This window comes from Salarias fasciatus (assembly GCF_902148845.1).
Source record: "Salarias fasciatus chromosome 23 unlocalized genomic scaffold, fSalaFa1.1 super_scaffold_20, whole genome shotgun sequence".
NCBI classification, from domain to species: Eukaryota; Metazoa; Chordata; class Actinopteri; order Blenniiformes; family Blenniidae; genus Salarias; species Salarias fasciatus.
This window is the reverse complement of record NW_021941230.1, coordinates 7,786,185-7,858,017: the sequence shown is the minus strand read 5'-3', so window position 1 is coordinate 7,858,017 and position 71,833 is coordinate 7,786,185. Positions and strand designations below refer to the sequence as shown.

Here is a 71,833-nt window from a genome sequence, read left to right as displayed (position 1 = left end):
GTCAAATGTTTGAATCGCAGAAACAACGTAAACCAATGTTAAAGTGAAATGAATTAACTAAATAGACCATTAAAAAATTGTACAAAAAAAAAAAAAAACTAGTAAAAAGCTTTAAAGTTGCTAAAACCGCTAAAATGGCTAAAGCAACCCAAAGTTAAAAAAAAAAAAGGTTAAAAAGATAATAAATCAACCATTCGCCATCATTAACTCACTGAAGGTGAATGTTGGAGACTCCTGTAAACAATTTGAAGCTTTTTTGTAATTTTCTGTGAGGAAAAGTTGGCGAGGGTTTGACTGACGGACGAGCGAAGCCCGACGCCTGAAAGCAGAGCTGCTGCAAAGTGCAGCCCTCTCAGCTCACACCGCCATTAACCCCCCTCCACCCTCACCCCCCAGGGGGCATTTAGACGCAACTCCAGGCAGTGTTACCGTCGGTAAACCTATAGCACCTATATCCACATTACACAGTCGACTGTGCTCAGTTTGTTCACTTTCAGGGCCGAAAACAGGGTCAGCCTGGAGGAGGGCGACGCTCTCTCCATCGCATGCTCACTGAGGGGATGGAAAATATCCGCAAAGATACATAAAACTTAATTAAAGGACGCAAAATGGGCTCAAAGTTCTTCAAAATTGCCGTAAAGGGAGTCACGATGGCCACAACAGCGACAAGCTGACAGCTTAAAAACCATGCAAAAACAAGAAACAACAACAAAATGATACAAATTTAACAGAGATGGATCCAAAATCTCCATAAAAAAGACACCAAATAATCACAACATTAAAGCAAAATATCCAAGAAATGGTATAAAAAAAAAAAATCAGCACAAGAAAACACAAACAAACCATACCGGGAAACACAATGATCCCAATGATACTGACGAAGATCCAAACACAAAATGATAAATGACTGCAAAGGTGACGCAAAACGGTCATAAAATGATGCACAGTGACCGCAAACTGAAAAGAAATGGCCGTAAGGAGATAAAATGACCCTGAAGTGGTGTAAAGTTACCACAAAGTCATCACAGAAGGATGCAAAATGATGAAAAGTTCATCAGAATAATCATGAGGAGATACTGACTGACTTCACCTGGATGAAAAATCGCCAACAAAAAAACTTGAAGAGGAAGTCTTGACAAGGAACAGCGAACAAAGAAATGGTACAAAATGATGCAACCCCTACATCAATATGCAAAAAAATGATATAATAATATAATCCAAATCATCATAACTAGATAAAGAATTTCCATAAGCAGCACAAGATGGAAAGGGATTCTAAATATTCTTGAAATGAGAGAAATGGAAAAAGGCCATGGGGAGACAAAATGATTACAGAGTGATACATGACTGTAAAGAGACAGTAACTGACCACAAAGGGATGCAAAATGACCACAGAGATACACAAAGTTGCAAAATTCAAAATGGTTGCAAAATTTCAACAAACAATATAAAATCAGGAACCTTCAAAATATTCATACATTTTTTTCCATGAAAGGGTGGGCTGTTTTCTCTTCACAGGTGTGTTTGACCCACTTCACCAGCAGAGGGCGACATAGTCTCATCCGTCTTTGTTTAATTCCCACAGACTGAGGTTCCTCCTCACCAGTCTTGATAAGCAGCTCTTTTCCTTTGTGACCTCAACATTAAATGGAAGTGCTTTTATTGTGGAAGGTGAAAATATAAAAGTAGCTGTAACCTGCCGCCCGGCTCGGCTTTCAACATCAGACACCGGGCTGTGGCGGCCGCCCCATGTAATATTCAGCGAGGGGGCGGCGGCCGTGCGGCTCCTCACCTGCGTGTGATAAAAACTGCGAGCCGTGCAGAAAAGGCCCGCAGACGTCCCGGGCCGCCGCGGCGTCTTAATGAGGCCGGGCCGACCTGGAGACGCGGGAGAACCTGAACCCTGCTGGCACGCCGGCGCTCATTGTCTGAGTTCGCAGGCCCGCTTCTTGAGTTTCGCCGTGGCCCCGATAGGCCGCGGGTCCCGTTACGGCTCGCCGATGGCGTCACGCCATCAGCTCTAATTAATTGTGTTTAATTACACCATTAGAACCTGCGTGTGTGAACATCTCTGGCTGTTTTTCGGCCTTGTTTGCCACTCCTTAGCGCTCCTCTTTTTTTTTTTTTTTTTTAAGCATGATTAGATTATTTAATTGTAAATCAGGTAAATGGACCAGACATCTGGCTGAGTGGAGCTGATTAGATGTGAAATGTTGTCCCCAGTATTAATTATACTTCAAGTCTGACTGATTCTGTGCCGCAAAGCTGTTAAATTGATGTGTTGATAATAGGCTAGCACTTTAGGTAATGTGGCAATTAGTTTTCCTGGTGATTAAACAGGCGAATTTGTGAAAAAATAGTCCGTGAACAAGTCATTTGGGCACTTTTTCCCTTGTCGAAATGGCAAGTTTTTGCCATGAGAATACACAAACTCTTTCAGTGTAACAACTCAGACGGCTAAAAACACAGGGATCAGTAAGAAATCCAGCTGGAAACTACAATTCACGTCACAAATGAAACCGGCAGCGTCAGGTTTCCTCTGTATTCCGCTCTTTGCAGCCATTGTCGAGTCTTCCTCTTTGTTCTGCTGAGAGATCAGCTCTCCCTCAGATCAGGAGTCGGATGAAAGACTCCTCTTTCTCTTCACCTCGCCCTTTCTCAAACGCAGCCTCAGTCATTATTTCTCAGCGGTTTTAATGAGACGTTCAGTATCAGTCCTATAAATAACCTTGCTGATTAAAGCCGCGCTCTAAATTTAGCCTTTGGCGCTGTCAATTAGCCGGCGGTGGCTCCGCCGTCCTGCCGAGCCGTCCTCCATGCCGCACGTCGATGAGCTAAATGTAGCCGCTCCTCGCAGTCATCCCTCACCGCCGCCGGCTGTTAATCAATGTCAGGGATTGATCAGCTAGCAGCTCCACCTTGTATGACATCTTTTCAAATGGATCGTGCTGTCAAGATATCGGACGGGGCGGATGATGTGTGAGGAACTGAGGTTATGCAAACACTCCTTTAACGCCGCGCGGAGTAGATTTAGCACTTTTTAGATGCCCATTGAATGGCTTGCAATGGAAAACAAGACAAAACACAATATTGGAGACGATCGGACGCAGAAAATCTTTTAATCAAGTCCATAAGTCTGGCTGTGGCCCGACAGCGCCCCCTGCCAAGGGACCTCGGTCAGATTCTTGTCTCGGGCAGGTGACTGGGACTCACCTGAGAGCTGCGCCCGCCGCTCACCTGTGGGTGTAATTAGACGAGGCGGCGGCGGCCTCTGCAGATGGCGGCGGCAGCTGGATTGCTCCCCAGCTCCTCCGTCGCAAACAACTTGCATGAATCATCCTCTGGCAACAATAGCGAGTCGGCGTTGAGAACCGAGCCGTGCGATTGGAACAAAGTCCTATTAAAAATATCACTGGCCTGGCAGCAGAGCAGCTTTGGGCGTCGCTCCTGTTTAAATATAGACCACTTTTCCAACACATTTTCAGTTCGATTAGTCACAAACGTGAAGCTGAAGATCACTGAAAATTAGACACAAAACAAGTTCGGAGAGTTCTTGGATGTGACCTCTGACCTATCAGTGGTTCCATGAAGCTTTAAAGGGAAACTTCAACATTTTGGCAAATTGGCCCATTTACCGCAATTCCTTAGTCATTTCGAACAGCATACTTACTTTTTTTGTGAGGGCGAGCTCTTGTTTATTCAGAGGTGAGTCGGGGAAGGTTTTCGGGACGGACACAATGGAAGTGAATGGTGTTTTTGGTTCCCCTTGTCAAACTCATCAAATACACAATCCAACAACCCCAAAACACTTTGGTGGACACGTTATAATCCGCACATTCACTACGCTGTGGAACACCAACAAATAATATTGTAGCGTTACGACACTGAAGCAAATACTGGGAACTACTTTTTCTTTTGAAATCACTACGCCCAGACGCCATGTTTAGTAAGTAGTTCCGTCTTAGCAATCTTCGCATGAACAACTCAATCTGGTAATTTTGCATTCATATTTCACAGCGTAGTGAATGTGCGGATTATAACGTGTCCACCAAAGTGTTTTGGGGTTGTTGGATTTTGTACATGATGAGTTTGACGAGGGGGAACCAAAAATACCATTCACTTCCATTGTGTCCGTCCCGAAAACCTTCCCTCGCCTCTGAATAAACAATAGCTCGCCCTCACAAACAAAGTAAGTATGCTGTTCGAAATGACTAAGGAATTGTGCTAAATGGGCCAATTTGCCAAAATGTTGAAGTATCCCTTTAATGAAGCACATCAGTATTGACCAAGATCAAGCATTTTTTAGACATATTAGTATCGGTACCATAAGTGAAACTGGTCTGATATTAACAATCGATTGTTGCCCTAAATAGACATTTTCAATTTTCAATGATCAGTAAAAATGTCAGTAAATAACAGGAAGTCCTGATTTAATAAGAACAAAAGTCCTGCAACACCTAAAGCTCCTAAAATGCTAAAAAAAAATAGATGAAAATATTCACCATAAGAATGATAAAGTGCTCCATAAAACAGCTATTGAAGCAGTTTAAATGGCGAAAACCCAGTAGTCTGTGAAGAACCTCTGAGGAGGAGCTGGTTCCACCGGGACCTGTGCGCAGGACACCCTGTGAGTGGGAGTGACTGGGCGCCGCCGCTCCCGAGTGGACGAGCGGGGCAGATGACACCTCTCGCCGGCGATGAGCTGTTCGGTCACAGGCGTTTAAGCCGTGACGGCGCCGCTGACAGAAGACAACGCTTGCGCTTTTTACCCAGAGCCGCCGGCGGTATCTGGGAGCGGCGCGCGGGTTATCGCCGCCGTGCCAGCGCCGCGTCCCCGGCATTTCCCACGAACCGCCAGAGATAGCAAGACGGTGGAGGAGGGAGAAGGTGGTACGGTTATCTCGGGGGGGATTGGGGGGGGGCTGTGGAAAAAGTACGGGACGTAAACGTGCACGAGTGACTGAGGCGCAAACAAAGAGGCCCGCTTAGCAACGGCGCTAGCTTTCTTCTCATTGTGTGTCGACAGAAAGGTGTCCGAAAACGAAGCCCAGACGCAGAAAGGTCACCGCCGGGCGGGGGCGGCCGTTCGCCCCGGAGGAGTCTGGGGCCCGGCCGAACCCGCTAAACTGCTTATCCTTCCAGAAACGCTCCAGAGCTGAAGACTGAGGAAGATTAACCGAGATCGGAGCGCATTTTCCCACAGAGGGAGAAAACTGGCCGCGGCATTAACGCCGCTGATTGAGCATCGTCATTATGATAAGTGACTGTGTTATCATCCCAATCGTCGTTTCCACTTTAATCGATTTCACACTGTCAGCGGTGCATCGTCTACGTCTAATTTAGTCACGCTGTCAGTGCGGCTGGAAACCTTCTGTATCTTCCAAATTAAAAAGAGATGGAAAAATTACTCCTCGGGACAGAGTCCAGCTCTTTGAAACAGGCGTGGATTTTCTAAACTACACCCAGACTCCAAACCTCCCGCAGAGCAGGAGGGAAAAAGAACTGGCCTGTGGCGGCGTAGCGTTCACAGCGACGTCGCTTTTTGAACCTTCCTTCTTTAATTTACACCTGCAGCCAATACCTTTTAAACTAAACTCAGACTTTTTCCAAACTCATCCCCGTTTGTTCTAAACCCAGAATCTTTCATTCTAAACCTTTTTTTTTTTTTTTTAATCTGAACCCAGACTCTTAAACCAAGACCAGAACCTTCACTTCAAACCCAGATTTAAAGAAGTCACAACTCTTTGAACTGAATGTAGATTTAACTAAACTCAAACTTCAATCTAAACCCAGCTTTTTCAAACAAAACCCGGGTTATTTTAAACTAAACCCAATTTATTTAATATAAACCCACATTCTTAATCTAAACCCAAATTATTGATTCTAAACCCAGATTATTTTATCTAATCCTAGATTCTTTTATCTTAACCCACATTCTTTAACCTAACCCCAGGTTATTTAATCTAAACTCAGATTCTTTAAACTAAACCCAGACTGTATAATCTAATCCCGGATTATTTAATCTAAACCCCCATTCTTTAAGATAAAATTTACAATCTTTAATCTAAACTCAGATTCTTTAAACTAAACCAAGAGTCATTAATCTGAAGCTTTCCTAATCTAAACCTAGACTTTTTTTTTTTTAATATAATTCAAAACTTAAAGTGTTCAGTATAAACTCAGTCTTTTGAAACTAAACCCAGATTCTTTAATCTAAACCTAGATTCTTAAGCTAAACCCAGTCTTTAGAATCTAAACCCAGAATCTAAGCCCAGTCTTTTGAGTATAAACAAAGATTCTTAATCTAAACTCAATCTTTTGAAACTAACCCCATATTCTTTCATCTAAACCCAGATTCTTAATCTAAGCCCAGTCTTTTGAGAACCCAGACTGGGGTCCTTGGCCGTCCTCTTCCTCTGACCCTCTCTCCCCTGGCTCGGCCTCTGGCTCCATTGCTCCAAACGAGAAGAGCCTCACCTGTTGCTCTTTACCGCTGAAGCTCTGATTGCTGATTGTAAAGCAGTGTGGCGGGTGTTTGTCCATGTGGCCAGTGTGTGTGCACAGTGGGGCAATTAACTTTAGGATTTCTTAACAACACACACAGTAGAGAAACTCAGATTAGAGTCGCTTGCTGTTGAGCCAATCTGCAGAGCAGATCTGATGTGTCTGAGCAGCTCTTTTAATAATGTAGTGTATCTACACCCTGAGTCATGTTTCATTGGCCTGAGGCGATGATGTACCAATGTGAGAGATCTACAACCTGCACGAGCCCCCTTTTTCTCCCCCCTAAAAAAAAACTCCTATGAAGCAATATTTGGATGCTCCAGATGCATATTAATACTCACATCTTGCATTAATATCGGGGTGGAGCGGATTCAGAAACGCCGGGCTAATTTAATGACTGTTGCAGGAGTTCGAGCACACCCGGCTCCTCTCCTGGGCTCACGTCTTCACAGCCATCAGGGGAAATCACGGCCGGCTTATTGGAACTCCTTGTAATTAAACATTTACACCTGTTTTAATCGGTGCAATTTCAACATTTCAACCCTGTTGTGTCGATGGATATTTTTCAGACATGCAAATAAATGCAAGAGTTGAATTAATATGTTCATTCAATGGAGATTTGAGGTAAATCCAAAACATTAGAATTTTCTTTTTGAAAGTTCTGACATTTTAGAATCTTGCAAAATGAAAAAACTGATTTCAGGAATGGCTCCACCAGGGGTCCTGTAGAGACAGCGTTAATGACGTCTTTCTTCTGCATTTTTAAACCCCGTCTTGTTGTTTTGAGACAGTTTGAGGAGAGTTCGGTCGGAATGATTGAACTCAAACCCGAAGGACAGAATCAAAACTCACGCTCCCCTCTCGTGCGGCTCCCCGTCCGAACCTGGAGTCCGTCGCCAGCTTCCTCTATTCGGTGTTTGTCCGGCAGGGCCCGGAGGAAGGTTACACTCCCGGAATAAACATCTTTCTTGCTCCAATACATCATGGAGACGGTGATGATCCCTCGGGGAGGAACCGTAATCACTCACCTGCTGACTCAGCTCCAATTATAAAAGTGACTGTTTCAACGACGGCGCAAAAATCCAGGAGGAACATCCGTCTTTGTTCCGGCGACGCTTCCGCTCAAAGGTTGGCGGTGCGCGACCCCACCGGGGCACACATCACCGAGTCGGCTGCAAAGTCAATATACCTACGGGAACGGAACGGCCGCTCGGACGGATGGGAATCCAGATGTGACATTAGTGAACTCTGACTGGGGCATTAATCAGGGACCGGGACCGATAATGGCCCTGACGGAGCTGACCTTTCAGGGTGTGCGTTGTGTTGTGCGATGAAGAACGCTTCGAGGTACAACAGAGGCTGAAGGTCTTGCAGCTTTAGTGCAAAACAGAATAAACCTAGTTCAGCCTTTTCTTGACTTTAGTCATGAACCGAATCCATCATCATACTGTGACCCAAAAGCCGACAACTTCCAGTCAGAACCGCCGCAGAGTCATTATTCATCTCAATCTTTGACTTCTACCGAGCGCATTTTCCGTGAAGGCTTGATATCCCCGCTGCAGAAATCAATCAGCACGGAGACGCATTTGGCCATAAAGTGGCTGGATGAAGTGAGTCCTCTGACAGACTCTTCAGGATATTTCCCCGGAGGCGAGGGTCTCGTTATACATCAGGATGATGGAAATGATGGCCGGGATGCAGCGTCTCAACCCGATCTCCAGCCTTACCTGAGAATTCCTTTGCCTTTTCCCTCTTAGCGCTCACTCTTTAGACTGCGTGTTCAGCGTAAACCTTAATTTCCTTCGCTTGCCATACCTCGTAAACCCGGCAGGAAGGATGCAGACTCATAAAGAGCGCAAACAGATAAGTGACGTCCAGCGTAAATGGAAAGTAAATACTGGTTTACCTATTTATGACGGTCACTGCCCATAAACCTCTGAAGCTGCTTATGGAAACAAGGCAGGGACCCACAGGTCGTTGGGTCGCTTCCCGGTGAAAATGGGGACAATCACAGTGTTTCCAGTGACGGGCCAGGAGGGACGCCGCACTGTGCATAAACACTTCACAGTGAAAGCAAAAGGCCAAAACTGCAACACTAAAAGCCACATTTACAACTGGGAAAGTCATGACAGAAGTACAAAACCGGGTCATCAGTAATGCGGACTTTACATTAATGCTGGGACTTTATTTTGAAAGGACTTACTGTGGAGACTTTTCAACTTATTGACTTTCTAGTTTTGTAAAAAGCATATTAGTTTGGAATATTTTCACACTTTCTCTGAGTGTAAACACATATGTTGCCAGTATTGTTGTGGAAATGTTGTGTATGTGCTGTTTTTCACCTTCATTTTTACAGAACTGTGAGAAAATCCAACAACAACAACCGTCTTTACTGTGAAAATTAGGTTTATCACCATTGACTGTATATTGACTGAACCCATTACGAGCTACAACACGACTGTCAGTCTCTGTAATGCGAACATGACTCAGCCTTTACTGTTTGAGTGGGTGATCGAGGAATGAATGAAGGAAGAAACGGCAAATCTGCCTGTCTGAATGGCAGATTTCTCTGGATTTGTGTATAATCTCAGTGTTAATTGTGGATTAAAGGGTTGGTGTCGAGAGCGAAAGCAGATTAGCGCCGATAAATATCCGCAGACTGTAACTGGAGAGAGACCGCGACCAGAAAAATAACACGGGCTGGCGTGACACAGAAGAATATGAAGGGAAGGAAGGTGTCGCGCAAACGGCGCTCACGGCGCTCACGGCGACTCCACCGCTGCCATTGTTAAGAGAAAAGGTCACCAGGCGGCATATGCTGCGAGGAGGCCGCCGATGGCGAGGGCTTCTCTCAGAGGAGCAGATGGAGGGGGGGCGGACAGATGTTTAGCTGCTGGTTCAGCGCAGTGTGTGTGTGTGTGTGTGTGTGTGTGAGTGTGTGTGTGTGTGTGTGCGCGCCTCTCCATTTTTAACGGTGAGATGGCCAGTGAGGGTGCAGGCAAGCAGGAATAAAGTGATCCTAAAAAGGAAAGTGGAGCAAACACAGGGAGCGTTAAAGAGTCAGATCCCGGTCACCCGGCCAGGACTGAGCGCATTTGTTTTGTTGCTCTTCAATGTTTTGTTGCTGTTTGAGGTTGTTTGGTTCTTATTTGTGATTACTTTTGTTGTTTTACGGTTCCTTTGTTTTTTTTGTAGTTCTTTTTTATGTCTGTTTTGGATTGTTTTCTATGTCTTTGCTGTTTTATTTTTTTTGTCTCTTTGTAGCGATTTTATGTTTCTGTGGCATTATTTTCTGTCTTTGAGGTTGTTTTCCGTGTCTCTGCAGTTGTATTATGTCTCTTTGAGGTTGGTTTTCTGTCTTTGTTGTTGTTTTATGTAAAGTTGAGACTGGTTTCTGGATCTTTGTTATTGTTTTCTGGATCTTTGTTATTGTTTTTGTGGGGTTTTTTTTTTTTAGGTTGTTTTGTGTGTCTTTGTTGTTTTGAGTCTCTTTGAGGTTGTTTTGTGCTGCTTTGTTGTTGTTTTGAGTCTCTTCTCTATTGTTTCTTGTCTCTCAAAGGTTGTTTTGTGCCTCTTGAAGGTTATGTTTTTTAACTTTTTTTTTTTTGGTGTCTCTTTGTTGTTGTTTTGTGTCACTTTGTAGTTCCTTTTTTGTCTGCTTGAGCTGGGCTTTTTTTGTTGTTGTTTTGTGTCTGTTTGCAGTGGTTTTCTGTCTCTTTGTGGTTTAGTGTGCATTTGAAAGTCGCTGTGAAAGTGAAGCTGCTCAGTAGCACCATGGCCAGCTCCCCCTCCCCTTCCTCCTCCTCCTCCTCCTCCTCCTGCTTCTGCAGCTATGGTCCTGCCGCCGGTCACCACGGGGGCACTTTATGCAAACACGGCGAGCAGAGACTGGAGGCGAGCAGAAACATTTAGAGCAGGACCGACCGCCGAGCAGCGGCCGACGGCTGCGCGTTAATGAGATACACCTGCATACGCTGCCGGCGCTGCCGTCGGGCCTCGCAAGTGACGCGGCAAATGAAGAAAAATTACAGGTCTCCCCGCCCCGAAACAACCGGCGACAGGAGGCCGGAGCTCTGTTGTTTCAAGGGAAAACAGGAAGAAGAAGATGAAGTGAAAGTCAGTCGCCCCGTGGGATGTGACACGCAATTTAGCTGATTAAGTATTGAGCCATTCTTTCATTAAAATGTTGCATTTATCACCTTTAACTGTGACGGTTTGCAAACAGCTGGAAACAAACCAAGGTTGTTTATTCATTGGTGATTATGTGACTGCAGAGCTGCAGGTTGGAGACTCTTCATGTGACATTAGCATCATGTTAGAAGGAGGCTCTTGGGCCTGGTTTTCTGTCTTGATTTATCTTCCTTTTTTTTATTTATTTATTTATTTCATTGTTCACAAAGTGCATTTATTGCCAAGTGAAGTTAGCTGCCAGCTTTCACAGATTCCCATCTGTGTGTCATCCTCGTATGTTTCTTCATGCTTGTTGCAGTCGGCTTTATGTCTTCATCTCCGTCCTGTTCTTTCATTTTGTGAATCTCATCCTTTTTATCGCATCTGTCAGGTTATGAGAGTTTGTTTCTACTACTAACACAACAAACTAGTATGATGAGTCAACCTCATCAGGACCTTTTAGCACGGAGCTCGTTTACACAAATTGTTGGGAATTATTTTTTTTTCCAGGGCGATAGACAAAACACAACAGTTTCATGGCTTAAAATGACTGCAAATACAAATCGTTAATTTTTCTCAAACTATGTGATTATAAAGAAGTTAATGGCTTCATAAAATGTGTTTAAGTGGTGTATTGCTTTGTGAACTCATTTCTCTGTTACTTGACATGGTTGTCAGTAATGACTCACTACTGCCACCTAATGCACAGAACGAGCATTACCTAAATGTTGCGGAAATGCAACTTTAATGCTGCTCAAGTAAAAATTAAGCTCCGACTTGTTATTGCTACATTTTTGCTTTCAACTTCAAATTCCAAAAGCAATTTAAATGTGAGGCATTATCTTCTATTGTGAAAGTTTTAACAGATAAATATAAGTTTTATCCAAAGTGTTGCGATAAAACTGAAGAAAAGGCTTAAAATCCTACATTTATATTGATGCTGCTTGCACTGCTCTCCTCTGCAGTGACTCACTACTGCCACCTAATGCACAAAAGTACACTTATATTTCATTTATTGTACCTTTAATGTTGCAGAAGTAAAATTAGATTCAGGTGTTTTTGTTATAATTTTGTCCTTGCAAAACTTCTAGTCATTATAAAATCAAATTTAAGATTTTGCAGATAAATATGAGCATCAAATTAATTATTCTGACAAAATGGAAGCACTTGAAATAATCTGAGATTAAATTGTTACTAACCTGTAGTGACTCATTACTGCCACTAACTGCACCAAAGTAGCATTACATCCAATTTACTCGCTGTATCTTTATTGCTGCACAAGTGATACAAAGTTGTTGCTTTTTCTTGTCATTTTTATCATATTGTGAAACACAATTGAAACCATGTGAAATAATTCAGTTCTATGAGATAAATATGAGTTGAATCCTGCGTCTTGAGGCGTGCGGCGTGCGTCTTTGCGCGCGCCGCGATGGGTTTTCCCTTCTGCGCGTCGGCGCTGCGCCTCTCAGCCATTGGCCTCAGACACCATCCGTCTTCACTTCACAACAATAGCGCTTCCCCCCTCCTCCACCAACACACACTCCACACTCTCTCTCTCACACACGCGTGCGCGCGCGCGCTCTTCACGCAGCATCCACTTCCCGCACTGGCACAAACGGAGCTTTCGAGGAGCGGCGGTGCGATGCTGGCGGAGCCGCGGTGCGCCTTTCTGTCCAGCGGCGGCGAGGCGCGGCGCGCACGATGCGCTCTCCCGGGGACGCGTCGGAGGAGCTGAAATAAGGGAAACACGGGGGCCGGGGGGCAGCAGGAGGAGGCAGGGGCAGGCAGGCAGGCAGGCAGGCAGACAGACGGGAGGACGGGGGGCGGGAGGGTTTGCGCTTTCTTCCGAGGATGACTGAGTGGTGACAAAGGGGGCAGAAAACGGGGAGCCCCTCTGGCTTCGCTCCGACACCAACTTGACGGTTTATTATCAGGAGGAGGAGGTTTGATTTATCCACCTGGACACCCGAAGATCTTGGATTTTCGGGAGGCGGTGGCAGCGGTGGGGGAACCATGCCGGTCCGGAGGGGTCATGTCGCGCCACAGAACACATTTCTGGGAGTAATCATACGGAAATTTGAAGGACAAAGTGAGTCTTATCTTCAGTGTGTGTGCGTGTGCGCGCGCGCGCGTGTGTGTTGGTGGTGGGGGGGTTGCTGCCTGGCTTTTGTGTCTGCGTCCTCACTCTTATTCCATCATTATTGGGCCCTTTCCTCCACATCGGGGGTGCGATAACAGAACAGCAGTTTGGCCACTTGCGCATCTCTTTGTGCGTTTCTCTAAACTGAAAACAATAAGGCTCTCAGATGTGTTCTTTCGCATAAAAAAAAGGCATAAACTGGGGATTCACAATAACTTAAGAGTCTGCATGCATAATGGGATTTAATGTTCTTCTGTTTTCTGCGTGTTTTTGTCAATAATGATGGAACAATGATGAACACAGTCGCAAAATAGTGATGATTTATACTATTCTCATCTGTTTTTAAATATATTCCTTTTGATCTACTTTTGAAAGCTTCTTCTGCTAATACTGAATACATTTTATTTTATTTTATTTTAATTTTTCTACTTTTTAAATAAAGGAGCACTTCATGTTAATATGAATGTTATTATTATTGTTAATGAAGCATAGTATTTCTCAATAGCTGCTAAAAAAAAGGTGAGATTTAATGGCCTGGTGCTCCTCCCACTCTGTTTACATGTTTTATGACTAATGTTAGATCCTTATATTATATTCCGAATAAGTAAAATTCATTCATTAAGAAAATAGAAGATAGAAATTGAGTAAATCCCTTCCTATTCCCAGTTATTTCACCACGTCAGTGCAGTGCTGTACACAGAGATCTGCTGTAAAATACAGTAAAAGTCCAGAAAGCTGCACTTTAGAGTGAACAGCAGCTTTTATTTAGCATCTTTGACTCATGGATCTCCTCTATCCTGGTCAAGTGCATCTCAGGAGAAGCATTTAAAGCCAGCAGAGAGCGGATCGGCTCACAGGTTAGCCTCAAACGCCTGCGGGCTCAACCCTCTGCAGAGACGAGGCTCACGTTTGAACTCCACACAGAAAGCACTGGAACCGCTGCAGAGCGACAGTCCTAACCGCTGCACCACTGCACAGCCCCAACACCTCGCTGTGGATTCCTCTGTGAGGAAAAGCTGTGATTTTGGTTTGCTCGGTTCCACCTTTGCATGAGATTTGATTGTATGATTAGCATGTAAAGTGTTTATTTAACACATATTTCGATTTATGGCATTAAAATGCATTAAAATATTGAATTATTTAGCAGTTCTTTATTCAGGTTTACTGCTTCTTCATGAATTTAATTAGCTTAACAAACAAGAGTGCATTTTAACAGTTATATTTAAATTATGATTGGAAAAGGCGTCCCACTGACCCCCGACCCCTGCTGTTCAAGCTCTCCTGCGCCCCCTATTGTGGGCCTAAGCCACAGTTTGAGAACCACTGGTTTAATTGCTTCCATAAACTACCTTTAAATTGTCTTCAGTGCAGCTTTATTTCATCAGAAATCCTGGACGTCGGTGTCGGAGGGATCCCATCTGACTCAGCCGTTCTCTTTAGTTTCATCTCTCATTCAGCGGATCAGCTGATTCCCCACGTTTGTGCAAAGTAATGAAGGATAATCCGCCGTAAACCCATTTCCTCCCACCTCCGCTCGTCAGAGGAAAGCGTTAGCCGCGCGCCGCGTTTGAATCACCCCCCCCCCCCCCCGGCCTTCTTCACGCAGACGTTCTCCTCCTCCCTCCCCCACAGACAAGAAGTTCATCATCGCCAATGCCCGGGTGCAGAACTGCGCCATCATCTACTGCAACGACGGCTTCTGCGAGATGACGGGCTTCTCCCGGCCGGACGTCATGCAGAAGCCGTGCACCTGCGACTTCCTGCACGGGCAGTTCACCAGCCGCCACGCCGTGGCCCAGGTGGCCCAGGCGCTGCTGGGGTCCGAGGAGCGCAAGGTGGAGATCACCTACCACCGCAAGGACGGTGAGTGCTGCCCACCACACCCACCACGCGCATCCGCACACTCCCAGGATTCATGTCTGAGTCCCTCCAGAAAGACACGTGCACGGAAATAGAAATACGGCAGTCCGTCCACAGATTAGAGGTGTTTACAGAGCGATTCAGAGCAAATCCACCTGAATTCAGGAAGACTTAAGAAATGAAAAAAGCACTGAAAATATCGTCTGCAAGGACAAGTCGTTCTGAGACATTCTGAGACATTTTAAGTATTTTTTGTTCTATTCAGCACCTCAGTGCTTCCTGCTAAGAAATTCCACATGTTCCCCTAATGCCTGGCGCTGCAGAGTGGACGCAGAGCGACTTTTTCCCGTGTCTGCCGCGACGCAGCGGGCCATTTTTCGTTCTGACTCAGCTCTATTCGGAGCGTTCGCCGCCACACGTTTTAGATAAACCCGGAGAAGCGGCTGTGAAGGATTCCTCTGCTGACACACGCAGCGTCGAAACGGTGCAGGTGTGGGACGACTGCAGCGGGAGTTCATTAGCTCCCGCACCCCGGAAGGATGTAGCCCACCTCCCCGAAGACTCCGGCGAAGATCTGCGTCTGTCCTCTTCCTCCCTCCTCCTCCTCCTCCTCCTGCATATGCCGCTCGTGAACACTGAGCGCAGATCACGACTTTGCCTGACAGCTGGTGTTGCCTTGACGAGTCTCCGGCGCTTAAAAAACCGCCACATCAGCTGCTGCTGGTCAAGCAGAGCTCACATTGGTGACCTCTAACAAGTCTTCCACGTCGGCGGCGCACCTTCCACGGCGGTCGCTTTCCCGGTGAACGCTGAGACAGGAAGTCACTCACGGCTATGATAAAGCGCTGCGACTGCTCCTCACTCGTCTTCCAGTAGAAAGTTATTGAGCCTCTCTTGTCGGTGATGGTCTCTTTTACAGTCTGGAATCCATAGAAGTCATTTGCATGATTCATAAATGAATATTTCAGCAGACATATGAATATTTTATATCATATACATGAAGCCAGGCGTCACACGATCGGCTGTAACAGAGGAACTGAGAGCAGTTTAAAGGCGTGTTTACCAGCATTGTTTCATATTCCACACACTGCCTCTGCACATCATGGCTGTAAATTCATCCAGCTCATGTATTTTTCTCTTCTCGAGCTTTTAATTGTTCTTCTGAAAGTGATTTTTTTTTTTTTCCTCCAGTCTGTCGGAGATTCACTCAATGCAAGAAGGAAATTAATGGTGAATCCTGTCAAAGTGAATTACAGTATCAGGAGAATAAGTGCTACTTGTAGATTGTGGAACGTTCTCAGTGTATTTTAGTACTTTTTGACATTTATAGTGCGTCTTAGGAGAGCAGGTAAGAATATATTAGAGAAGCCGAAGGGAAAGACGTGTTGTTGATGAGGTCGATAACGGGTGAAAGCGGTAGTTTCCTCTGAGACGTGGATGTGAGAGAAATGTAGGGATAATAGCTGAAGGGGATTCGGGGGGTGAAGGTTGAAGCTTCTTTTCTCGGAGGAGCCTTCTTCTCCAACCTGCACCCCTTGAAACTGTCAAAACCCAAAAAGCAGCCTTGTTTTGTATTGTATTTGTTGACCTTTCACTATTTTTGACAAAAGAAACTAGTAAAAAGTGAAACAAAGTAGTTCTTTTTAAGCCCCTTTTAAAGGAAAATGTCTTTTTTTCCCCCCCGTGTTTCATTTCTCTTGTTCTAAATTGACTGAATCTGACACCATTTTGAAGAAAAGGTCTAAATGAAACTGAACAAAAGAAGTCTGCGAAGGCCAGCCTTTCAATTTTCACTCCCTGAACTGATCTCCCAGAACTCTTCAAGACCTGTGCTGGCTCACGTCAGCGTGGAAGGACGTTCTCCACCACATTCAAAATAGAAATGTCAGATTTACCAACCTGCAGCCGCCCTGTAAAAGTTCCTCTTGTTGGGAGATCCCAGTTGACAGAGTCTTGAAGGAACTTTCATCAGACATCTTGTTTGTTCTGCAGGACTTGCTGGTCTGTGCTCCCGCGGGTGACCTGTGTTATGCAACAACAACACATCTTAAAATCTCGTGGGAACACTTTCTGAACTAATTAGGCAAACGTGTGTTCTTTAAAGGCCTTCAGAGGTGAACTGAACCGGTGGATTTTGGTATGGATCTGATTTGAATGGAAGGCGTTTCTCTTGTGATGGTAGAGCTTCACCCCGGAGTGTTTTGAGAAAGCAGGATTTAGCTATGTTCAGCTTGGTGGTTGCAGGTGTGCTGCCCCCCCCCCCCTACTTCCACCTCCTGGGGCGGTTCTTTGTCTGCCAAGACGAGCCGGCGGTTCAGTCCACATCGATCCTCGGTGCAAACAGCATTAATGAGGACACAAATACCTTCATGTTGCATTGATCTTCAAAACCGGTGCACTGGAGAGGGGAAATCAATCGACCGGCCGGTCCTCGCGGGGGCCTTGATAAAAAGAACCGGGGGGGCTTCTGACTGTCCGACCCTGCGGCCTCATTACCATTCAGTATCCGGTGCCCCTAATTACCTCGGTGTTTTCCTCTCAGCCGACTCGCAGGCTCTCCTGGGAAGGTCAAACACCTGTTTGCTGGCTATAATCTCCTTTTTGGAATAAGCACACATGGCGTAACTCCTGCATGCTTAATCAGCCTCTGACCCTATTTTTTCAAAATGGAAATATCTCTCTCTCCAGTGTTTCTCTTTTTTCAATCTTTGACCTCACAACTTTCTCTGATCGGGCAGACTTCACCACCTACAGTCCCTCCTTTGTCGACGGAATTGGGATTCCGGCGGAAATGTCATTGCGGAAAGCTTACTGCTCCCCTCACCGTGGGCCATTGGGGGTTTCTGCAAGCCAATCTTCTTCCGTTTAATCCTGCGGCCCGGGGTCGGCATAAATGCATCGCCCGCTGTCCTTTACGGTCCGTGAAGGAGATTGTGCCTGTCAGCACGATCTGTGGCTTAATGCTTTATGATTTGTGCCATCGCCGAAACCACCGGTCGTTTTGCCTTCCGCCTCTGTGACCTCGAAGCGACAAGCGACTGTCATCAAAGTGGCAAAAGTTGCTTGGAGAGCTCTGTGCTTTGACACTTACGTCCTAAAATATTTACTGCCATGGCTCCGTCAAACAGCTCTCAAGCCTCAAAGTTGATGCTGACGCCGTAATGCACAGAGTCGTCTGCGTACAGTGGAGTGTTTGGGAACTAGTGTCAACCTTATCTGGCTTTGACAAGTGTCAAGTTAGTCAACTTTGAAAACATGCAATCACAAACAGATAAATGTGCAGATAAGGCTGGTAGAAGAGTGAACATTGGGATATGTTGCTCATGGTTCAGATCGTAGGATCTACTCATTATAATTTACCGAAGCAGTTGGTTGTATGTATAGCACTGACGCTGCTGGGGAATATAGTCCTAAAACTCTTCATTCTCTTTCACGCTGCCATCTTGAAACCAAAATAAAACTTGGTTCAAAGTTTCAGATGGTGGATTTGAGCTGTCTCCCTTGTAATGTGAGTGACGTCCTCGCTAACTGAGCTCGACGTGTTCTGCACAGATCAGGCGTCGCCTTGAAGGACGTGGCCGAGCGCTTCCGTCGTCCTGCTTCGCTTTTCCTGTCATCTTGCAGATATGAGTTCCTGACTAGCAGACCAAACGAACCTTTGAGACACTTTGACGCTGTGAAATTCTCACAAACGTCTCCGGGATTCCAGATTAACCTGAATGTCCCTCAGAGTCTGACTCAACGTTTGGGTCAGCAGCAGCGACGCCTTTGAAGTACTTTGATGAGGAAGGATGTGCAGACGGAGCCGGCAGAGATGACACCGTAAAAAGAAGAAAAAGCAGAGCGAAAACCAGCGCTGGCGAAACATTTGTGACGCTGCGAGTGCGGCGTCAGCAGCTGAACGTTCTCCGAGTGAAGCTGGACATCCAAAAGCAGCGTTAAATGAACACATGAAAAGACTCATAAAGTGTTGGGCCGATTCTCCAGTGTCCTGTCCACTCATCAGAAAAATTCTGCAAAGGATAGAACAACACAGAAGGTTTAGTAGGATAACGCTTTTCCCCAAAATGCTCGTCAAAGTGAATGTCCTCTGAAATTAGCAGCATAGAAAGAAGAAGTGACTCATTCATCTCTATGGAAACATATTTATTAAAAAAGTTAACCTGAAGCTGGTTGAGCCGTCAGAAAAAGCAGCAAAACTCAGAAATAGACGTGCGAACTTCAGCGTGATGATCAACCGCAGCTGAGAAACAGATGATCCCCCAGATTATCAGAGATTTTAGGCTCATTTACCGTCTGCAGCCCATTAAAAAGCTAACGCTCCATTATTCGGCTGGATCATGGTGGGAATGACATTACTTTACATGCACCCTGCTGCTAATGACTCCATTCAGCTTGTACGTTTATTTTTCCAGGTTAAAGTACTTAAATCCTCTTGTTCTGCCTCCCCGTTCAGGAGAATAGTCACACGTCAAAGCAACCGCACTCCGGGTCCCAGACACCCATACGCTGGGCTCACGGTGGAAGCTCTCACTTTGCAAATTGCAACTGAGACTGAAAATGTCACGCTATAAATAGATTAAAGTTGGTTGTGCTTCACTGATGCTCACCGAGATTAAAGATTTTCTTTTCCTTTCCACCCTCGCATTTAGAATGTCTCACATAAACGCAGGAACATTAAGAAATAAGAGCACTTGGAGCTGTTCCTGAATTAAATAGTGTTTGTAATCAATGGAAAGCAATGAGGCAAAATAGAATGTTTATGGGGAGAGAGAGTGAAACTACGGTGGCCCATGAGATACGCAAAAAAGGCAAAAGCTACACAAGAACCAACATACAACGAGTGACAATCCCAGTTCAAAGGTCACGAGACTTTATGAGACTTTATCTATTTCTTTATTTATTTGTTTATTTATCTAAAGGAATTAAATCAATGATGGTAAGATTTTCCCTGAGAAGACCCGGCGTTCCTCTTTTCAAAAGTTTCAATCGTTTTCATCTCTTTAAATCCTTGCGGAATGTTTCCTTTGAGGAGAAAGTGAAGATGTACTTTGGCTATGAAAATAATCCCAGATCATTAGCATCATGAACCGGCGAGGCTCTGCTGCGCTCGGAGGGTGTGAAAGTCGTTTCGTCACAGCTCCGTGACTTTCATGAACCTCGTCCTGACTCATTTTCCTCTCTGCAGCTGCTGTGCACACGCTACGTTTTTTTTCTCCCCCCCTGACTCCGCCTCTCCGCTCGGCTCATATCAAACCAGTCAACTCTTTCTGCTTTCGTGCGGCGCTTCATGTCGCCCGGGGCTGAGAGCCGGTCACAGAACGGACCGTAACACCGGTGCTCCACTCGTCCTTCCAGAGTGTGGGCAAGCTGAAGTGCAGAACTGATGGGTCTGTTTGACGTCAGCGCGCTTCACGCCGTCACCTGTTGGTCGGTTCACGTCCTCGAGTCAACTGTGGTTATATTTTACCGCATTTTGCATACTTTATGGTGGTCGGAGCTGCTTGAACCCTCCTGTTAGACTGTTTAAGACCGTTTAGGAAGATTTGGAAAAGATTTCAAAGTCTGCCAAATCTCAACTGATCGTGTATTACACAGAACGCACGATAGTCATGGGAAATGACTGGAAATGGTCTAATACGATCACTGCACCGATCATATCAGGGTGAAATCCTGTGGATCAACCTCTCAGTGTCACTTATTATGGTCACAGTCATGGTGATTTATTGTAAAAACACTGTACCGATCATTTCAGGTTCTTTGCATGATAAGTTTTGGGAGTCCACCATGGAAAAAAAAAAAACACTGAAGTGAGAAATTACATTGTAGTGGAGTTTCACTGTCTGAGAATGAAGAGAAAAACACTGGAGTTGTAGTATCGGGGGTTGTTTTGAGTAAATTTTACAGGATGTGGATTGGATTAACTCAGTATTTCATCGAAAGACAAAATCATAAGTTTGAAAAAAATACTGTAAGATTAACTCTTTATTCATTGTGGTTTGATATAAAGCCACTTTGGGGTCATCCATCCATCAGTTTTCTGAGCCGCTTCATCCAGCCCCTGGACAGTTCGCCGGTCTGTCGCAGGGCGATACATATAGACAGACAACCATTCACTCTCACACCTAAGGCCAATTTAGGGTGACCAATTAACCTGACATGCATGCTTTTGGACCGTGGGAAGAAGCCGGAGTACTCCACACAGAAAGGCCCCGAACCCCAGCTGGTGCTTGAACCAAGGACCCTTCTTGCTGTGAGGCAAGAGTGCTATTCACTGCTCCACCGTGCGGCACTTTGGGGTCTGAAAATATTAATTTAATGTTTCCAGTAGTTAATTAAAAACTCTTGATATTCATGGTGAGCATGTTGAGCTTCCTTGCTATTGTAGATAAAATCCTGGTGTTGAAACAAGTATTCAATCATGAATACAGAAACCAAGGTTTCTTTTTGGCTTCTTTGTTTCCTATTCAAATTGACTTTTGAGTCACTCTATTGCACGATATATTTAATTATGTAACACAAATTTTATCAGGTTTGAATAAGATGGAAAACAAATGATACTGAATTAAAAAGAAGTGTGTCGTCTGCATAAAATGATGCCGAAATTACACTGAAAACAACGGTTACAAGAACAGAGCCTTGTGGGACTCCGCTACCTCCTCGTCCTGGCTGGAATATAGATGTTCTCAGTGTGGTTTGAGTGGTTGTTACAGGCCGTAATTCAGTGTATTTGCAATAATTAATTAGTGAGACAGTGTTGACAGATGATGATACAGCGCTGTGGCTTGGAAAGCGCGCTCTGTAAAAAACTGCTGTGCAAACAAGATAAGCTCTTCGCCTGCAGCCTCTTTCACGTTCTCAGGTTCACGCTGGACAGCTTGTTTTCCCTGAAAAACATGAGTTGGGGGTGGGGGGGGGGGGGGGGGGGGGGGGGGGGGCTGCAGAGAAAGGAAGGAGGCAGAGGTGGGAACACATAGACAGAATTAGTCACTTAAATGAGCCGGTGGGGGAGCGACACTGAAAGGAGCGCTCAGCCTTTTACAAAGTGTGTGTGAGAGTGTGTGAAGAGCAGCTGAAGGTGCTGCAGAGGGAGAAATCAGGTGCAGCTGAATATCAGATGGCTTCTTCCATTGCAGGAACGCCCTTTTGAAATGAGTCCAGCAGCTTGAGAGCCGCTTCAATTATGGATGGCCCCAGTTTTCTTTCGACACCCTTTGTCTGCCTGCCTGTGACGAGATGCCGGGCGCCTCTTTGGTAACGAGCCCATTAAATCCTCACCTGTGTCGCCGGCGAGGGAAACCCGGTCAGGCAGCGTCGTTGTGTTCGGTTTATTTCATGAAAACAGCAAGATGGCCAGCATGGTCAGCTGGTAACTTCTTTCATGCTATTTGATAAGATTATAAATGTTAGCTATCACTCATGATATCTCTGATAAAACTCCCATGGAGGAGCTGGGTGCTGTATAGAAACTGCAGTTTGTCGAAGAATAAATTAAAACGGTTTAATTGTCATTTTCCAAAGCTAAGCTGAGCCTGCTCAGGTCCAGACGTAGAGAGGCTGCAGATGGTGAGTGTGATTTACGGCTGTCGAGCTGGCTCTCATCACGAGCCTCAGAGAGGGCAGCGTAATAAGCAAACACGCACACACACACATATACACACACACTCTGCCAGCCTGAAGTGACGGGGACAGATTCATGTTGTAGCGAAGCCTTCGATTTTCCCCGAGCTCGCAGCTCGCACTCCATCTCGTTTATAATGAGGCTCTTCAGAGGCCGTGCAGGCTGCAACCGTCACACTCCGGCTGTTTGTCTGCAGATTTGTTGCGAATCTCGTTGGTTACTGTAAAAACCGAGCGATTTAACCCGCGAAACAGACCTGGATTCTGTAAACAACACACGACTCAGGCTGCAGAAGAGACTCAGAAAGACTCTGGTTTGGAGTCTCTCGCCTCCGTCTGGACTCCTCAGCATCTGAGGCTCGTCACGGTCACACTCAGGCTCCTCTGTGAGTCACATCAAGCCGATTCAAAGCTTCGGTTTCAATTCTGAATTTCTCAGAATGACTGGATTGAAGGAAAAACCTTTTATTCCAGGTAGAAACGTTCCAGAGAGGCAGATCTGACGCACGGAGGCGATGCCACTTCAGGTTTTCAGCTGTTGCGTCTTCACACGTCTGTCCCGATCTGCAGCAGAAGCGTCTCCCGGTACAGAGCAGCATGGCGTCGTCCTAGTAACCGCTGAAAGAGCGCTGGTGCATCAGCGCGCCTCTCAGATCCATCCTGGCATGTGTGCCTGTGGCGCCGGGAGCTGGAGAACAGAACGACCGGGCCCTGATCGTGTGTGTGTGTGTGTTCTGGACTGTGACCGTTACTGTCATGATCACATGCGCTGGTGTGCGTGGTTCGTGAATTCCGAAGGAGCGAACAACATCAACAAGGTTTTTGTAAGTAGCTTCTGATCTCCGGGATCGTCATGAAGCGACAGTGTGTTCATTGAAAGTGTCTGGGATCAAGTTGAGCCGAGTGGAAACATGGACAGCTGAGCAGCGCATGTGACACTGAGATCAGCGCTTTATTATTGATAACTTTGTTTTTCACTCTGGAGACCTGCGGCTCGGTTTTAACAGCACGTCTTCAGAAGCTCGAACAGCTCCTTCATTTTCTCATCCTTGGTTTTCGGAATCGATTAGGGCCGCACACTTAATGTGCGGCGAGGGGGTTGGTGGATCGATACCCCCCCCCCCCCCCCCCCCCCCCCCCCCCCCCCACCCACACACACACACACACCTGCTGTCGGGGCCATTCCTCACAGTCACCAAGCTTGACACCGTTTATTCCCAGAAGGCCGAGGCGCCGTCGTGATGTGATGCCTCTGAGGGTGAGGGTTCGCCTCGGGTTTCCTTGCAGGGGCATTAAAAATGTGAAAGATTAAAAAAAAAAAAAAAAAAGGTGTGGGGGGGGGGATTGAAATCTTCTCCAAGCAGACACGCAGGTATAGCAGCCGTTTAAGCTGCGCTGCAGGAATGAAATCTCCTCCGGGGCGGAGGGGAGGAGATGTGGGTCAGTCCGGTGGTGGATCTATGGATTAAGCCCACTGGTGCTGCCATTATGTGATGATATTACAGCAAACAGAGAGTAAACGGTCTGATGGAGCCCCTCCCTCCCTCCTCCTCCTCCTCCTCTTCCTCCTCCTCACCTCCTGCCCCCCCTCCCCCCCTCATCTCCTCCCATTCATGTTGATGAAACCTCCGGCTTGTCACGCGAGCGCAGCTGTGGATTCATCGCGTCTCACTCGTGATCGTATTTGTTCATGATTTCACTCCGTGATCTCCCCCCCCCCCCTCCCCTTCTCATTCACAGATATATAAACATCACATCTGTGAATGAGCAGCCATTGTTGTTGTTTTTTTAATGTTTTTTCCCCTCCGTTCACTCGATGGCGTGCTCTACGGATTGTTTTCATTCACGCTGCCTCAGGTTCACGTTTGGCCTTTTTTTTTTTTTTTTTTCCTCGCATCACGGGAAGGGTTTCAATCGTGACGCCTGTATTTGGAGTGTTTTGGAAGGGATTTCCCTTTTCTGCTTTGAAGGAGGGGAGCGCGGCTCGGATCATCCTCATTACCAGAGGGATTTATCTCCATCAGAGCTGCGACTTCAAAGAAAAGGCCGTCCTGCTTGATATCTCTCCCGTGTGTCCTGACCGCCGTGTCTGCGTTGGAGCTCTGCGACGTGAACATTTTGGGCAGGGTGATATATTGCCAGTTCCTCCCTGCTGAACGAGCTCCCGGAGCTTCGCGCTCTTCTGTCGTTTTGACCTAAATGAACCGAACACCGGCCGTGCAGCGCAGAGCGTGGCGTCGAGCCCCTCGAACGGCCTGCGGCCGCCGGCCGGGTTCACGGCCCGTCCGGCTCTCACATTATCAAACCACAGCTCCGCTCTGATATATTCCTCCGAGGCCCGGGATTCGTCTCTGTCCTCCTCATGAAGTCTGCCCGGTGTTAGAAACGCCGCAGATCGTGCTCGTGCTTATTTGATTTCTCCTGGTTCGGCAGGTGGATGTACAGAACACATGTCTGAGGAGCCACCGCAGCGTGGGACATGACATATAAATATAAATTGCTTGTCTGGGAGCCCTTCGGGCCTCGGCGGACTCCTACGTGAGCGCCCACCGCGCATCTGAGTGATGCTGTAATAGCTTCTGCTTGTATCGATGCGAAACGTGTCTCAGGAGATCGCACCGGCTTGACGCTGAGCAGACGCGGTCTGGTCGAATCTAGATGTACAGTAGAATAGATGACGTTTTTAAAGTGTCTTTCTTATTGGCTGACGCTCAAATGAAGTCCCTTTGTCTTACGGCCCTTGAAGGCCTCACCTGCATTGACGTGTGCTACATATGACTTCCTGGCAGAAGTTTACAGATGTTCCTTGCAGAAGCCACATTAAGACAGTCGCTCTGCGTTTCACACCTGGCAACATCGAATAAATTACCAGCCGCACGGCTTTAATATCCTTTTTTAAAAACGTGATCATTTACAAAAAAATGGATTTTCCCCACATGTCCCGACAAGCGCGCTCGCTTCACGCGCCATCTGTCCATTTTGTCTTTCTGCACATTAATGCTCGGCGTACTTCTGGCGCCGTTCACCGCGCGCTCCCCGATCTCCCCGATAACCTTCCGCAGCGCCGTTTTCCAAAGCATCAGACACACATTTTTGTTCTTTTTCTTTTTTTTTTTTTAACCTGAAAATTACCGTCAAATGCAGCCATGTTAACACTCACATATCGAGATTTTTTTTCTCACTTCTAAAACTAATTAAAGTGGAGGAATGTTTGAGAACTCCAGGCTTTTTCCAACACTTCTGTAAACAGCTGATCGCCGCGTGGCGGGCAGGTGAGGCAGCATGTGGCGACGGGTGCACAGCGAACAGTTGGAGAAATGGAGGATAATGACACATGAAATTAAAGAACACCAGCGAGAGCGATCACATAGAATGATTCAACCGAGAGAACAGGGAAGATAACAGGACTCTAAATCTACCAGCATGTTTCTGCAGATGTGTTTTAGCCACTTGCTTCTCTTTCTTCTGGCTAATCGTAGCTTCTCTTCCTCAAACTAGAATCGAGGAGACCTTAACGAGTTTAACCCGGCGTTTCCCAGCATCCTGCAGCGATCTGACCCGGGCATGGTTGGCGGCCCGCCGCACAAAGCTTCTGCGGCCCCCGGTGTGGCAGCTGATGATATTGTAACCCCCTCCCGGATAAGGCAGCGCTCTCCCCGCCGGATTAGAGAGCTGCCATCAGCTCCGAGAAACAACCCGATGTTCCCAGCGGAGGGAAAGGATCACGTTTCCCTGGAATGACACACACACACACACACACACACACACACACACACACTCTCATACACACACAATAAGCCTTTCTCCTTTTGAGAGAGGTCAGCTCTAAATATTTAACTAGTCAGATATCCCCAAGCTCGTTCGTCCATCCTCCGAGTCCGGGTCGTTTCTCCAACTGAAGTTGAATTTTTAGTCGAAACTGAAAATTGGGATGCAGCTGCCGCCTCCTGATCGCTTCCTGACAAGGTCAGACATTAGAAAACAGCCACATGGTTCAATACGCTCTCCAGTCAGTGTATATAATCTGCTGTCATCTTGTCATTTTTGTATATCGTGACCTGCAGATACTTTAAGTTTCTGGCTCTCGGTCAAAATGTGAGACTTCAGAATGAATGGCGGCTGATGGGAGGAAAGAGGGCGGCGTCCTCGAAACCCTAAGTAATCTAATTACAGCACAAACAAGAGGCGAAAACACATGCTTGCCAGAGCTGATGTGAGTTAGAATCAAGAGAAAGAGCAGAAAACAAATCCCTTGGTTTTTGTTTGGTCTTCACCATCAACCGTATTGGGGAAAAAAAATAGGACGAAGGAGTGAAAGTTAATGCCAGAAATGTATATTTAGTGTGTAAATGTCTCACTGTAGGCTCCCAGTTCTCTGAAGTGGAAACCCAAGAATTGAGACGCTGCTTGCAGGATACGCGGCGGTTTATCGTCAGCATGCCACCTGAACCGCGCTGATCAGCAGGCGGGTTGTTGTTCAGGCGCCGCCCCTCACGAACTCACCGTTTGCCTCACCTCGCTGTGTAAGGTCAAAGAGGAGGCAGTGACACGCACCTGCAGCGCGGAGGGGCTCCGCTGACGCCCGGATAACTCGATTTGACGACCGTTAGCGGCGGCGAGGATCCTCCTCGCTGACACGTCACCGCGACCCCGCTCACATCTCTGTCTCACACACACACACACACGCACACACACGCGCACGGTGTGGTCCAGTAATCACAGCCGCCAACCTCATGCACGCAGCGCCGCGCTCACCAGCACACGTCCAGCCGCTTTTTTAATTATTGATAGTGGAAATGGAATCGAATGAAATTTCCAGCGTGTTGAAACGGGAACTCCCCGGCTGTTTGCCGCTCCGCTTCGGTAACGTGTCGGAAGCGACTCGGTTCAGGTCTGCAGGACGACGCATCTTTACAGATCGCAGATTGTTTTAGGCTGAGCTACTTCATGCTGCTTGGTTCTGTTCTGCACCGCCTGCTGCACTGCATATTTCTTATAATGTATATATGAAACGGAACAATAGATAATAATGGAGGAAGCTTTAGGATTTCAGTAATTATAGTTTTCTCAGCAAGTTTTTAACCGAGCGGTGGTTTTATCCGATAAAGTCACAATAATAAATCCATAAGTAGGATTATTTCTCTATGCATTGGGCTTAGCTTGTAGATAAATGCTGTTTTCTCCAAAGTATGGAAGTATTTAAACACTGGGCGTTGGCCGGGAAAAGAACTGTCTGAAGCTCAATCAACTTTAAGATAGAGCTCCTTTAAACATTAGCCATTACATTATAGTCAATATCAGATCAATTAGATGCATTTAGCTTCTATGTGTGTACTTAATAAAGTGGTTGTCTTTTATTTTTTGTCGATGTAAAAAAAAATACACAAAAGAGAGGGAGCTGAGAAGAGCTGCGCAAGTATCGCATGATAGATTAACATCATCAGCGTAAGTGTTTGTATTTCTCTCAAGTCGTAACGTGACTGCAGTAATCCACAGTGTCATAGTGTGATTAGCTGACATGGTGAAGTTCAGGGGAGCGATCTGTGAGCGAGAAGACTGAGCGTGACGCCCGTCACCGTTTTACAGCGGAGTGTTGAGAACTGCAGCTTCAAATGAGCCTCTGCCTATTCACACAACGCTGATAGTGTGATTAATGGAGGTTCGGAAGGGGCTGAAGACACTTCCTCCCGTGTGTGTGTGTGTGTGTGTGTGTGTGTGTGTGCTGAAAGCCAGGCTCGGTGGGAACAGTTGGTCACCAGTCGGTGCTGCCAGCGTCCTCGTCTGATCTCCGTCTTCAGCTGTTCTGCTGGAGGTCAAAAGTCCACCGAATGTGAAAGACGTCACTGTGTTGGTCTGAGCGGACGTCCGTACCCCCCCCCCCACCCCCCACCCCCCACCCCCCAGCTCCACAATCGTAATCGTGTTGACTCCGTGGCTAATGTCGTCATCCGAACGGTTTTAATTTGAGCCACGCTGAAGACAAACTGGCGTGGAGGTGACTTTCTTCCTCTAATCTTTGGGTTTATCTGACTGAAAACCGATCTGACGCTGCGGCGTTCAAAGGAGACCCCCCCCCCCCCCCACACACACACACCCCCCCACACCCCCGTCGACTCCCTCCCTCCCCTTCCGTTTCCTTCGTGCTGCGACTCTGGTGCCAGCGCCACGGCGTCCGGCTGTGCCGTCGTCCTGCCGAGCCATCTGCGTTAGCGGCAGATTACCAGGTAGCCGTGTTAATCCAGGTGGGGCCGCGGGCGCGTGGGCCAGGAAATGAAGCCCGCTGGAAAAATGTTTAAATCGATAAGACCCCACGTTTCCTCTCGGGCTTAAGGCTTGACTTTGACACACCGGCCGAGAGCAAACAGCGCGCCGGCAATGCAACCGGCTTATCAAGCGCTTACACAATCCTGAGAGAACATCAGCTCAGCCCAGGGAGAACGGCGGCTTTTTCAACTGCTTTCAATGCGTCTGACGGCGTCGGGTGTTAGTTACTCTTTCCTCCCGAGCAGTTTTAAACCTGGAGATCCTGTGAGATCCATTTGCCCACAGTCATCGAGGTTTTGCACTAATTTCACTTGTTGCAGTTGCTTGAAAATACAACAAATTCCGCCCTTTTTTTGGACAAAACCAGGTTCAGATTTGTGGAATTAGTTTCAACCTTCTTGCGTCATGATATTTTTCTGCTTTCTTGGCTGCGTTGTTTGGTTTACAGTGATTTCTGCATCGCGCCGCCTGCCTTTCTTGCAGCAGTCGCTGCGGTTTGCGTGGATGATTGGCAGTCCGGTGTTTATCATCCACTCTCACCTTGCCAGAGTTTTGAGATTCTTCGCCTCTCACTCGAAGCCCGACTCAGCACTCTTCCCCGTCATCCTCGGAGGATTAGAGCGGCAAAAAAGAACAGATTTTGTTTTTCTGTCTTCGGTCCGTCCATCCATGACTGAGAGATGTGAGTCGGGGAGGGAGATTTGCTGACTGCTGCAGTTTCTCGTCTCTCTCAAAAGTTGGAGGAGTGATTGTGGGGAGACGGCGCCTGATGTGTCACGTTAGGATGCTTCCAGTGCATCTCTATAAATATTCAGGCCTTTTAATAATCCTCTGACTGGAGTTGTTCTGGGGAGAATTTCAAAGGTGCTTTCTCTCGTTTCCAGTGAACACTGTGCTAATTAATGCTTCGGGCAGGCAGTGAGTGTGTGTGTGTGTGTGTGTTTGTGTGTGTGCTTGACCCTCCTCTCAGGCAGGATGTGCATGCAGACGGCCAGAAATTTGCATGAGTGCCAGCAGCCGCGGGATCACGTCAGGTGGTCTTCCGGCAGAGCTGGCATGAAATGGAACAGTGGGAAATGGGTGAGATCCAAATTTCAGGTCACACACAAAGACGCAAATGTGAAAGTAATAGGGAAAGTAGATCCACTCAGGTCTTTTTAATGTGCTTAAAAGCATATTTCAAGATTGACATCGATTGCTTTTATTTGTTTTTCAATGGATATCAGCGTGAGCATCCCTCCACGTGAGCAGCTGAATGTGTTTTACCTTCACTGTGGTCCCACCAAGGTGGAAGCACCTGCTGTCGACAAGCCCTTTGCTTGTTCCTCCAACGTGGTACAAACAATTCCCACCTGGCCACGGCATCTGGAAAATTTCCATGATGCGAGGAAACGCAGAAATGTGCGTTCAGAGTCTAAAATTAAAAGAAAAAATAAGTTGTGAACAGTGAAAACTGTCAGACGAAGAAGAATAAAGCGCAACGGCAGGTCATTAAACAGAGGGGTTCGTCAATAAGCACAGCAGCAGGCCACGTCGCTAAGTGGAAAGTCAGTTCGCGGAGTTCCATGTTGTTTAGCGCAGGGGCGGATTCGGTAACCATGGCAACAGGTGGCTCGTCGTGGTTGCAAGTCCGCAGATTAACAAGAGTCGAAGCAATGAAGTTTAACAGTGGTTTGTGTAAGAACGGGTTAACAGAACAGTGTTTCAAAAAGCTGCACATTTAGCAGCATCTTCGACAAAGCAGGAATATTTTCACCTCATAGTGGTCGAATGCAGCTGCAGCAGGTTCAGCAGAGCGATCAGGACAAACGGCTGAAAGCCACAAAATTAGCTTTCAAAAGTGTCAAACTGCAGAGGATTGAACCTTTCAAATATGTTCAAGGACCACAGGAAGAAAAAAGGCTCATTCTGAAAAGTCTTTTTCTATTTCTGATTTCGAAACCTTGAAAGATCAACGGTTCCTGCTTTGTAAAGAGCAAAAGGAGCATACAAGACCTTCGCTATTCTGTGCAATCGCTTTGAGGTTTGAAACTTCTTGAAATTCAGCATACCTGTCCAAACACCCTGCTCAGGTGATCAGATGTCTTCTGGAGACTAAATCTGGGGACAAAATTGTCACAAGTGGCTGAAAAGTTTCTTGTCCCTGTGTCTGAACCAAGCACCCCCACCCGCTTTTTTAAATTCAAATTTATTTGAATAGTGTGTGTGCTTCAAAACTCAATAAACGTTTCCACGGGGCGCCACACAAATTGGTGGAATAGTTTTATTTTATTATTTTTAAGAGGGTCTCAAACCTCGTTCTCAATCCGCCAAAAACAAGTCAGACCATTACGCTTTCTAGAACATAATACTTAGCTCCTATGAATTATAGATGTCTGTTGGATTCCACATGGCTTATTTTTAGCGTACACACACGCACATACACACACACACACACACTCGCAGATTGCTTTACAGAGCTGAGGTCACGTCCCTGCGCGCAGAGGTCACGCCTACAGGTCTTTAGGGCGCGGATTTATTTGCACGCACTCAACCTTCGCTTTGATTGCGATGCATCGAATTTAGCCATCGTCTTGGAAGACTTTGGAAGATCAACTGTGTGTGTGTGTGTGTTTGTGCACAGTGGCGTAATCCTCTGCATGAGAGCAGGCATAAAAGCTCAACAGGGTCTCGGCATCGCACCTGTGTTTGCATGGCCAATTGAGTTTGCATAAGTGTGGCTGGGTAGCTCCATGCAAATGTCTTAGAGTGTGTGTGTTTGTGTGTGTGTGCACTTGCAAGCACGTGGCCGTGAAACTCAATACCGAAGAGGATCAAGTGATCCGAGAGCAAAGTGGAGAAAAAAAAAACAAAAAAAAAACTCCCATCTGTGACTTTAAAATTGAGGAACGACTCCAGCGCTCCGCCTTTCACTGCCACTGATAAATGTCGAGTTTCCAAAGTCACCTCTCGGTAAGCCGGCCGTGATTGGACGTAAATAAAGAAAATGGAGTTGCATTCAACGTGGACGGACTCATTCAGCTGCACCGATAAAATGCTGCTCTCCTCTGATGTTTCATATAAGCAGAGAAACTGAAACTGTCACAATTAGAAGGAGCTTGAAAGTTTGTTTTTGTTTTTAACTTTTTTTAATGAAGTAAAACTGCTGATTGCTAAAAATGGCAAAAATCTCCAAAAAGTAGTAAAACACTTCAGTACTGAGGGGAGGCCACTTGAATTTTTTTAGTGATGTGTGGATTATGGAAGCTTCTTTACTGTGATTCTGGGGCATTTTGGGATTTTTTAATTTTTTTTTATTATTGTTTATTCTTTTAAACTGTTGGATCACTCTCAAGTGGCATTTCTTAATTCTGACAGGGGGAAAAAAAAAAACCCCTGCTTTGTAGAAACATCTTCAAGTCATTCTGTTCCAGCGACAAATTGAACTAATATCCAACTTGGCACGGCAAGTTTTACTCTCCGTGAAAGGGCCTCGCTTGTTTCCATGGCAACGCACACGATCATTTTAGTTTGCAAATGAAGCGAGTCAAATAACGAGGCTCCCGTCACTGTCGCTGCTGCCGTTTGTGTTTCAGTGATGCTCTCGAAGGCGTCCGAGAGTTTTCTGTGAAACGGAAAGTTGTGGATGTGTAATCAAAGCCGTCCACATCAAGAGAGAGCTAAACATTTAGACCGACCGCCGTGTCCAGAGGGCTTTCCCTCCAGCTTGCATCGCACGCTCCTTGGGAGTGAAGACGTGGCCGCCCCGCCCTCCCGCCTCCGTCGTCCTCCGTCTGACGGCGATGGATGGTCCGGCTCCGCTCTCCGTGACACTGATGTACTATTAGGGCCAGCGTGCTGCTTAGCCCAGCGGAATGAGGACTCCCCGAAGCATAAATCAAACCCCGGGGCCGGCGAGGGAGCTGCCGCCCAACGCCACTCAACGGGCGGGGAGAGCCGACCGACGCCGGGATTCCACGGCCGTCCGGTGGCTCCGGTGTGTGTGTGTGTAAGAGTGAGGATGGAGTGTTTCAGTGCTCCTGGAGAAGAAGAGATGCTGTGGGCTGGATGCCTGCTGAGGGAACTATAAATAGCCTGGTGGTGACAGCAGGACTCGGAGCTTCAGCTTCCTCAGATATTGAACATACGCGGCTGTTTTAATGGTCTTGTAGCCTCACGTTGTCCAATCTGAGGCCGAGGAGTCGTGTTTAGTTTTGTTTGACTCGTTTGGCTCTTGTCTCTCTTGACCGTCTCATCTCCTGCCTGATGAATTTGGCAGTGCCGCCTCAAATTTACCTCCCGCTGCGGAGCCAGCGCTCATAATTGGCTTTTAAAAAGCGAGAGCAGTTCATTTATTTCTCCTTGTGGCAGAAAATCCCGGGAACGCTCGGGCTGGCTTTGTTATTCATGTGACATTTTGGATCTCCTGTCATCTGCGCGGCCAGGATGTGCAAGTAATTTGATAAGGTATTACTGATTACACACTGCCGACACGTCTTAAACGGATGTCGGCAGTGTGTTTGACTGCGCCGTGCAGGACGGACACGGGGCATGTCTGCATCTATGAAATCATTGCACTCCAGAGGCTTTCCTCTCTGTGGGCCTCTTGACCTTTTTACCCTGGTTTCTGCACACACAGCTTTATCTGGGATAAGATGTTTGAATGTCAAAGAGTGCGAATGCAAAGCTCCAGGGCCACGCCGCACTTGCGTCTGCAAAGCCGTCATGTTACCGTTACTCCTGCCTTCAACGGACCAAAGGAGTCCTGAGCCTGACTGATCTGGGTCAGGATCTGCGGAAATTGAAAGGCATTGACTGAACCAACACCGAAATCTGTCGATCTCCAGAGGTCGTGCAGCAGTAACTGAAGGAATGTTGCGCATCAGCAAGAAGGAGCGGCTTCTTGTAAACCTAAGAAGACAACGGTGTTGATAAATGGATGAATGAAAATGTAAACTGTAACTGAAGCTGTTTTTTTTGCGCCTTGTAGGTTCAAACTTCCTGTGCGCCACCCACATCATCCCGGTGAAGAACGAAGAGGGCGTGGTCATGATGTTCATCCTGAACTTCGACTACATCCTGGAGGAAGGCAGCAGCGACTCTCTGGAGAGACTCAACCACACCTCCCCTTCCAAAGCCGACCAGCGTGAGTCGAGACCCGAGCCAGCCCCGCGCCGAGGCGACGACTGCTACTCTCATTGCCAAGTCTTGCACAAACCCGGTTGGAATCTGTGGGATTCCTGTATTCTATAACATGTTGCACTGACCTCCAGGAAAAGGAGCAGAGCAGACACCCATGACCTTTTCCGTCTAACCTTTTCCCATTTTCTCATCATTTGCTGCCTCTACCTTTCCTCCGGTGTCTTAGAAGTCGGACGTGACCGTCGTATCAATACTGCAGTCATTCCTTCCTACAAGGAAAAGCTGTATTGGTCTTCCACTACATGACAGCTGCAGTTCTGCAGTTTAATTGAAACAGCAGTTCCTTTAGGAACCATGAAGCCTGTTTTCTGGCTTTAGCTGTTCTTGTCCTCGCCGAGGCGCCGTGAGTGAATCCATCAGCATTAGGCCGGTTTACACAGCGGTAGGAAGCCTTTTCGGAGCTCAAGTACGACGCAAATTATCCAGGAGCGTGTGATCCGTCGCAGCGCTCGCGAAGATCCGCCGCTTATACGTTACATCCGTGCACGCCGCCGTTATCGCGAGCGCAGGAATTCCCTGGCAGACGTCTCCTTTGGCATGTTGACACCGGCGTTTAGCAGACACTGATGCGTCCGCCTGCTATCGTCTCAAAGGTCTGGCCCAATTATAGCTCTGCCGCCTGCCAGGGCGGCCTGACGGACCGGCGGAGCAGCGCCGCCGATGACTCCTCTTCCCAGAGCTGTCGGCGTAATGGCACATGATGCCGTTTCCCTGCGGTGCTCTCCAGCGCAATCTCCATGCCCCCCCCCTCTGAGTCCCCCTGCCTCCACGTCGTGCGGGTGACATATAAAGCCGCAGCGTGGAGGAGCAGAGGTCACCTCCAGATGACTGTAATTGGATGAGGCTCCCTAACAGGCTGAGCGGCCTCACGGGGCCGAGCGCTGGAAAAGAGTCGGCCTGCGTGGATTGACTGCAGAAGCAAGTGTTTTCTGTCGGAGGGAGCGAACGTGAAAGGCGTTCACCCGCTCATATCGGCTGTATGAACTGACTCAGGCTCGTCTGGCAGCGTTAGTTAGCAAGGCGATTAAAGAAATGCGAACTTTGAGATGACCTGCTGCGGAAGACCGCAGGTCCTCAGTATTAGTCTTCATTGATCACCTTTAAAAACCAAGCAATGTGTTATTATTAACATAAAACCGTGAGGATGCAGTCATGAAGTTTCATCGCTTCCATTTGTCGATCTTTTGTCATATTTAGCTCTTCTACAGATTTTTAATGTTCTTTTAAGCAATCATGATTTATTTTCACTAGTTAAGCCGCTGTGCTTCTTTTTTTCTACTTTTTCAAATGGTTTTTCACTTCATTAACCGTATTACCAACAGTTTGATCTTTCTGATTTTTTCGGCTTTAAACCATTTCAACCCTCTTGTCGTCATTTAGCCAGAGAAATTATTATTTTTTCTGAATTTTCTGAAAGTTTCTGAGAGACGTCATGGAGGGTCCAACGGGCCACAGCTTGCAGAAACGTCAAACAGGCAGGAGATCGAACAGCCGTCACTGGAACAGAAGACCATCTGTCCTGCGAGCTAAAATTCTTGTAAATTCTTGTCCAGATCTCAACCAAATCGAGCACAGTTCCCTTCGTAAAAGCCGGTGAATCCAGTCTTTATGTTTGAGATGAGTCTGCCACTTCTGCAGCGGGAGCTTAGCCTGAGCTGAAGGACAATCCCCTGAAGAAGCACGTCTCTCGAGTCCTATCTGAATATCTAAGTAGAGGGAATCTGCTTGCGAGCGTTAAGACTTGCTTACAAGGTCAAGTTGAAGCGTTGGGCACGGTCTCTGCGTCCGCCCGCCCGCCCTGACGCTACAGCAGCCAGTCGGCATTTCCTGGGCTCGTTCGTCCCCCCAGCTCTGAACGAGCCTGCGATTGCATTTTGTTTTGTTTTTTTCCGCCAGCAGCAGACGGACAGAGGTCGCAAATCACGAATATCTCTGCATAATTTACAAGAACATCCCGACTGAACACACTGCTACAGATGTAAATGGAAGAAGCTGGAGCCTGTTGTGTTGCTATTCTGAGGGCAGAGCTGCGAAGCGTGTGCAGAAGGTGTGATACCGGAGAGGTGATCTGTGCGCCGCATTATCTCGGCGCTCTCCGGGGAATGCATTAGGCGCTCGCTGCTTATCAGCTGTCAGTCTGGGAGCATCCGTCACTTCTGGAGCGACTGTGTGTTCACGTGGCGTGTAGTAATACAAAACTTCCTCCACTCGTGAAGCGGATTGTCAGTGGAACATAATGAGCAGGGATTGAAAGGAAAAAAAGACACAAATCAAAGGGGTGGAAAGCTTCAGATGAGCATGAGAGTGGCAGCCGTTAAGATCTGACACTAAAAACATTTGGAATCGGGCTGTCTGGGATTTTGCCAAACCTGAAATGAATCCGACAGCCTCGCCGTTCTTAATCCAGGTTCATGCTGACGGTAGTGTCCACGATGGTGAAGCGGTGTTTATATATATGTATGATTTTAATCCAAGAAAAAAGAAGAGACGGAGATTTGGGACTAATCACTTTTGTGTCTGACTCCCAAATTAATTATAATGAACGTCTGAGGAGCTGCTGAACGTCTTGTGAGGTGTTTTTAATGGGGAAGCGGAGCTGTTTCTCGCCTCTTTAAGGACTCTGTGTACCTTTATCCTCACTAAGTGGGATTGCCCACCAGTGACATATTTCAGGAATTAAGCAGCTCATTCCGTGAATGGGGCCCCAGACCACAGCTCTTCTTTAAACACATCGTCTATACTGGGCATCGAGATTCCCCACTCTTTATTTCTTCATTTTACTCACACTTTCCGAGCCCACTTTCATTTTTTTTTTTTTTTTTTTTCTTTTGGTGGGAGTGATTCAGTGTGCATAGTATTTAATAATTCAGGGCAAATAGTGCAGTCAGCAGAGAGAAAACTTTAGCTAGGTAGTGTCAGACTCTGTGCTCTTCTACTTTCTTGCAGTTTATTGAATACAAGACATTTGGCAGTGGAATTTACTGAGAAAAGTATAGAAGTTGCCAAAGCTAGAACAATTATTAAGAAGCGTAAATGTTAATTTTTGGGGTTACAAGCTGGATTCATCCTGCAGGATCCAAGAGTTTGGTTACAAAACCGTTGTCTCCAACTTTCACTTTCACTACTGCTTGACAAACCCAACTTCAAAAGCAACGACAGGTCCCCCTTTGAAAATGAGACCCTGGGTCTCAGTGGGGCCCTCCTGTATAAATAAGGGTTAAATACAATAAAATGAAAAATTACCAGTTTTTTGTTTCATCTCATGTTAAAAGTCATTTCTTAACATTAAACACTGAAATCAGGAGTTCAAATCAAATGGAAAAAAGAAAACAAGAAATAACCACCTACTAAAAAAAAAATGCTGTTTATAATGAGAATAATGAATAAAATCCTTTGGACCATGGTTGAAATTCAGCAGTATCTTTGAAAATTTTACTCCCATGATCTACTTCTGTTTTCATCCTGATAGGAAGACCTTGCTGTGTTGTTTCCAGCTTTCTGCTGAACCCACAGCTTGACTTCCAGGTGGAGATAGTCTGTGTAGTGAATAATGCCAGAGTTATTTCCCTCTCCAAGGCACAATAGAATTTGGTAGAGACCTTCTGTTCCGGGTCATCAGGCTCCTGTCGTGAAAACTACTCATCTGCGAACACCAGAGAAGAACAATGATACCTTCATGTGCATCTGGGAATGCTGAGACCTGCTGTTGTTTCACTGGGAGATTGAGATTGCTTTGATTTTTCTTTTGCCTGCGGCAGGGATGCAGTGGAACAATGAAGATGTCTCACAACAACCTGAGAAACAGTTCACACTTTTCATAATACGCCCAGCAGAAAGCGGGATGCAGTTTAAAGGAGGTGCATGAACATAAAAGCACCCGTCCTAAAGCATGTTAAAGCTTGTCAGTCAAACCCACAGGAAAAACATGACCACACCGTGAACCCAGCTAAATCCTTTCTTCCTTCACAAGTAGAAGGAAAAGCAGTTGTAGAAATTACATCTCAATGCACATGATGACTTTAGAAATGATAAACTCTGATTTGACCTACTTTTACCACATGCTTTGTGTAGGTTTGATTGTGCAGTTATGAATTGATCGACTATCACTGGGCTGGTGTGTTGCTTGCTTGGTTGCTTGCTTGGCTGGTAGGTTCATCAGTTGGTTGGTTCCTTAGTTTTTCAGCTCAATGTGTTTTTTTGGGCAATTCGGAGGATCCATTAGCTGTTTGGTTGCTTGCTTGTTTGGTCAGTCCGTGTTTTAATTTTTTGTAATGAGGATACTTGTTCAGTTGGAGCATTTGTCAATTCATTTGGGAGATTTCCTTTGGAACGTGTAAAAATAGCTTGGTTATGTTTTGTTTTTTTTCCCCCCTGAATCGGTTTTTCATTGGTTGCGAAAACATTTGAGAGTACAGATGTTTCCCAACTTAAACTCTTGTAAAGTTCAGTATTTGATGTGTCTGAGTCTGAACGTGACTTTCGCCAAACCCTCAGGAAGGGACAAATCGGCCATTCTGATTTTAGATTCCCACTGAAAAGCACGTCATCCTCTCTAGTTGTCGCCCTTAGGTGCTGCCACACTTTGCTAACAGCTGCCTAATGAGGGGAAAAAAAAAAACACACCATGAAAATCAGAAAGATCTGAGTACTGCCAGCTCCGGCTCGTTGCAATCATCCTGTCATTACTCCTTCTAATAAACGAGAGAGGACACAGCGGAAATATCCGCGTTATTCTCCAGAGCTGGTGCATAATCGGAGGTCTGGGAGCGCAGGTAAACAGCCACGGAGCACGCACATCCACCCAGGAGCGCGTTTAGCCGTTAGCACCGCGCTTTCATCTTTGTTCCGGGTTTAACGTCGGCAAAAAAACAAGTCTGAAATGAGAAGTCACACGAAGCAAAACAAGCTCCCATGACATGTGAATCACGCTGGCCTGGCACAGACATTTCTCTCCCCGCCGAGAGGATCTGAAGCCCTAATTAATATTCAATGCAAATATTACTATCTAGTATCATAGCAACACGGGCCGGTGCGCGTCCAGTGGCTGTGCAGAGCTGCTGCTGGGGAGGAGAGCCTCGCTGCGAGGGCACGTAAAGCCTTCTCCAAGCCTCCCTGTTAACCACAGCCAAGCTGTGCTCTCCGTGCACACACCGACTCACACTCACACACCAAAACTGAGTTATGAGTTAATTAAAAGATTTGTGGGCTATAATGTATGCTTATCCTCCAGGCGCAGTAATTAGACGCCGTGCTCCGAGCCTGCGCCGCCATTCATTATTGTGTGAAGGTGTCAGTTCTTTAACAGTGGCGACCCGCGATTGACTGCACCGTTACGCGCTAAAAATGTCAGAGTTGCCGTGTTGCGGCGGCGCGATCGCAGGGAAAAGGGCGGGAATCGATGGAGCCTGCCGGTGCGGGATGAGCCCCAGCCCGGGGAATCGGCCGCCGGGTTTGCGATCAGCAGTTTGAGCCATCACAGCAGGGATGAAGCAGAGTTTTTGTTTGCGACTGCTGCACGGACGAGCGTGCCGGCTCAACTTAATTTCATCTGGGCGATAGATGAAGCCTCGCTCAGTCGCACTGCAGTGCTGATTTGAGCTTCACAACCAGCTCTCAGCCTCCAAATTGAATGCAAATGCTTGTTTCTGACGTCGTCGGAGATTTAATTTAACCACGGCACGCTGACCCAAACAGACGCTCAGCATTGTGTCTAAAATTAGTTTCCATCCCTTTCTCGCTCTCTCCCTCCTTCCTGTCAGTCTTCCTCCAGTAAAAAAGGAATCGTCGAGGAAGATAAAGACGCAGGCTGCTGCAGCTCAAACGCTCCCTCTGTTTTTTAATTTACCACGTTTTGTGTGGCTGAGCACGTCTCGAACGATTTCGCTCTTTGCAGATAGCGGCAGAGTGCTGCTCAGAGTTACTGTCACTGCTGGCAGAAGAATTTCATCCCAAATTGCCGATTCAGTAGAATGCAAAAAAAAAGCTCAAAGATGGATTTAGATGAGGATTCATTTCTGGACACTTGAAAGCACTTTCCTGACTCTGGTTTAAAGCCGCCCTGGTCATTTTCCCCCCCTTTTTGATTCCTGTAAATTCTCCAGTACCGCAGACAGCAAAACGGCCTTTGACAACATTGAAAGCTGAAGCGTGGAATTGTGACTGTTTTCTGATCACCGTGCAGGATTAGCCGTATTTATTTGGTGTCGCCAGCTTCCTCTCCGCTCTGAAGCTTTTCCAAGGCGCTTGGCTGCCAAGCGCGTCGTGGCGGCAGCATCCTGACACGTATGGCATATGTTCAGGCAGCTAAATGATTCACGACATGAAGGCCACAGTTTGCCGTCTTACATGTGACATCCTGCGAGCGTGACTGCTTGTCTCGTGACATGTTTGCACATAACATACGACGCCGCAGCACGAGTATTTGTGATTTCTGCATGCGTGGGTACATTGCCATGAGAATAGACGCAGCATATATAGATATATAATATCAGCTTCATGAGGTTTCTCAGCTCTTTCCTGCATTACACCAACTTCTAATGTGACAGGGTACAATTTGGACAAAAAAAAAAAAAAAAAAAAAAAATCACTCATTTACAGGACCAATTCTTCCACGAAGTTCTACAGTTATTTCAGCAAATGTCCTCCACCCTCTGAATAATTGAAGGAAACTGAAGATTGAACAGATGCCTGAGGCAGAACAGGCATTTGTTTTGATCTACTAGGATTTTTTTCCTTCGTTCTTTCTTTTCTTTTTTTTGTAAGATAGCTGCTCTGATGGGCTTTTTCAGCTCTGTTGGTGAGTTAGTGTGAGACGTCCAACAGGGATGCTGAAGATGACCAGCAAGGGTCTATTACAAACACAGTGAAAAGCCAGTGCGAGGTCAGAGGACGGCCGGCGTGTTTTAACAACACACGATCTTCACTGGAAACTATCCACTGACTCACAATTCATCAGTCATTCTTCAAAAGGCATCAGCTTTCACTAAAGTCTCACTTAAAATAGTTCCTGCTAACATCTCAAGGAGCCCACATACTGACATTTTCATGTCTTCGTGAGTTTAATAAGAACCAAAGATTTAACTTAAATTGTAAAAGTGACTCAAAACCAACCAGGCCCTGTTCACAAGAGTACTGTTGGTTGTTGAAACTGTTGGTTTCCATACAATAGCTGCATGAAAACATTGAAGAATCTTCAGTATTAAAACATTAAAAGTGGAGTTTAATGTACACAGAACACTCCAACATCTGCTTTATTTGCTTTTCTTGTCAATATTCAATTGTTCAACACTTTCTGACAGTATTCCTCACTCTTCCTCCTCCGTCAGGAAAAGGAAGATTCTTCCGCTTCCGCTTCCCGGCTCTTCCGCTGCTGGGCATCAGCAAGCAGTCCCTGCCCCAGGAGGACCCCGACGCCGTCATGGTAGACTCCCCTCGCCATAGCGATGGCTCGGTGGCCACGCGGGACTACCAGCTCCCCGCCACCCGCGAGAGCTGCAGCCCCTCCTACGCCAACGACACCCGCGCCCTCATCGGCCCCAGCCACTGCTCCACCCCCGTGTCGGGGCCTCTGGACCACTCGTCGCCCAAAGGCCCGTGGGACCGGGCCTACCCGGACCAGGGGGTGGTGGCGCAGACGCAGCAGAGCCAGGAGGACACGCTGATAGCGGCGCCGTCGATCCCGGGCCTCACGCCGACCGCCTCCAGAGAGAGTATGTGCAGCATACGCAGAGCTTCGTCCGTGCACGACATGGAGGGCTTCGGGTCAAACTCCAAGATGCCGTTCAGGGACCGACATGCCAGTGAAGGTAGGAGACCAAGCAGCAGCTGGGAGTTTTTCTTCCTTGATGTTGCAGCACAGTCGGCCTGAAACCCAGTAGAGGATGTGAAATGTTCCCAACTCTATTTATATGCAATGCAAATATTGTTGCGAATTTCTTGCAATTGTAATATGGACATGGACCATCAGATATTACACGCACACGACTGAACTGGAGTTTTTCAACACTCTCTGCATTCATGCCCTGGAAATTGAAAGTAAAAGAATATCATATATTAAAATAAATTGTGATCAACCGCAATTGATTTGCAGAAATCCTACAATCCTACAGAGTATAAATGAAAGAGCACCATCATCTGCATAAGAGTTTATCTGTATTTTAGATTAGATTTTTATGGCAGACTTCCTCAATATTTTTGTATATGTCACCTGATATACAGCTCCACATATCGAGCAGAAACACTGCTCGTAATGAGGTTACATATCGATTACGAACCACCTTGCGGTGGCGAAATGAGAGAGATATGATGAACCACTCTCTTAATCAGCATTATAGAGAGTCACTACCCAAACTCTGCGTGATGGATCTTCCTCGGAGTCCAGATCACTCATTAGCCTTTTGGCCCCCATTTGGTTGGAGGGAAAAGTGCCCCAGACTGGCCTGGTTTCTTCCCGGCCAATCAGTCCTCCCCCGTCTCCTTATCTCCAATGCTCATTCAAACAGCTCCCTGTGGCTGACACAGTAATATGTCTCCTTCACAGTAATGAATTGTTCACGGGGACACTAGTGGGGGTTTAATGCCAGACCCCATTAATCACCATAGGAAAGAGAAAAAAAAATCCTTTCTCATCCACACTCCTCGTTCCCCCCCCCCCCCCCCTCTCTCTCTCTCTGCTGCCATCATAGACAATGGTCGCAATATCAAAGGTAACCGAGATGCAGCGTGCTGCATCCTCAACTCGCATGTCTACTGGATGTGTTTCACTCAGAGTCTGCTTGCTGCATGAGTTTCCCCACATGGGATGTATGTTGAATGCCTTAATGGATTGACTGATGAGTGTGCTTGCGAGTTCTTGGGCAGGAGCCTGCTTGCAGAGACTGGCACAGCACTAAATGCCTGTATCTGGGTGTACACGACCCGCCTGACCCCAGCCGGTCACACGGGGGAAGGCTCTGTTATAAACAGGAACAAGGAAAGCACACTGACCTCTGCACGCGCCTGCATGAAGCAACACATTAAATCTCTCCACTGCCTGTTTTCATTGAAGAAAATCAATGAAGCCGCACAAAATGAAGCCTCCCACTGTCTGTAACCTCGGTTTTCTTCTGTGCGACCTCTGGATCCCTGTTGCCATCTCTTAGTGAATGAAAAGACACCATTCAGCTGCTTGGTTTGTTTGTTTTTTCCCCTGATGAGATACAGTAGAAGCATGCTAGCTTGTACTATGAGCGCTCACTGTTTTCCCAGTTTGATGCTTTGATTTTTGAAATGTTGAGCTTCCTATCAGTGTGGATTGGATATCTTCACTTCCTCATTTCTCGTCGATTTACTAACCGAGATGCCACCCTTCTTTGTTACTAATCATGCTGTAGCAGCTATGCTTACATTGACACTAAATCGCTGCCAGTATAAAAAAGTCCCTTTGTTGCCGCTGTCATTCACCCTTGTAACTAATTGAATTCCACTCAGCATTTCATCTCCTCGTGGATTCTGCTCACCTGCCTTTGGTACCTGCTACGCTAATTCTGGTCCTCCTCGTAGTGTTTACCACCTGGCACCTCAAGTGTCTTTACTGTCTCTGGTGCCAGAAGCATCATTGGTGCCTTGATTGCTGAGACGTATTTTAGCGTCTGACGTTTGTTGAGGTGCTGAGTAAGATGCTTTTCTGCACCGTCTGGGATGGGATATCTCTGGTATTGGAAACCTCTGTTATTGGGACTGAGTTTGGAGGCGATTATGTTTCCTGAGGTGCTATAAAACAGTCACTTCCTGCCTCTGGTTGTGAAACTGGCTTGGGGCCTCTTGCTGCTGGAGGCCTTGTTGATGCCTCTGGTGTTGCGTCCCTCTCTGGTACCACTCATCTCCCTTTCGTAGCGGAAGACAGTCGTTGTCTCCAGATGTGATGGGATGCATAAGCCACTTATTTTTTTAATTGTTAGCCACTTTTCTGGCACTGGTAGATTCTCTGAGACCTTCCGTACTGCATGTTCTCAAGCTGCCGTCGGTACCTTGACTGCATTGCTGTGTCCAGCAGTCCGAGTCAGTTGTTGTTCTAGCAATTAAAGTCACGGTGATGCCCCCGACAAAGCAAGCCACTGGCTGTCTGTGGTACTGAAATCTGTGTTATTGTCTCTGATACCACATGCAATGTTACTGTTTCTGGTTCTGGAAGCCCTTTTGCAGTTTCTGGCAGTAGAAGTTACTTCTCTACCGGCAACCTCTTTCCTATCTCTGGCGGCGCAGCTGCCTCTCGATCACACTGAATGGAAGATATTAATGGGTTGTAGCACTTAAGGCTATTTAGCTGTCTCCAGTGCAAGACGCAGCATTGACGTCTGCTTCTGTAAGCGAAAGAAAGCCCAGACAAAAAGATTTCTAAACAATCCTATAAAAGCCTTGCCTCACACTTCATCCCTTTTCCCTCTTTTAGCCTTGAACTACCGTTGCCTTTTTTGAAACCAGTCTTTGAATAATTTGTGTCTGGGAAGGTTTCATTATTTAAGCCACGACTAATGGAAAGAAAGGCAGCGAGGTGGAAAACTTTGATTAATCTGATTATTCTGAAGAAATTATGTATATGGTGTAACCTTTTCCTTGTAATGGTATAAATGTGCCTCCTGTAGTCATATTTCATTTAACGCTTAAACAACTTGTCATGATGATCATTATTAGGACGCTCATTTAGACGACCGTGGTGTCGGCAAAGTGAAGATGTACGTGCAGTGAATTAGATGCATGACACACAGGGAAGCGGCAGAAACAGAGTAATGATCAGTGTTCAGTATAAAAGTGACAATGTTGCATGTTTTTCCACAGATCACCTCAGTTCCAGTGCAGTCCTTTGCATCAGTGATGACTGAAACATGACAATAATTCAAACTTTGCCTTCACAGGAGAAGAAGAAATGTTTTTACTTCCCAAATGTTTCACCAGCATCATATTTGTATACTTATTTGCCTTTTAATTTATATGAAAGCAGTAAATGAAATGTTACTTTTCAAGCAGAACACTTTGCTTTGTTGTTGATATTTCAGCTCTTTTAAGATCATTTAATCTTTTACATTTTTTCAACAATTAATGTTTTGTTTTTTTATTTGCATCATCTTGGAGAGGAATATTTTCTTCATGGAACCGTTTATTATCTATAATTTGCCTTCTTATTTTTTTTCTTTATGTGTGCATGTGTGGGATGTTTTGTTTTTTTTTTTTTGTTTTTTTTAATCCACACTGCTTTGATGGTGAACGCAACGTTTCACAGAGTTTTCAATGGGAAGTGCAGCTCAGCTGAAGTTGTTTGTATTCCTGAGTACTGACGCTCCAATCCCAGCAGCACCCCCTCCATAACCCCACTCTCCCCTTTCCCTCCTGTTTCTTCTTCTTCTTCTTCTCTCCTGGTTTGCTAGTGTCTCGCTCCTGGATGGCTGGGGGTATGGCTTTGGCTTTTTTACTTTTTCTTTTCAGCTGTTTTTTTTTATTTTTTCTCTTCATTTTTTTGTCTGACCGCTCTGATGTATTCTGACTTTGGCATGTACTGAAGCTGCGCATGCAAATCAGAACCCTTCATCCTCAGCTGTCTGTTTCCCCGTCCTTCACTTTCAGTCACTGGTCTGTCAAAAGAGGGTTGTGGGAGATGAACCCAACCTGATTCAGCAGTCGTCTGTTTTCCACTTTTTTCCCCCACATGCTAGTTCGTGTAGTGGTGTCACATGTTTCCAAATGCATCCACCAGATAGCAGAAGGCTAATGGGCTAGTTTTTTTTTTTACTTGTAGCGTAGGATGAGGGAACGTTTAAGTGAATTCTGCACCGTCCGATTGAAAGCCGGCCGCACCAACAGCGTGAAGTCGCATTCTTCGATCGTGCATCGAGTCATTCTTTTCTTTTGCCAGCGGTGTTCTCCATTATCCTTTAATGAGAAACTTTGAAAGGCCCGTTCATCCTAGACGGGTCAATCAGAGGCTGGGCAGTTTGTATTTCAGTATCTGTTGTATCCTCAGTGTTGTGTTGTGTTTTGGTTGAACCCATTCCAAAAGTGCGGGTCACCCCATGCTCACTACCCATGTCACGGCAATCACAGACGAACACTACACTGTTCTCCGATGTTCACAACCCACGGCGTCTGTTCAGATCAACAGCAGCCCACCGTCCCCCCCTCCCCCTATCGAATAACCCCACGCCAACGCCGAGCCGTGACCACCCTCCCTCTCCGCCTTGTTCGCCAGGCCCGCTGAGCCAGATCAAGTCCAGCCTTCTGGGCTCCACGTCTGACTCCAACCTCAACAAGTACAGCACCATCAACAAGATCCCGCTCATCACGCTCAACTTCTCCGAGGCCAACAACGAGAAGAAGTGCCCGTCGCCCCCCTCGTCCGAGAAGACCATCATCGCCCCGAAGGTCAAAGACCGCACGCACAACGTCACGGACAAGGTCACACAGGTGAGAGCTCCTCCAAACACCGTTAATACGGGTCTCAGTGTGAAGGCACATGTTGCCGAGAGTCTAAGCATCTTCCGACGCTAGATCCTGTCCTCGACAAATTACTGCAAATGTGCAATCTGCTGGATTTGATTGAAATGCTGAAAATTGTGAAGCGGAGGACACAGGAAGTTGCAGACAAATCCCAAATTCTAATCCCAAACTATACTTAGCTACAGTCCAATGTGTCCAGGCTTTGGGACCAACGCTAGTCGCACAAATAACACATTACACTTCCAGTTCGAAACAAACGGCAAGACAAGGCTTTACAGTTGTGGAAGATCGATGAAGCGACTGATGGCGCCTCCTAAAATTAGAGCGCAGATGAAAGCCCTGAAGGGCCGAACGCTCTTTACGTCTTCAGCTATTAATAATGTATTTGTTGACGGTGTGAGGTGCAGACAGACGAAGGCAGACATTCGGAGTGCAGTCGTTGTTCAATCAAATCAAGACTCGCTCCGGCTGAACGGCCCGTGAAGTCACTGGTTCTTCTCGACACGTCGACGTGCGCTCGGAAAGCTTCGACATGATTAATTGAAGAGCAGCGGCAGATGTGTCTATCACCTGATAATCAGAGATAGTCTTACAACTTCCAGACGCCGTCCAGAGCAGACCGTGGCTCTAGAGTTACCTACAAGGTTAGAGGTCATTCTCACCTTTCCGCCTCATAAGCAGACCGGGGGTCGGTCAGGTAATGGATTCAGAGGGAGTTGATTGAGGCTTCCATGAACCTCTGACCAAGTCTCAGTTTTGCATTTTGCCCATTAAACAGTGTAACAGATAGAGGGCACAGAAATTGACTCCCGTTGGCGCTCAGAGGCAACTTCAGGGGAGAAAGATCCTCAGCTGGATCTCCAGGATGAAACTGAGACGAGCAATTCAATCAGAACTGAAGTCAGATGAAGCATCAAAGACTTCAGTGAAGATACTTTTGCTGCTAGATTACAGAGAACCGGTTGCGGTGATGAGTTATGGTCCCTTTAAAGTCTGACTGTGCTTCTGTAGTTAATGTCTCAAATGCCACTGTTCGAAAAAGAAAAGCTGTCTTTTTTGTGTCTGGTTGAATTCAGTGACTAAAGCAGGTTAAAAAAGAAAGAAAATCCATCATCGCTCCGGTCTAGCAGTGTCACTGTTCTTCAGTTCAGTTAGCGCTCATCCCCTTTAACTTCGAGCTCCCTCTAGTTCTCACACCACCGTCTTCATTAACCTTTCGCTGGCTGCGTTGTCACAGTGTTGTCTTCTTGTTCCCAAGTGGAACAATAATTGCGCTGTCTGGAAGTTAGCTGTCCAATTAAATCCATGTTTCTGTGGACACACTGGAAGCCCCCCCCCCCCCCCCCCCCCCTTCTTCCCAGCTCCTTCTATAACGGAGCATATGGCGCTCTGCACACGGCCATGTTGGGGCTCGGCTTATGTGACGCTGTTTGACATTGAAATGAAACCATGATGGAGATGAGACTGTATTACAGTGCTGTGGAGCTTTGGGGTCTGGAAACAGTTCTCCAGACACCTGACTGTGAAAAACACCACAGCAGATGTCTCGGAAGGAACTCAAAGCTCCTTGGAGTTGGTTTGAAGCGTGGATCAAGGCTCCTGAACGCTCGCCGCCGCCCTCGGCTGCCTCACAGTTTCCACCGGCAGATGGAGGGTTCAGCCAGGAAGCTGCTCCAGTCACAAACTTGGAACCGGCCTCCTGTTCGTGACATTTGGAGCGTCTCTTGGCCACGAAAGCGTAAGATGTCTGACGGCGACCGTCGGTGTCTTGGTGTTGACTTCTTTGGCTCGTCTGAGGGAAAACGTGGACCCATGGTGGCCGTTGGAAACATGAAACAACACTGAGCTCTTATAAATAATACCAAAAGAATGAGAGAACTGATTTGCATACATCTCAACCCAAAGCCAAACAAGGCAGGAGCTTTCCGTTCCGCGAGAGAGAGCTCGTTTGCACCAAATGCACGGCGCTACAGTACACAGGTTAAATAATTAAGATGAGATCTTTTATTTAGCAACAGATTGGCTACAAGACGCTAATCTAGAACTGTCGCTCAGACAGCCAATCGACTCCTCACAGGCTTCCCAGCAGGCCGAGGGGTGGAGGATCCATGCTTGCTGGGAGCTGCTGGTGTTTATTAAGAGTGTGTTTGTCCAAGACTGCTAATCTCAAAGCATCTTGCCAGTTCTTCTTGTTCGTTTTTTCTTTGCATTTCTGCTTAAAGTTCTTTATGATGAGAAAAATTCATTCCTCCCCACTGAAGCGTTGAACGCCTGGATGAATAGAACTGCCTGTGTCTGTAATTACCTCCAAAATCTGGAGACTCTCATCCTAAATGGTCCATGACGCTGCTGTGATACTGATGGTCAAAGCTATTAGGGAATCTATGGTACCTGCAATAACAGAGACAGTGATCGTGACAGGCAGGCTCCACGGGGTGGATAATGCCCCCATTTCATACATCTTTAATTTTATCGTCCTGTTGTTTGTCCATTTCCTGTTCCGACGAGCAGTTAAAAGATATTCCTGTCGCAATAAAACCCGCTGATTCCCGTTGTGATCTTAAACCTCGGCCCGGTTATGAATCCATGAGCGGAAAGCCAACCCATGCAGGTGGGATGGAGCCGTCTCATTGCTGTTTTTCCTCTGAGTGTGTCGTTGTAGTTGACATTACGTGAGAAGCATTGTCGTCCTGTGCTTCACATATGAATAATTCACTTGTTCAGGCCTCAAGTATACTGCCTATTCGAAGTCAGTTATCCTGTACAGTACGGTACAGTTTGTTAAATCACAAACAATGAAACAAATCAAACCTTTAATGTAGCTTTGAAAGAGTTTAGACACTGAGCAGGAAGGAGCGCTTGCCTCTGCTTCATGATTGATTGTGATTTCATGAAGTTTGCAGATCGTCAGTGTTTAACTTCTTCGTCTTCAGGTTCTCTCTCTGGGCGCCGACGTGCTGCCGGAGTACAAGCTCCAGACGCCTCGCATCGACAAGTGGACCATCCTCCACTACAGCCCCTTCAAGGCGGTGTGGGACTGGCTCATCCTGCTGCTGGTCATCTACACCGCCATCTTCACGCCCTACTCCGCCGCCTTCCTGCTCAACGACATCGAGGAGCAGCGGCGCCGGGAGTGCGGCTACTCGTGCTCGCCGCTCAACGTGGTGGACCTGATCGTGGACATCATGTTCATCGTGGACATCCTCATCAACTTCAGGACCACGTACGTCAACGCCAACGAGGAGGTGGTGAGCCACCCGGCCAAGATCGCCATCCACTACTTCAAAGGCTGGTTCCTGATCGACATGGTGGCCGCCATACCGTTCGACCTCCTCATCTTCGGTTCAGGATCTGACGAGGTAAGACGGGCGGCCATCTTTCCTGAACAGTTCCAGGAGTATGTTTGATCCCTGACACTCTTTAAATCTGAGCACCAAGACTTTTACACCGAAAGCTGGTTCTCTCAGATGCTTCAAATACCAGAATCCACCAGGCCAGACTCTTTCAGCCACACATCAAAACATCCGACCCTTCCCGAGTCGTCGAGCGTCACGTTGACGGGTTAATTTGCCAAGCGGCGGAGAAATCGGCCTCGCCGTCCTCGCGTCACGCCGTGAGCTGACAGCTCTGGCCGTAGTGTTTTGGGACCGCTTAGACTCCTAAACCAATCTGACGCCGGGCTGTCACATCTGCTTCCCTCCGCTCGCTTCTCATCAGAGCCAGACCCAGCAGCCCCCGGGCAATCCAGATCAGTTAAAGAGGTCTCAGCCTCCCCGGACCGCCCTGCCTGAGAGGAAGCGCGGCGGCGGCGGCGGCGGCGGCAGCTTAGGAAGTCATCTGCTGATGGCGGCGAGCCGTTTAGAGAACAGAGGACACTGGTGTCAAAGTGGAAATACTGCGTTTCTCTGAAGCGTTCGCGTCACTGATTGACTTCCAGGCCGTCACCAGACGACAGTTAAATGACCTGTAAATAGCCTGCAGCCTCTTAAGTCACTGGTTCTCAAAATGTGTTGCGGGGGCCTTTCGGGGGGCACCAAGAAACTCCAGGCGGGGTCAGGTTGAGGACTGATTTTTTTTTTTCCCAGATAATTTCTTCAAATATGTCTTGATTTAAAAAAAAAAAGAAAAAAAAAAGCAGTGCACTGCAAATTAAGACCGATACAAATATCTGATGTGGCCGATATTTACCGATATCGAAATTGACTTGAAGACAAGCTTCTATGATGATTTTCTATATTTAAAACCATGTAAACACTAAATATGAAAATGTAATTCATCTCTTTATTTTCCAAAACTTCACATACAAAATTAAAAAAAACAAACAAAAGCACTTTAATAAGTTAGTTTATGGATAACTTTAATACTTTTAACAAGTTCCTCCATGAAATTTCAGTTTAACTTGAAAAAAAATTTCATCTAAAACCACAAATCGAAATAATTTGATAAGGTTTTATAAATTTCAGTCGGTAGATATTTGTGGAATTGACAAAATGAGAAATAAATCAAAAGACGTCCTGACTACATTCTCACTGATCAGACTTATTGATAAAAGACACTGTAGTCTGTCACTTAAAACGTAATCATTATTTTGTATTAGTGAAACAAATAAGGACAACTGGAAAAAAACAAAAATTTTGCTTCGGAGGAAGCAACCCACAAAGTTGGTATTGATGATTTTCACAATTTTTTTCATATTCTTCAACAGAATCCACAAACTAACAACAGGCACTTTTTTTTTTTATGACATCGTATTTTGCACCAAAGAACATTGTGAGAGACGGCCCCATATTTAAATTGATCTTTCGTGTTTCATCTTGTTCAGGCTTCCTGACATTTCTCTTTAAATTTATACTTTTTCTGTTCGTTTGTACAAACATTTCAACACTGATTCACACAAATGAACTTCACTTACAGTTCACGTGGATTACTAATGCACAGAGCTGATCGGCCTGGCACGTTTCATTAGCTTCCATTTTTCCTTCTGAATGCAGAATATGATCCGCATTTTGTTGAGCATTAAATCACTTCTTCCGCGTTGTGTCATCCGTCACCCTGACATCCTCCATAGATCACTCCTCAGACAAACAGCAGCATTAAAAAACCTCCTTCCTTCAGTTTTATTCTTTGTTTTATTTAGTTTCTTTGTTATTGTGCGATATAAAGTAGTGTGAAGTTGAGTCGGCACGTCGCAGCCATGTTGGTGCTGGAGTCGACGGCAGGCGGAGGGAACGGCGCAGACGCGAGAACACACCGTCAGGACCACAAAAAAGTCCTATTTTTGTCTCGTCAAGTCGCTGACACGCACTGAAAATAACACATCCATGTACAGTTTTAGCTCCCGTCTTGAAGGCGTGTTATTTTAGCTCGCCGTATCGAGACACAGGCTATTTTTAGACGTAATCTCCTGCACCTTTGTTGCCTGGAAACCATATCTGACAATATGTTCAGGGTGTGTGTCTTTTCATATTTTTTTTTTCCAACTGGTTGATGTCATTAGGAACACGGCAGGTTGAGGTTCTTTTGATTTACAGTGAGTGTGGGAATAAAAAGAAATGATGTGGGACTGTATTTTCCTGCAGCAGTCATCAAGCTGCTCCATCATTTTCTGAGTAAGTGCCGTGTTGTCAGGAGCTTTGCATATCTCCTCCGCTCCCGTGTGCTCGTCATTCATTTTGGACAGTGGCGGTTTTAGTGGAAAAGTTGACGTGAACCTCTCTGCAGATCGTTGAACCTGTTAACCCTTTGGTTTCATGTGTTGTTGACCGAAGGTTCTTCTGGATGATCCACCATCAAGGTGTCCTTATTAGTTTCAGACTGGTAAACTGACCAGTTTTTAGTTGTTTCATCGTATATTATTGAATTGATGACGTTTGTAACAATAAACTCCTCTCCAGCCTGTAACCTCAAGTTAAAAGCACATTGTGTCCGTGCATTTCTCACCAATTCAACTGAAAGTGTATTTTCTAGTTCAGACTGACACGCCGGTGATTTTCCTAATTTCAGTTTAAAAGTACGCCGTGTCTCCGCCGCCACGAGCTCGTATCAGAGACGCAGTCGACACTTTAAGTGTGGCTGCGGCACCAAGTGCATTAAAAAGCGCCTTGTCCGCTCCTACATATTGACACTGTGTTCAATTTTCCTGTCAGGCCCTTCGTTTTAAGTTAAAGCAACTTTATAACACATCGTGTTCGTCTCTTTTTACAAAGGGCACCAGGTCTTTTTTCACGTCTTCCAGCAGCAACTTGGGGAAAAAAAAAAAGTGTATTGACGTCCATCCGGTCACCACATGTACGACCTGCAGAAATTCAAAAGATGGAGTTTATTCAGATTCACTGCACGAACAGTCAAACCAGGACGTGCAGTGGAAGTTGGATTTCTAATTATGAGTCTTGTAGCTTGGAATCAAGGTGTCAGAAAGCCTGAATTGTGATTTTAAGTATTACGATAACAATATGTGTTTGAGCTATGAGATTTTTCGTTGAAGTTACGGTGCTCTACTAACATGTTTCAGCTGAATAATAAGTTTCCTTTCAGTTTGCAGAGTGAATAAACAGTGCAGGATGTTGCAAGTCGACATGGTGATTCCATCCATGCATACATCCATACATCCATCCATCCATCCATCCATCCATCCATCCATCTTCCACTGCTTATCCAGGACCGGGTCGCGGGGTCAGCAGTCTAAGCAGAAATGCACAGACTCCCCTGTCCCCAGACACTTCCTCCAGCCCTCATGGTGATTCGATTGGTCTAAAATAAGCTCAGCTGAAGCGTGGAACTCATGCTCAGAGAAAACATGCAGACTTCTCGGAGACTGTTTCAATGGGGCTAGTGACGAGCCGCGTGACTCGCTGGAGCGAAACGCCCTCAGATGCACGCTCAGTTGCGTTTGGAGCTGCAAACCGGCCACCATGAAAGCAAAGCGATGGGTGTTTGAAAGTGGCCAGGCGAGCCCGTAAAGCCACGGTGGCAGATGGCCGCAGGGATGTTTGGTGGATGCGTTGCTAATGGGAGCTTTAGCTTCCCTCCTCACTCCTAAACGCCTCCGACTTACAGTAAGCCCAGATTTTAATCAACATTGCACTGTGTGGGCCTTCGCTGCGAGTCTGCTGCACTGCGCCTCGGGCAAAAACATTCAGCGGATCATTTAGGGCTCATCTGTTTCCGTGTGTGATTCATTCCCCGCTCGCCGCGTTGCTGGCGAGAGGGCGCACCGGCCGGGTGAGTGATGGCGGTGATTTTGGTGTGAGATTGAGAAGACGAGCGCCTTTTAATGGACCCGTCAGAAGCGGCTCCGTCGGCGCTCACTGGCCCTCGTGAATCACTCAACTCCAAAAGAGGGAGCGCTGCCGCGTGAATTTTGTCATATTTACTCCCGTCCACACGAGAGGTGTAAGCAAGCACAGATGTGGGGAAGCACAGTTACAGCAGGAGGCTGCGTGTAATGATTTCCCCAAGGATATTAGGATAATTGTCAGGCATGATAGGGAGTGGTAGGACCTATTAGCATTCCCTCTTATTGTGTTTACAGATTGCTTGACACTAATAGATCAGGACTCGTGTCTCTTCTCCCCAGTTCCGCACGCAGTCTGGGTGTTAATTTCCCCGATCTGGGAAACAGGAGGATTAAAGTGCTTTGAATTAAACAGCAGAAGGCAGTGAGTCTACATTGTAATGTATGCACACAAATCTGTTTACGTCTGATCTCTGCATCCAGCGGCGCTCGCCGAGGGTGGTTTCCCTTGTCACTTCAGGCTGCTGAGATCGGTGGCTTTGAGGGAAATGTTCAGAGAAAAGCGGTTCATCGTCTGCAAACGATGGGAACCCCAAACGGAAGCTGTCTGCCTGACTTACGCCAAAGCGTGCTGACGCAGGAACGAGATTCCTAAGTTGCGCGCGCGTGTGTGAAAATCTCTAATTCCCGACCCAGACCCTGACCCCGACCTTTGACCTGCAGAGAAGGCAAACAACTTGTTCACTTTGATTGTTGGTCAAAAGTTATCAGGGACTTCCGCTGCCATAAGCTGACATTTGACCGGGTTTGACCTGACTGGACCTCCAGGGTAAACCACTGAGCAGTGCGTCGTTCTATCAGCCCCAGCAGTAACTTCGATCAGCACTGAATCAACTGACGTTCTGTTTTCTAGACCACCACCCTGATCGGACTGCTGAAGACGGCGCGCCTTCTGCGTCTGGTCCGGGTGGCCAGGAAGCTGGACCGGTACTCGGAGTACGGCGCTGCCGTCCTCATGCTCCTCATGTGCATCTTCGCCCTCATCGCCCACTGGTTGGCCTGCATCTGGTACGCCATCGGCAACGTGGAGAAGCCGTACCTGGAGCACAAGATCGGCTGGCTGGACAACCTGGGGGTGTCCATAGGTACCGTCCTGTTGTGTCTCTCCTCCATCTTACTTTTCATTTTTAGGAATTAACCGTCTGCTTTGTTGGATTTATTCAAGGGAAGAAATACAACTACAGTGACCCCAGCTCGGGCCCTTCCATCAAAGATAAGTACGTGACGGCGCTCTACTTCACCTTCAGCAGTCTGACCAGCGTGGGCTTCGGGAACGTCTCCCCCAACACCAACTCGGAGAAGATCTTCTCCATCTGTGTCATGCTCATTGGATGTGAGTGACGGCTGAGTCATACCCGCTTTTAATCCCGTTATGTCGGAAACTCTCTGTCATCAGAGCTGCGGGGGAAACCGGGCTTGTGTATTCAGTGTGTTTTGCAGACGCCGAGAGTGTGTATAAGATGTTTAAAGATTCACGGTAAAGAAACAAACACTCTGAGGAGCTCGCTTCAGTCCGGAATGATTTCATTTAGCAAACAGCGTTAGAACAAGTCTCCAATCAAGAGGTGGACAAACAGAGCCTCAACTGTTCAAATGTCATGAATATGGATGAATATTACTCAATAGCTGTTTGCCTGACTCACAGTCTGACTTTTCTACCATTTCTGGAGAATTAAGTCTCAAACAAAGCAAATCTTTTGTCATCAGGCAACAGTTTTCCTCAAAACACGTACATTGAGTTTTTGCTTGGTGGTTGAAGGTGTCAAACTGCTGATGGGGAGCGTGGTAAGTCCAGTCAGGATGTTCTCCAGGTCTCCAAACTCAACATTTATCATCCGCAGTGAGACACAGCCGTCACGTTATGTAACGTGACCGACTGGCTAATGCACCATTCTTCTATTTAAGCGTCACGATTTATTTACTGACGGACGGTTGATTGATTGAATTCAGCAATTTGTTCTTAACGCGCCTCTTTCCTCACCAGCCCTGATGTACGCCAGCATCTTCGGCAACGTGTCGGCCATCATCCAGCGGCTGTACTCGGGCACGGCCAGGTATCACCTCCAGATGCTGCGGGTCAAGGAGTTCATCCGCTTCCACCAGATCCCCAACCCTCTGAGGCAGCGGCTGGAGGAGTACTTCCAGCACGCCTGGACATACACCAACGGCATCGACATGAACATGGTACGAGAGGGAGCGGGCGCGCCGCCCAGACTTCCTTCACCCCTCGACCTTCTTCGTCCTCTTCCTCTTTCCGACCTGTATGAGTTTGACGTTCTGAGCGTTTCTGCTGAGCTTGTCCTGTCCTGGCTCCCGCCGCAGCCTCACGGGCATAGTGCGGCGATTCAGTCCAGAACCGACTATGCGATGTTGAGTGGAAGTGAAAGCCACCGGCACTGTGGTGCAAGCACAGTCCCTCTGGCTTCTCCCGTCACGATACTGCTCATGGTACTTATCTGAGTTTGTCTCTTCCATGTCTGCCTCATGTCAAATGGAATGACTGCGCCACTCTGGTAAGAGCAGGAGGTACATGTGCTAACACGACTCATCAGTGTTCCTCAGTGGTAGAGCTTCATTTTAGACGTGTCTCACACCAGTAGTGGAATGCTTTGTTAGCTTTTAGTCACAAATCACTTGTAATATTCAGACTAGTCTCTTTTTTTTCCCATCACTTTACCCGAACATGCATGTTACAGTACAGCATTTTCCCCTCAGTGTGTCACGTGTTACGCACAATCCCTTTTCCAGAAAAGCTGGGACGGCCGGTGAAACTCTGAAGTGCAAATCATTTGAAAAGAGCACAAACAAGACATTACATATCCACTCTTTTTTTTCTGCGATTTCTTTGCTACTCTATGTATTACATAAAATACCTACATGATTGATTAATGAAACGACAATACAATCAAACCAAACACTCAACACACAAAGCAGGAGTGTGAGAAAGTCACATCTCCAAATTGTTATCAACAATGAGAACTATGTTAATACTCTATAGATTGATGACTGGCAACATTTTGGGAGGTATTATAAATATTTCAGTGATCCAGTTGCAAAAAAATTAAGATTTTTCAACATTGTACGTCTGCAAACTGATTTTTCTGTGAATAGCTGAACTGCACCATAGTTTAGTTATTTTGTACATCATATTATAGCATTATTTAATTTGTGGTAGAAACGAGGCGGAAGAAAGAAGTCCCACAATCGGGGAAAATTTACTAAAAACAAAAAAACAAATTGGGTGTTTGCTTCTAGTTGAAGTTGCCTCCAAAAAAGTGAAAGATTACTGCTAATCAGAAGACCAAATACAGAAGCTTTAAGCCGTTTACATCATTTATGCTGCATCAATTCTGATCGTTTCATCCTGTTTTCAGTCACATTCAGTCTTCAAATGATTTGCACGCGACTGCAGTTGCACCTTTTTTGGGATCGGGGTTGTGCACGAATACACACTCGTGCTGTAAAAGAGCTGCAGAGGAGGATTCGCATCACGCCGTTGAGTGAGGAGACGCTGCGGCAGACACTGTGCATGCGGTCCCCCCCCCCCTCCTACTTTGTGCATGAGATGTGTGTATTTGAAAGCCGGCGTTGATCTGGTACCAGAGACAGAGTGAATCACGCCTGCAGAGTGGGCACAGCCTCGCCCGGGCCCACTCGTGGGAGGCCTGGCTGTGCGCGCGGCGGCGGCGGCACCTGCGCTTGCCAAATGTTGTTCAGTCTTTCCTTTCCAAAATCTACTCATCAGTTTTTTGTTGCGAGCAACAAAAAGACCTGTCAGAGCCCAGAAATCCAGCTCAGGGAACATTTCTTCTCTCCTGTGCTTGTGGCGTTAGCACATTGTATTCTTTGTTTTTGTGTGCGTGTGTGTGTGTGTGTGTGTGTAAATGACTAAATTGAGAGGTGTTTCTTCTTGTTTTTTTTTTATTCGAAGCTCTTTTTCTTGCCGTCCAGTGGATGTGGCTCTTATTTACAGTCAGTTGAAGTTGTGGCGGAGCTGTAGTAGTTTTGTCAGTGGTCTCTGTGTGTTTGTCTTGAAAGGGTAAGTGAAATATGTTCTTATGTTCCAGGAAGGCCTCATGAAAATGTCAAGATCAGTTTTTTCAGATTTCAGTTTTGTACTTCTTCGTGATTTGTTATTCTGGAGTCGGTTTGGGAAAGTTTAAAACTCAACTCTTCCCCTTTAAAAAAAAAAAAAAAAATCACATTCAGTTTAACCGTAATAATGTCAAAGTGAATATATATTATATAGACAGATATATTTATATGGGTTAGTGATGGAGGTGGTGAACATTATTTTTAAACAGAAAGATTTAAATATGCTGATATCTAAATATTAAGAAAGGGCCACCACAGCAGAGCACAAGAGGATGGAGAAACCTGAATACAAGGGAAAGAAATACCTTTTGAAATGCAAATTCTGATCGCGCTCAAACACAATAACAAATTTTTAGCTTCTCACCGGCTCTTATTTTTCCCGATTTGTGTGCATGTGACAGAAAATTTTATGACATGTAAATTTTGGGTCAAAGCATCGATCGAGTTTGTTTTATGAAATAATTCTTTGAGGCAGAGTTTTTATGATTAGCTTCTTGAACGTTCGAGGGAATGGTTTATGGGGTAGATTAATTCTCCGTAGCTCCAGAAAGGCGACGTCAGCACTGAACCTGTGTTTATCTGCAGCTTCTCGGTCCCTTAATGTTCTGTCTCGTCTCTCATCTAAAGCTGCTCCAAAGAAACAGCCAGTCGTACCTCTCTGCAGAGCAAAAAAAAAAAAAAAACACATTGCAGGCAATTTCCACTGCAGGTTGTAATAGGTTTTGAGAAGAAGGAAAGAACACAAGTGGCAATTGTATTAAATTCCTCTGGAAAGTCAGCCAATTCGACCTGCAACTTCACCCCCAAAACCAAAAGCCCAGCACGCACCCGAAGCCACAACCTGAAAGCTGAAAGCGCCTCTGGCGTCACGCCCGACCCCCCCCCCCCCCCACTGCTCACGTTTGCTTTGACCCATCTGTCACTCTCAGGTGCTGAAGGGTTTTCCAGAGTGCCTGCAGGCAGACATCTGCCTCCACCTCAACAAGAGCCTCCTGCAGGGCTGCAAGGCGTTCCGCGGGGCCACCAAGGGCTGCCTGCGGGCGCTGGCCATGAGGTTCAAGACCACCCACGCCCCGCCCGGCGACACGCTGGTCCACGGCGGAGACGTGCTGACCGCGCTCTACTTCATCTCCCGCGGCTCCATCGAAATCCTCAAGGACGACGTGGTGGTGGCCATCTTGGGTGGGTCTGTCGCACGGCATCCAGATGTAATCACAGTACATCTCCTCCAGCTGCTGCAGGTGGATCCTGCGGAGCTTTTCACAGGCTTCTTATTTTCCTCCTTCCCTTTTTTTTTTAAATGACTATCCGTGACGCCAGTAACCACCCCCCCCACACACACACACACCCAACCCCGACACTTCAGGGTCACGATGAGCAAGAGCCACAGGAGGAGGAATTGTAGGTTACACGCAAGTCAGCATTTCTCGGCAGCAGAAACTGCTGATTGCTCACTTTCGCTCCATGCATCATTTTTAAGGACCCCACCGGGGTTTTATTTATCTGCTCTTACCCCACATTCCCATCGATTCTGCTCTTTCTCTTCATGTTCATTCCAGGTGTGGAGGAAAATATTGGCGCACTCGAATATCCCAATATTTAACGTTGTGATATCAGATATGGATTTTTAATGAAGCCTCGAACAAATAACAATAAACTCATACAGTTAAACTTCGCTCTTTTCCTTTTTCATGCAACTGAATTTGATCAAATTACTGTTCTTCAGATGGCATTGACAGCTTGAATTATGGTGCATAACATTATTCCTTTTCTGTTCTTGGGCCTTCTGAGCCCCCGTAGTCACGGAGCAGAGGGCGGTGGAGCCTGCGGTGGTTCCATATAGGTCATTAGTCAGTGAGCAGTGGATTATTTGGCCTGCCTGACTTCACGAACCGTCGTCGTGGAAATCCATTGGTTATCTGACCGCGGTGGCCTTTAGCCTCCGCGGCGTCCCGCCGGGGAGGCGTCGGGCTCTCCGGTAGGTCACATGCCGGATTGATTCCAGCTGCAGCCCTTCTGCTCTTCCGCAGGTAAGAACGACATCTTCGGCGAGATGATCCACCTGTTCGCCAAGCCGGGGAAGTCGTGCGCGGATGTGCGGGCACTGAGCTACTGCGACCTGCACACCATCCAGAGGGAGGAGATTCTGGAGGTGCTGGACATGTATCCAGAATTTGCCGACCACTTCCTCACCAACCTGGAACTGACCTTCGACCTCCGGGATGAAAACGCAAAGGTACGGCGAACTGTGGACTCCTGCTCTGCAGGTGCATGCTGGGGGAAAAAAAAGACACACGAGTCTGCAGAGGCTTAATTTATCCTCCGAAAGGAAAGTTCGGCCTTTTGGTTATTTATTCAGCGGATGAGAAAGAGGAGAGGAGACACACGAGTCGCTGCTGGTAGGATTACATCAAAAAACAGCTGTTCCAACATGACTTTGCTGCGTTTGCCGAGGAAATGCTGGTTTCGGCGCCGCGCCGATCTAGTTACCCGCTAGAACTGAAGCACGCCTGTTCTTCTCTTACAGACCAGTTACTCGCAAGCAGCCAATCCCAACGCCGACTCCGTGGCGTGTCCGAGGCGGGTCTCGTACAGACGGAAGTCCTCCACAGGTCAGACAACGTCACCGCTCTTCACACGGTTACTGCTTAGGAAGGCAGCATCTGAGGCTGTCCTTCAGTTTGGTGAAAGCTCGCATTTACAGGAAAAGGCTTTGTTTTTTACGAAAACATTCTCAAACTGGTACATTGTTATTGCCGCTGTTTCTCAGGCAGCTTCACACGAGCCCCCGCTGTGCAAAAGACAGATGTTTGAATAATGTATGAAAGCTGTAACAATGCCGTATCCTCCAGAAAATTATTTTCGCGCTGTACGCACCTAAAGCGCCGCGTGGCTTCCCCCCGTGCGTCTTTCTGGAGGCTCGCCGTCACGGAGAAAGACCGAGTCACTGCGGCAGAATTAATGGCCGTCTCTGAACCCCCAAGGGTGAGTCCTTGGTGGGACGGGGCCGTCCAATTCGGGACCTTCACGGGCGAGACAAGACTCGGGGAACACATAATGAAGCAGGCTTCGAAGCGTGCGGCGTTCTGCTTTTAGTCTCTCTCTCAGGAGCTGGCTTTGGAAGGATCTGGTGCAACGGTCAGCGATTCATTGATGGAGCGTTGCAGAGATGTTGCCCTGCCAGTGATGCATCACTCACATTAACTAACAGCCAATAAGCCGAGCATCCTCTTTGGCCAAATAGATAATGAGGAAATATAGAGGCCATTTCCTGAGAAAGAAATTCAATCGATTCCACTATATATGTGTTTTGTTTTTTTTTTCCCCTGGACTTTTATATATATTTCCAATAATCCCTGGTTAAATATGGATGATAGATCTGCAGAATTCAGACTAACAAGTGCTTCTTAAACCAGTAACATTTGGAGAGATCTTGTATTGAGGCAATAATAAATATCCTTTAAAGAAGACCGTCCTTCAAGAGAAGTGTATAATGAGAAATGTAGAGGCCGCTTCTTCTTAAAGGAAGAATGTTCTCTGTCTCTTGTGGAAAACATTGTTAAGGCTGCACTCTGTGATGAACTGAATTTCGACAGATTTGCAGCAGAAAATACACTTTTAGGGGAAGAAACAGAAAACAACTGAATTTTCTCTGACACCAAATTGTTTATTAAAAAAACTGGAGTCCTATTTCTGAGGGAAGATTGGTCTCCATTAGATCTATTTCTGAATTGTTGGGAAAAGAACTCTGAGATTTATTGATGGAGCATTATAAAAATACAGCCTGACATTAAGAAACAGCCAATAAAAAGAGCAGCTGGGAAACTGGAGTCCGTTCCCGGCGTCAGCGGTTCAAACAGTCGGTTTTCTCCCGGTAATGTTTGAGTTACATAATGAAGCCTCTGTGATGTGAAGAGTCCACTTAACATACTTAACACTGCTCTCACTCGTTGGCAGTCTGCGATCATGACTGTGTCCAGGTCCAAATCCAGCCTGAGAGCACCAGTGTTACATAAAAGTAAGATTAGGAGCTGAAGGAGATCCACTTAATCAACCGCCGCTTATTTTCATGGAAAGTCTGTTTGACTCTCGGCGGCATCGGAAATCAAGAATCAAAACTGGGTTTTCTTCCGAGCGCAGGCGAGGGTTAAGACTTTTCCAAAAAACCCGCTCTGATTTTCTGAGCCCGCTTCTCTGCCGCCCCCTCAAGAACTGTGTGTTCTGCTTGGATACATCTCCTTCACAGCTAGCTAAACAGAGCATCATCCCCTCCCCCTCCCCCTCCCCCTCCCCCGGACAGCGGGGCGGCTTCTCCGCCACGCCGTGTTCGAGCCCCGGCGCCCTGACGCGGCGGGATCTCTTGTAATGTGACTTCTAACAGCCGGGAGGGGGAGCGGCGACTTGGAGACGGAGACGGGGACGGGAGCCTCGGCGCAGCAGCGTTCAGCAGTTTGGCTACGATTCCAGCAAATCGAATGGGTCGCCATGGTTACAGGCCGTCTGCATGCACCGTCACCGGCTCCCAATATAACGCGAGCAAGGGGACAGAGAGTGTGGCGAGCGAGCAGTCCATTTCACCGTCCAGCAGCCGGCAGATCCTGCTGCCGTCCATCAGCCGTGAAGATTCGGGGTTCAGCTCAGTTTAGCGAGCCGTGACTTTCAGGTCCAGAGCGACGTCCAGAGCGGCGTCCGCACCGTTTAAGGCCCATATTTCACTCGGTACTGACGATCGAGCATCAGAGATGAGAAATCTGATCAGATTTGTAACGTTTTTCTCAGCTCAGTGGCAGTTAGGAGGTTGAGAAGTGTCGACAGATTATAGGTTTCAAACTCTTCCCATGGTGCTCACCGATTATCGATTATTTCCAGCAGAATTGGGGTTTTAAGTCACACATCCTCAGATTTTATTGGTGATGTAACAGTTTTTATCTTTTCGCTAGCTCCACTGGTGTACGTCTCCTTATCGCCAGCTCTAAAATACTCAGATCTCAGACCTGTCCATCACCTGAATCCGGTTTCACCATATTGGATTGCTCTGCATTTCGTTTCTTTTTACAGGTCATTCCAACCATTAGCGGCCTTTGTGTTTGGTTACGTGACATTAAACGGCTCGCAGCTGAATTCTCCATTAACGCTGCTTGTCCTCACCTGAACCCCGAAGCAAAACACTCACTACCTGTTGTCGGAGATAATGAGGCAACGCAGCATCCCCGGAGAAGTCGGCGTTCCCTCTGCTGCACTTCCTGACTGCCGTCCTCTCCCGGCAGGCTCCCAAAGGCAGGGCAGGCAGACCTACGCCTCGGAGGAGAGGAGGGAATCCGCCGAAGAGGGGGAGGACGAGGAGGACGAGGAGGAGGAGGAGCAGAGGCCTCTGTGCTCCGGTGTGCTGGGTTACCCGGTGGTGAGGGACCACGCCCTGGGTCTGGGGCTGAGTGGGGCCCAGGGTGGGGCCCCGGCCGAGAACGGCGCGCAGAGCCAGGAATATAAAGGTGACGCTCATATTGATTTATTTTGACTGTTCTGTTGAAAAACAAAGGAAATGCTTTGTCCCCTTTACTTTTTGATTGTTAACAAACAAAGCCGGGCGTTTTTCATCCTGGTGATCCTGAGAATCTACAAAGTGGAAGGTTGCAACTCCAAAACTGAAGTTAATTTCGAAGAGCTCCAAAAACCCATAAGCCCTGAGAGAAGAATGTCACACCTATTGAAAGTCCAAACAAGGATTAGGTGTCATTATAGGGAAACATAAACCCGCTTGGTTATAAAATTTAAGAGGATTAGATCCAGCTGCCAGCCCGGGGTCACGGCTCTTCTGATGGGGGATCGAACATACAACCCTGCCATTGAGAGATGACTGGCTCCGCCAGCTGAGCCCCAGGCGCCCCCCTTTGTGATGACTTTATGGTGAAGTCAGGGCGATATTTTAAGTACACTCGACTTGTGATTTATTCTGAGTACAAGTCATCACTATGGAGTGTTTTGATCAGGATCCAGAGTCCAAAACACGAAGGATTTCAGATCTTCGACGATAAAGTAAATGCTTTAAATACCCAGAATCCCCAGTAGGAAGTGGACTCTTCCAATGACAACCCCTATTAATGTACGATGTCGAGGGTTGAGGTAGTGGGCTTGAATTCCTGGATCACTATTCGCTACAATCCACCGTCTCTCCATCAGGTCTCTCTGATATTGATTCCTATAAACCAGGTTTCCTGTTTTCCATGCTCGTGTCTCTCAGCAGAGCTGCCCGGGAACGAGTGGGCGCGGCCCGGCGAGGCGGCGGGAGACTCGGCCCAGTGTCCGGAGACACCGGCCGCGGAGGACGACAGCGACTCGGACCTCACCTACGGAGAGGTGGAGCAACGGCTGGACCTGCTGCAGCAGCACCTCAACAGGTAGAAACCCAGTCGACCCTGCGGAACGCTGTACTTCACTGGATTCTAAAATCAGAGTTTTTCATCTGTCTGCGGTTCAGCTTGGCTGCTGTTTTTCCGGCCTGTAAGCAGAGCGTCCGCCGTGCGAGCAGCTCGTGTAAATCTCAGCCCGTTTGGCCTGTGCAGATGAGGAGGAGGAGGCAGACAGTTATTTATAGCTCGCAGCCGCCAAGAGTTCCCCCGTCAGTCACATCGAGTGGTTTGAGCCGATGTCTGCGTGAAGTCGCAGATTTTCTGCTTTCGATCAGGTTGCGAGATTTCATCAGACTTCAGCTCGGTGTGGAGATCCAGATGAGAGTCCTCCCAGCTGAGTCCTCGGTCGTTACTCAGTCTTTGATCTGCACGTTATTCCTTTATAAGGCCATGTTTGATCACTTCTTCATCATTTCACACTCATTTCAAACTATGACAGTAAACCGACAAAAAAACATGATTACCTCCACGTTGCTAGTTTTGTGTCGAAATAGCAGAAATCTGAAAGAAACCAAGACTTTTTGGAGGAATCTGGTTCTGCCTGTAAAGAGTCTCGGTCAGGTCTGAAAGAATCCAGGTGGCTGCTAACAGCCAACACTTCTTTACCTTTAAGTTAGAAATGGTGGGAATACAAATAAGGGCAATAACGTGGCACTGATGCGCCGGCTGTTTTTGACATGATGCAACCTGCTGCAATAGGAGACGATGCAGGTGCTTTGTTTTCCATCTCATCAGGTAAAATGTGTGAAGTTCACACTTAATTCAAGAGTCAACAGCTGAGGCAAAAACTTACCAGGCTGTGGTAAACAGTTAATCATTGACTTTTGCCGATTAATTGTAGATACTATAAGTTTTATTCCATATTTAAAATCCTCTCTTTGACACAGTGCAAAAAAAAAAAAAAAAAAAAAAAAAAAAAAGATTGCAGTTTTGTCTGTGCGCTTCTTTTTGCCAGATGTAATTCATGCACGTTGATATTTAACAACACATTCAGGATCTGATCTGCAGCCTGAGTTAAACATGAAGGTTAAACATGTTTTTGCAGCTCGCACAGAGTTACTCAAACTTTGGGTCATGACCCAAGAGTGGGTCGCTGAGCTTTGCTATGGAAAAATAAAAATGAAGATACTGAATGGGCCACACATGCATTCCTTGTCTTCAGTCTCCCCCTGGTGTTTGACATGAGCATTAACACCCACCCACTGCTTCAGCGTCCAGCCTCTTCATGAACGTCTCTCTGTCCTCCTCTCAGACTGGAGTCCCAGATGACGGCTGACATCCAGGCCATCCTGCAGCTCCTCCAGAGGCAAACCACGGCTGGCCCGCCCGCCTACAGCACCGTCACCTCCAGCCCCGAGTACCAGAGGCCGGCCGTCAGGATCCAGCCGGCGTCGTCCGTCCAGAGCGAGCTCAGCCTCGGCCCGGCTCCGCCTCGGCCCCAGGTACAACACTGCTACCCAAAACACACAGCATGGGCGTTTGTTACAACAGAATTGTTCAAATCGGAGAAACACAGTTGGACTCCTGTACAGGAAAGAGTACTGATCCCAAAGCTTCCACAGGCCCTGACACCTCTTCTCCATTACGATCCACCAGATGGCTTCAGCTGGTTCTTAGCTTCTGTGTTTTGCATTTCCAGAGTCCCGGCTTAGAGAGGGCCCTGAACAAATCCAAAGAAACCTCCCCAGTCCTCCTCCACACACAGACTCTTCCAGATGGCAACTTCGCCGGACTGCTGGAAGGCGAAGCCGACACGGAGCAGAAGTGCCCCCCGAACGGCGTGGACTCCGCCCAGCGGCTCCGCCGGGTGCCGCAGAGGCCGCCGTCGGGCCGACAGGCCTCTTTACCAGACGTACCCAGCAGCTCAGGAATGTTGGGACTCCACAGGCCGCTGTCTGACCCGGGGCTTCCTGGACAGTAGGACCCCCACCCATCCCCAACTGCCCCACAGTGACTGGAAGTCTTCTCTCAAGCTTGACTCAGGGTCTAAGAAAGAGACTGAATATGCAAAGGATAAAAACTGTAGACTTTCTTCCATTCTTTTTGAGAAAATCTCCCAGATTCCCTCCTCCACATTCCCCTTTAGATGTATAAAGTCCATTTATACAGAGGTATTTATACACTATATTATTATCACCTGTAAAGTCATCATCGACCATGTACATAGTTCAAATAGAACACTGCCAGCAATTCAAGGCACCTGATGTGCTCTTTCTAGAAGATATGCATGATTTTGGTTCTCATCTTTTCTTTTCTGTTGCATGTTCCTCACACTCTGGAACTCACCAGGCCTTCAGGTGTGACCGCGGCATGCTCACAGACTACTGTAGCTAGCAAGTCTGGTTTTCTACGCCCCGTCCCGTCTCACGGGCGACCAAGCTACTTGAAACTCCATGGAGGCATTTCGATGTTTCGCTCCTAAGTGAGCCTTGAAGCTCCTCGTTTATCCGCAGCTCCAAACAAACGGACGGCGCCACACACTCCGGAGGATTCCTGTCTGTATGTTTAGCGTGCCTACTGTACACCACTTTGCCACAAAAGAAGACGACCCACTTCCGATTGAGCTGCGAACGGGCCTCGGCGTGACAATACGACGTGAAGCGGCTGCGTGGACGTCCCATAGCACAACTATGACTTTTATCAGCCTTTGAGAGCAATAATGTCGGGCCAGCACAGCAACATTTCTGGAGTTTAATCCACTCTGGAAAGAATTTTTTAAAAGCTCAACGAGAAGGAACAGCTTTTAGGTCCTGGATTCACTCGCCACGGCGTACACTCACCATGAAACCACCTGCATACCGTTCATGTGGAGTCCAGGTCGACTGTTCAGCTCTGACTGGTGGCGCAGCACTGCTAGCTTACTCACACAGCTAGCTAACTCACACGGTTAGCTAACTCACACGGCTAGCTAACTCACACGGTTAGCTAACTCACACGGTTAGCTAACTCACACGGTTAGCTAACTCACACGGCTAGCTAACTCACACAGTTAGCTAACTCACACGGTTAGCTAACTCACACGGCTAGCTAACTCACACAGTTAGCTAACTCACACGGTTAGCTAACTCACACAGCTGTTTGGCTTCAAATACACACACACACCAACATAAGATTGACGGCTCTATCAGTGTGTTTCCATGCATCTGTTTGTGTGTTTCTTCTGAATGTATATATGTAAACACATCGAAGTCCGTGTGTGAGTCAATATCAACTGGAACATGCGCAGTGTGTGTGTGTGTGTGTGTGTGTGTGTCAGTCATGTGTCAGAGGAACAACAGTCCCAGACCAGCCGATCAGTCCTTCCTCGGAGTCTCTGGACGTCACCTGGCTCTGCTCTGTTGCGTGTTTTAGGTCTTCCATTATCTTCGTGCCGAGTCAGAAATCATCTTGGTCCAAACCAAAATGCCGCCACGCCCCACCAGACCGCCGCCACGCCCCGCCAGACCGCCGCCACGTCCTACCAGACCACCACCACCACGCCCCACCACACCTGTCACTTTGTGTTATAAAGGCCCGAGGTCTCCGCTCCGCCTTGAACAGCCTTAGCTTTATCCGCCTGCTCCAGCCTTTAAACGCCACACCGGTCCAGTGCAGCAGCCTCCATCACTTCTCCTCCACCTCCACACGTGGAAATGTACTCAATCTCTTTACTGCATGACAAAATTAGTCCATTTAGTTTTCCAGCAGCATAGCGCACAACACACGTATTGCATGAAGACTGCACTCGACTCAACTATAGACGGCCCGAGTCGGCGACACACTGAAACATTGACAGCACAGCGTTCATCCTCACACGTCTAGAAGAAACACGTCCACCTATTTTTCTAAAAAAAAAAAAAAGTATCTCATTCACCGTTATTTTTCTAGTTTTGCTTGTTCAGACCGTTGCTCTTAGTTGGACTGTTGACGGGAAAGTGATGAGGATAAACCACGAACGCCATTCAAAGCCTCTCAATGTAGCAAGCGGGATGTTGGAGATGGTCGAGTGTGTCGCGCGTTGATTCTCGGTGTGGTTTTTCCGCACAGCCGCGATCCATCACGTGGAACCCGGACGTTCTAGAATCATCCCCCTTTGATAAGATTTCTCTCAGATGTAGAACAAAAGTCGCTAAAGCCTAAAAGTCAATGCGAAGAGTCGTCCGCTGAACTTTCATGGGATTCGCAAACTTTTGCACAGAGATTAGAAAAAAAAAAGAGAAAAACTTGCTGTACTGGAATATCAATGTCACTTTTTAAATCTAGTGCTGTTCACAATTGTTTTTATGCATTTTTTAAATGTTTGCCACTGTATTTTATACAATGCAACACTTAACAGCTAATTTGAATGTTTCTGTTCTTAACTGTATTTAAAGAAATGAAATATATTGTGTAAATAGATTTGGGGGAAGCGGGACATACGCAGTTGTATAAATGAATAAAAAGAATGCATACTGACTGGAGGAGTCGTGATTGCAGAGGAGAAAACATGGCGTTTGGTTTAGAGTTCAGTAGTCTGAGTTATTTCTACTTGGTAAAATTCTCAATGGGAGACAGGAGGGAACGTCTTCTCCATCATCTCGCTGTTGAAGATGTAGATGTGTCTCAGTGTCCAAATCAAAGAACCTCAGCTTGTCTGTGTTCCAGTCCAAGGTGACTCTGACCCTCCGAGGCCTCGTCCTGACCCAGAAAGGGGGTTGGGGCGGTCGATGATCGACAGTGCGGACAGACTCCACCAACACGCCCAGCTTCCGTTCCGGGTTGTCTCCAACCTCCACGTCCCGACTGTGAGTTCCTGAGCTGAAGCCCTGACGATGGAGGAGGTGCTGGGTTTTTCTCTCCAGACTGCTCAGTTCTTCTGACAGCACCGTGTTGGGGTCCAGGATGAGGGGAGTGCAGGAGAACAGGTCTTTCATTAATTTGAAAACTAATTAATAACAAACCAAAATTTTACGAAACATGAATAGATACAGGAACAAAGTTTAACGAATGGAACTATACTTTGTAGAGTTTCAGTTGAAAACAGTCTTCTTGAGATTGTATTTTGTCAGATTTATTTATTTTATTAATTGAATACCTCATAATGCCATAAAAAAACATTTAAAAACAGAAGTTTTTCTCCTGCATTCTTTACTTTGTCTGTCATTCAGAGGCTTTGAAAGAACTTTCATTTATTTACAGACACTCAAAAGTTACCCCACATATTGCTTGATTTTCAAACTTAGCTCAAAGATGGTCGTATCGCTCATGTACATTGCTGTAAGTGGAGAGACTCTGCTCCATGTTTTGATATTTTTTTATGATTTTAAAGTTCATTAACTTTCTTTGAGACATTTTAAATCCAAGTGTACCAAAAGAATAAATGTATCCAAATTGCTTTTGTTGTAAATACGTTCTCATTTTTGTTGAACTGCCTTACACTGCTGTTTGTATGTGTTCCATGTAGAGTCAAAGTCCTCCACCTCTGTGAGATGTACTTTATTTTGTTGAATAAAAAAATACGACCCCCCCACCCCCCAAAAAAAAAAAAAAAAAAAAAAAAAAAAAACCCGATAAAACACTGTATTTCACCCAGATTCACAGCTGGTGCTTTATTTGTAATCTTCTAACACTTCAAGATTTCGTTACAAAAACTAATCATATGCAAATTTATTCAGCTGAAACCAAGTTTCACACGTTTCTCGTCATTTCAGAAGCTTTACTTCGCAGGAGTTTACAGGAAGTGTTATTCTGATTTAGTTTTCTGATTTTGTGCAGTCCATTTGACTTTGTGGTCTCTCCTTGTTACCACCAGAGGGCGATCATCCACTAATCATTTACAAAGCCATGGTAAAGACAATAACTTGTGGAGATTTTGGTGAACTATCTTTCATAAATGATTAAAAATCGATCAGAAATCTTTGACGGACCATCTACATGAGGCAGACTGTAAATTTAATTCAGGAAATGTGATTGTAATAATGTTCTTTCCAGGTTTAAGTGGCAATAGCAGTTCCTACTTTTGACCACCAGAGGGCAGACGTCCATTTCTCAGTGAACAGCGCCTTCTGTTTTTACGCCCTCTTGTGGACAGATGTGAGAATTGCAATTACAGTCCAAAATTTCGCCGATTCGCAGCAGACTGGAGCCGGAAGTGTTTCAGGTGAGTTGTTGGAGTTTGATGAACAGTTCAGAGCAAACAGGCTGGAAATGAAGCAGAGAGCAGTGTGTAGCAACACTTCATGTCCAGGATGTTATCAGACGCTCTCAGAAATGCCGACCGATGATTTGAGGCTGTTTATGTAGCAAAAACGCTCCGAGAAGCGCTGCTAACTCCACCCAACCAGCCACAGCCTCCCAGTGTCCGCAAACGTTTATAAACACCAAGTTTCCCTCGTTTAAACACCAGCAGCTTCACTTTGAGTCCATTTCTAAAGAAGACGTGTGAATGTCTGCAGTGTGTGTGTTATGAAGTCTCGACCCCGCCCGCTCCTGCGGGAACAGTGAGGAAAACAAACTCCCTGAAACACCAGTTCACATTGAGAAGGAGGAATTCAGCTTTTATTTTTTAATGATAATGACAATCAGCTAGAACTATCGATGATAGAACAACAGCAAGACTCCTGATTTGACCTTCTGAAAGCGTTCTTTATTGTTTTAATTCTCTCAGACCAAAGACAGTCGACTCTGTCTCCATATTGCGGCAGAATTATTTCACTGTAAAGGACAGGAGCAGAACAAAAATACAAAGAATTTTATCTCCCAATAAATTAATTCTAAAATTTTATGATCTCGTTTAACTTTTTTATAACAGTGATAGAAAAAAAATCTTGAGATAATTTTGGTATTTTAATGTAAATTAGATTTTAAGGAATAAATCGAAACTGAGCGGAATTTCAGTGAAAACTAGTCTGATTTATGTTGGAGGTTCATCAAACTGGTGGGAATCTGGACAATTGTAATACCTACATCTGTCCACAAGAGGGTGAGAAAACGGGAGGAACTGTTCACCGAAAAGTTTGCCCCCTGGGGGTCAACAGTAGGAACTACTACCACTAGAACTCAATTCAATTCAATTCAATTCAATTCAAAGGAGCTTTATTGGCATGACAAACATACATTCACATTGCCAAGGCGTTACATAAAAAAGCACACAATATAAGCATTTTAACACACTTCACTGGAATGCAAAACAGTGCAAGACAGTACCAATACTATAAAATAAGAATGAAAATCAAATAGAATAAAAATATACAAGTCTGCAGTCGCGCTGTAAAGTGTTCTCAGTGTTATTTTTATATACATGTGCAGGACCAGTTCCACGTGCTTGCACACAGCCTCACTCACAGAATGGAGATGGTCTTGGTTCTGGTCCTGGTCCCGGTCTGTCCTCCTGCTCAGGTTCATGGAGGTTTCAGTTTTTTCAGTTCGTCGCAGCCGTGCACAAACCTGGCTGCTGTGTTTGCAGTCACTTTGCACACTGCTGTACTTCTCTCTCTCTCTCTCTCTCTCTCTCTCTCTCTCTCTCTCTCTCTCTCTCTCTCTCTCTCTCTCTAATCTAATCTGCAGTTAATCAATGATCGACATTGAGGAGGAAATCAAACCTGAAATACTGAAACTACAAAATCAGTGCTCAATATTTGACATTTTTAAGGTGTTTTTTTTAATCACTGTTTAATCCTCTCAGCCTGGGCTCTGCATCTTGTGTCAGAATTATATCACTAAATAAAAACGTGTGATCATTAAGAATAAGAAAAGTAATTGATTAAAGTGATTTCTCCAAACAATAAAGATGCACTTGGAGAATAAAGAGGAAACGTCCCCTCTGGTCAAATTCTGCAGGAGCCGCTGATGGAGTGTAACCTGAAGTTTCTC

The 71,833-nt window shown here is 46.6% G+C and overlaps 1 protein-coding gene across 1 annotated transcript; it reads left to right on the top strand.

Moving 5' to 3' along the window:
• The first annotated feature begins 12,509 nt into the window (after positions 1-12,509).
• LOC115383624 (potassium voltage-gated channel subfamily H member 7-like) lies at positions 12,510-66,727 on the top strand. Its single transcript, XM_030085756.1, has 16 exons — positions 12,510-12,763; positions 14,447-14,677; positions 33,528-33,683; positions 41,065-41,544; positions 45,960-46,174; positions 49,141-49,566; positions 54,355-54,586; positions 54,667-54,834; positions 55,486-55,685; positions 58,526-58,778; positions 59,627-59,832; positions 60,124-60,208; positions 62,864-63,085; positions 63,838-63,991; positions 65,256-65,445; positions 65,643-66,727. Exons 1-16 carry the CDS (start codon positions 12,688-12,690, stop codon positions 65,922-65,924), a joined length of 3,576 nt encoding a protein of 1,191 aa, XP_029941616.1. The 5' UTR covers positions 12,510-12,687; the 3' UTR covers positions 65,925-66,727.
• Positions 66,728-71,833: the final 5,106 nt, after the last annotated feature.

What these genes read in the sequence shown, in the direction of transcription:
- LOC115383624 (XM_030085756.1), top strand. Translation starts at nt 12,688, where the DNA reads ATGCCGGTCCGGAGGGGTCATGTCGCGCCACAGAACACATTTCTGGGA. An exon ending in CACCTACCACCGCAAGGACG is followed by an intron (nt 14,678 to 33,527) that starts GTGAGTGCTGCC and finishes TGCGCCTTGTAG; the next exon opens with GTTCAAACTTCCTGTGCGCC. An exon ending in CCCTTCCAAAGCCGACCAGC is followed by an intron (nt 33,684 to 41,064) that starts GTGAGTCGAGAC and finishes CTCCTCCGTCAG; the next exon opens with GAAAAGGAAGATTCTTCCGC.